Raw genomic sequence first — 68,747 nt, 5'->3', positions numbered from 1 at the left:
GATGTACGTGCCTTACCCTGGTCTCCCAGGCTCTGGAGCATGGTTCTCAGCCTTGGCTCTCATTAGCACCACCTGGGCCCAGCCCTGTGCATCAGGGCTGAGAACCACTACTCTGCAACGTTGCCCTGCCCCTTTCTGAGCTTATGTAGCCCCACTCTCTCCTTTGCTCACCCCACCCCAGCCATACTGGCCCTTCTTCTAGTTCCCTGGAAAGGAGTGTCTTGGTTCAGCCCCAAGGCCTTTGCACTAGCTCTTACTTTGGCCTGGAATGCCTTTCCCTGCACCCGCTCGCTCCTTCCTTATTTCAGTTTTCCCCTTAAGTGTCACTTAGAAGAGGCCTTCCTGCCCTGCCCAGGAAGCACTCACATTCCCTTTCATGTTTCCGTGAAGAATGTCTCGTTCTCTGGATTAATTACTGTCCATCTTACCCCCTAGAATGTTTGCTCCATAAAAGCAAAAATGGTTTCTTTTGTGTTCATCACCATATCCCCAGAGCCTAGGGCAGTGCCCGGTACACAGTAGGTGCTCAATTAATAGTAGCTGAACAAATGTGTTTCCTTCGAGATCTGCTTTCCTTTTGCTCCCCCTGAAATTGTGATCCAGCTGCAAGTCTCCTGATGGCCCCCAAACATGCTGGGCGCGTCCCCACTTCTGCCTGGATGAATTCTCACCTCATCTTCTCTGCCTGGCAAAGCCCTGCCCTGGCTTCGAAACCCAGCTTTCTGGTCCCTCCCTATGAAACTGCCCTCAGCAGCCTGGTCTGAATGAGTAGCTCCTTCCCGCTCCTCCCAGGTGCTTGTACACACACACCTTCATCACCACACAGTAACACGATGCTTGGATGGACTGTGTGTGTGTGTCTGTCTCTCGCTCACCTGCCTGCATTCATTAAGGGCAGGGCTCGCTGACTCAGTGCCGAGTTCTTGGGCACCCAGCCCAGTGATGGCCACACCATGAATGCGATGAATGGGTGCTGAGCGAAGCCCAGCATTGGGCTCTTACTGCCTGCATTTATCCAGCCAGCATTGATTGGGCACTTCCTGTGCACAAAGAACCGAGTTAGACCTTAGAGTGGGTCCAGAGATAAACAGAAAGCCATCTTTTGGCTGTAAAGGATTATCATTCTAGAAGGGAAGCAGATCCAAATAATTCTAACACAAGTGAGAGTGGCTAGCACTCATTGGTGCTAGAATGGGCTGGGGGAGTGTATTAATTTCCTATTGCTCTTGGAACAAATGACAACTTTAGGGCCTTAAAGCAAAACACACTTTTTACGTTACAGTTCTGGAAGTCCGAGGCCTGAAATGCATCTTAGGAGGCTAAAGTCAAGGTGTCAGCAGGGCTGAGCCCCTTCTGGAGGCTCTAGGGGAGAACCGTCCCTTGTCTTTTCCTGTTTCTAGAGTCTGCTTCCCTGGCTCATGGCTGCATCACTCTGACCTCTGCTTCTGTTGTCACATCTCCTTCTCTGACTCTGACCCTCTTGCCTCCCTCGTTTAAGGACACTTGTGGTTATATTGGGCTCAACCAGATAATCCAGAATAATCTCCCCATTGCAAATCCCTTGACTTAATCACACCTGCAAAGTCCCTTTTGCCATATAAGGGGATAAGGCCGTGGACGTCTGCCTAGCACGGGGAGGGAAGGGTTACATCTCACCCCGGGGGCCTTCACCTAGCCAGCTTTGGAGTCATTGATCCTTCCCCCGAATCCCTAGTGTACACGAGGACTGGGGCCAGCTGCTGTGACAAGCTATCTCATGTAAGCCTCACAAAGAGTTTTTCATGGAAGCCGAGCAGCCTCATTTTGCAGATGAGGCTAAGAGAAGGGATATGACTTGTCCACGGCAGAGTCCACATTGACCCAGGCCTTCTGAGCTCTTTTCATGAGGTGCGGAGTCGTGATCACAGATAACATGCTTCACGATGGGGGTCGTGAAGATCAGGGGCTGTGGTTCCTCCCCCACAAAACCTTGCTGGAGAAAGTGTATCGCACCTGAACTGTTAAATAACAAGCCCCAGGGCCCGGGTTCTGAGGCAGAGGCAGGGACAAGGGGGCTGTGAAACTGCCAGGTTGGGGCAGCTTCAGGGACGAGGCCGGGCTTAATGGCGAGGAGCAGGTGAGGGGCCTGGGGTGGGGCGGAGTATTCCATGGAGCCCAGGCCTCTGCACAGGCGTGCTCTCCCTGTTGGTCAGGCACGTGGCTCATCCTGCGGTGGCCTGGGCTGTCAAAGAGCCAAGAGCGCCCCTTCCTGCTGGCGGTGTCAGGTGAAGGAAGGAGGCAGGCCACGCTCAGAGCGTCCCCAGGCTCACACGGGGGAGACACGGCCTCCACCCCCAGCGAGCTCCCAGGCTGAGCGGGGAGATACAGCTTCTATCCTAGGAAGCCTCCACTCTGAGGGGAGAGACAAAGCCTCTCTCTCTCGGGGAGCCCGGGCCGCACCTGCCCCTGGAGGAAATCGCTCAAGAGCATCGAAGGACAGGGACCAGTGAGGGTGAATTAATGGAGAGCAACCAGCCTCGCAGGGCATGGAGGGCGAAGAGCAGAGTGGGCAGGCGGGGCAGGGCCCAGGGGCCTGGGAGGCTGGGGTTTCTGGCTTGGTTCCCCCAGACCCTGCAGGGCAAAGGGGAGGGGGTGAGCCCCAGGTCCGAAAGCCCGCCCACCTGACCTGCTGCCCTCTCTTCCTCCCCCATAACTCCCTGAGGCCAAGGAAGGGGGGAAGGAGGGAGGGGCAGAGGGGAGGGAGGGAGGAGCAGAGGGGAGGGGCTGGCCCTGTTAGGCTGGAGTCTTCTAGCCTGGGAAGAAGCCAGGGTTCCCTCCCTCGCTGGAAGGCCGAGGCTCCCCTTCCCAGACCTCCTCCCCACCCGTTCCCCGGGCGGCTGAATCCGGTCTTGGGTCCACCCCAGGCACATGTTTCCTGGAAGCCAGTTACTGGGAGGTGGCTGAGTGTGCTTGGGCGGGGAAGGGAGCACCTGAGGACCGCTGGAGTCCAGGGGGCATCGCAGGACGTCCCGCCTCTGACTCTCCTAATCGTGCCTCCTGGGAGGCGGGAGCCAGGACCGCTCCCCGCCTTCCGTAAACCCCGCCCCGCCCCGAGGCGGAGGGTGGGGCCTTCGTTGGAGTCAGACATAAATCATTAGTGGGTGGACCTGGGTGGGGCGGCCCTGGGGCCTCAGGACAGAGGCTGAGGAAACAGAACAGAGGAAGAGGATTCCACCTGAGGGCAGGTGTGGCCGGGTGAGGGTGCCTTTGGCAAGGGGTGGGGAGGCTTCAGGGCCGAGGTAAAGGGAGGGGCACCTGTGGGCTCCTTGGTGACCTATCCTGGGCAAGGTGCCTGCAGGTGAGAGGGACTATGTGTCTGTGAGGAAAGGAGCTGACAGGTCCTAGTGGCAGGGTCTGGGGGTGGGGTCCAGTCTTTGGGACCCCAGAAGGATTTGGGGTCCTCTCCTCACCAGCCAAGCCAAAGTCCAAGCTGGGAGCCCACCCCCAGATCCTGGGCCTCTCACTTCCCCGAGCTCACCTGATACGGACCCTTTCCCTTGGGGGGAGGGTAGAGGTAGGCATGTATTCCTTTCCTGGGCCCCTGTCTCCGCCCCGGTCATGGCCCAGGCTCCTTGTTCCTAACAACTCAGCGAACACTTACAGAGCACCTGCTGCATACCTGCCGTGCCCTGGGTTCTGGGTGGGGGTGGGCACTGTCCTAGGAAGGTGACAGTTAATGCTCGGGGGGCCTGTAGGAGCCAAGGTCGGCTGGGCCCATGTGGCGAGACCTTTGTCAACATCGATACGCATCTATCGAGCATCAGGTGTATACGGGGCCCCCAGGCCACCCTACACCTTGTGCCTTCCATCAACATTGTAGGGTGGGTACAGTCCTGGGGACTCTCCCCCCACACCCTAGTCCTGCTCAAATCTGAGACAGGGTCTGTCCTAGTCAACCCGAGAGCACGCTGGCCGTTCAGCAGCCTCTAGCGAGGAGATCCAGGGCCTGTGGTGTTGGGCAAGGCTGGGGCTGGCTGGGGACACTGGGGGATGCTGGGAATTGTCCCAGCCGTCTCCCTGGGGCCTCCTCCTCCTGTCCCCTGCCCCCTGTGCTGGACCCCCGGCAGGCTGTGGGGCTGGATCGCCTCGTCCTTTTCCTCTCCTCCTCCTCGTGGGCCAAGCTGCTGACATCCGTGAGGGCTGTGGGCCTGGCTCTGCCCCTCTGGCTGCTGGGCGGGGGAGGACAGGCCCGGGCAGGAGAATTCACAGCTGAGAGGACCTTGGCATAGCCCTCCAACCGGCTCCTGCCAGGCCTTCCTCCCCTGGCAGGGGGAGTGGGCGCTGCTGGGGCCCCGCTGCAGGCCAGGCTCGGCTGCTAGCGCCCGGCTGCCCTGCCGCTCCGGCACCCTGGGCCTCGGTTTCCTCATGGCGTCGTTGGCAGGATCTGGCCAGGGCTGTCCTGAGCTGTGAGGGAGGAGTGTCCGGGCTCTTCTCAGGCCTGCCAAGGGTGGCCACACTTTCCAGAGGGCCAGGGAGGCCTTCCTGGCTCTGACCCTGTCCTTTCACCTGGGGAGAGGGCTTGAGCCGGGCCTGTCCTTCAGCAGCAGGTGAGGCCTCTCTGGGCCGAGGTGCTGGAGGGGGCTTCAGAGGTGGCAGAGTCTCCAAAGGCCAGAGGCAAAGGGCCTGGGGGTCACTGGTGTGGAGACACACCGAGGCCCAGACCTTGACACACAGCCTGACATCGGGGGGTGGCAAATGGAAGTGATGGGGGGATGGTGGGACCTTGGTGATTTTGGAGGGAGAAAGGAAGGTTAGTAAACTCTCTGCCCCTTCAAACTGGGCCTCAAGACTAAGGTCTGAGGGCTTTGGAGGTGGGGTGCGGGCTGGGATGCAGGCTCTGAGAGAGGCAGAGGGTGGGTGGTGCCCTGTGGCCTGGCCCCCTCCCCCGGCCCCTGGCTCTGCTCCAAATTCACTTCTCTGAACTGAGTGAGGCCTGTCTGGAGGGAGGAGGTCAGTCAGCTTCTGGGGGAGGGGGCTTCCTGGGAGAGTGGCTCCAGTGGGAAGGGGGAAGGTCATTCCCTGTGAAGGTGAGTGGGTAGTGCAAGGCTGGCCTCTGACCCATTCAGGTGACCCCAGGTTCTATTGCTTCCCTTCCCCAAGACTGTCCTGGAGTAGGAGGAAGTCCTCCCTGGTGTCTGGCCTCATGGAAGAGCCCCTGTGTTCTGACCTTGCTCCCTAGCCTTGACCTTGAGCCCCCTCCGTGGCCCCAGGAACCCTGAGAACCCCCAGACTTTACAGGCGGGGTGGGAGCAGGATGAAGTCAATCAGGTTGTCCCCTCTCTCACAGTAGCTTGTGGAGTCCCCACTCTCCAAGCAAGGAGACATCCTTGCGTGCGAGGACACTCACTTTCTTTCCCTGTGTGTGGGCCGAGAGCCCAGGCCAGCCACGTGTCTCCCTCCGCCCCTGCCTGGCCCGAAGGCCTCGCTGCCCCTGGAAGCTCCCCATTCAGACAGGCCCGGTGCAGACGCCGGGGTACTGGCAGCACATAAATCATTAGCACTGAAGCGATTAAGGCTGGTAATCTCCTGGCTGGGCGTGGGCGGTTGCCAGCTGCCAGGATGTGGGATTGTGCTTTGTCCTTGCAGAGGCCACACTTCCCCAGGGCACGGCGCCGTGGGGGGTACCCACCGCACAGGTCCTGCTTCTCCTGCGCCCCGCATCTCCTCTGGGGGCCCCTTGGGAGTGTCTTCCCTCCGGTACTGCGGGGGGGCGAGTGTGTGAGCAGGAGTGCCCTCTGCTTCCTTCTCTCCCTCAGCCCCAGCTTGACTGATGTCAACCATCTCTCCAGATTCCCTCAAAGACCCCCCTGGGAGGCAGGAATTACCCCCGTTTTGCAAATGAGGCAACTGAGGCTCTTGAACTGACTTCCTGAAAGGTTTGGATCCAAAGCTCCCTCAGGTCAGTGGCTGTGACTATTCCCCTCAGATAGGGCAGCCCCCAGGCCAGGGGCTACGCCTCCTCCCACAGACTTGGAATAATCCCAAGAGACCTGGGGGGCTCCCTCAGGTCAGAGGCTGATTCGCCCCCCACCCCCAGCCTGGGGGGCTCCCTCAGGGCCACATTGTACGGGGTAGGGGAGGGTGTCCCCTGCATCTCTCCACCCTCTCCCTGGGACCCAAGAATGCTGGGTGGGGGGCCAGACCAGCCCCAGGCTCTGGGCCTGTGGAGCCTTGTTCCAGGCCCTTTCTGGCTCCCAGGGCTGGGTTCTGCGGACTCCCCCCAAGAATGAGCTCAACCACCTGATTGCAGCCGAGAATGGAGGATCACCCTACCCCGGGGTTGCGGCTCCAATACCACCTTTGTTTCTAACAGACAGTGGGCTGCTAAGAAGCCATCGTGCCCAGGCCAGGCTCGGGATGCACTCGGTGTGTCCAGCCTGAGCCCCGGGCCCTGGGCGGCTGGTACAGAAGCCAATTACACGGCTGGGGTTTTGGGTCTGACTTCAAGAGTCAGGGCCCCAGCCGCCCTTTAGCCTGGCTATAAAGGGCTATAAAGGGCTACCTGGGGTCTCTGTGCAAACCAGACCCTGCGCCTGACTTGTGGACACCATGGCCGCCACCACCACCAGCATCCACCGGCTTTCCACCTCCGGCTCCGTCAAGGGCCTGTGTGTGCGCAGTGGCGGGGGTTTCTCTGATGTCCTCCATCCGTGTTGGGGGTGCCTGCCGGCCCCCCAGCCTCCTGGGAGCCAGCAGCTCTGGCAACATGTCTGTGTCCTCGTCCCACTTCTCTGTGGGCACGGGGGGCAGCTATGGCAGGGGCTGCTCCTGCAGCCTGGGTGGGGGCTTTGGCTCCAGCTTTGGGGTGGCAGACGCCCTGCTGGGGGGCAGCGAGAAGGAGACCATGCAGAGCCTCAACGACCGCCTGGCCTCCTACCTGGACAAGGTGCGTGCTCTGGAGGAGGCTAACGCCGACCTGGAGGTGAAGATCCACGACTGGTACAAGAAGCAGGGCCCCGGGCCCACCCTCGACTACAGCCACTACGTCAAGACCATCGAGGACCTGTGGAGCAAGGTGGGCGCTCCCTGCTCTCTGTCCTTCGTACCTGCTTCTGACTCACACCATCCCAACTTTGGACCTTTGCCAACATTTCTCCTCCAGCCTAGGTCTCCATCCCTCGCCCATTCATTCATTCACTCACTCTCTCACTTGCTCTGGAACCCAGCCCTGTACCAGTCACTGGTCCCAGGCCTGGAGGACATTCCACGCTGGGAGGCTGTTTGGAGTTCCTCCTTTCTGGGGGAGGGTATTTGGGGTGGGCGATAGAGGAGTGGGCAGGGAAGGCTTCAGAACCTTGATTGAGGGCAGCAGATGGCATTCCAGGTATAGAGATCAGTGTGGACAAAGGCATAGATGTGGGAACGTGTTTGGTGTGGCTGCTGGGAGATGAGGCTCAATGTCTCCTTCTCACTATCCCATTCCCCTTTGAGTTTGCCCCCCACCCCCGCCTGCCTCACCTCCTCCAGGCAGTCCTCCTGGATGGACGGCACTTGCCTTTTATCCTTGGATCTGGGGGTCCCTTCTGCACTTTGAGGTTCAGTCCATGCTCTGTTCATTGGGCTGATTTCACTGAGTCTGACATGTTCTAACAGCTGCTTTCATTGTTGGTTCTCCTCACTCCTTCCATGATGGTCACTCTGGGGGTCCCTAAGAGCAGAGGCTGTCTCTGCTTGCAGATTGCGGGGGATGGTCCCTGAGGAAAGGAGCTGTGTCTTCCCACTCAGACTGGAAGCTTCCAAGGGGAGGAGATACTTCTCTAACTTAGTCTGATGGAGGAGACAACACACACACACACACACACACACACACACACACACACACACACTATGATCTCTGTGAACATGACCTTGGCATTATGTAAACACAGCACCTGGGTCTTCTGTGCAAACCTTGCCCCTGGAGGGACCTACAGGGCTGCAGCCTCCAGAGGCAGGAGAGAGGTCAAAGAGGTGCAAGAGCCGGGCTTGGGGAGAGCCAGGCTGGGGGCTGGCTGGCCCGGGGTCAGCCCACTCAGTTTCCTGGTGGAGAACCAGGCCTGCTGCCCTGCGAGGGGCTTAGCCTGCTCCTGCCCGGGACCCAGGCCCGGAAGGGAACTCCTGCAATTGCCCACTGGAAGCAGAGCTACTGGGAGTACCAGATCAGATACTGGGCTTGACCTGGGCAGCAGGGAACTCAGGGGAGCCCTGGTGAGTCAGTGTTCCTGAGCTTCAGGGTCAGCCAGCTCCTCACCGCCAGCCCCCGATGCACTGCGCCCCAGGCCTCTGAGTCACTGCCCCTCGGCGGTTTTTTACCACTGCCCCCTCGCTGGACCCAATCAGCCTCCTAAGCAGGGAGGTGGATGGGGGCTCAGTCTGCAGGTTGCCGATGGGTCTAGTGAGGCCCTGGGCGGGTTCAGTCAGACTGGCTCTTAGGTTCAGTCTGGAAACGGAGCCTGACTCAGGGTGCCTTTTCAGAACTTAGGGCCACGAGCAGGCTCTGAGGCCCAGGATGAGTTTACTGGGGCTGCCCCCTCTTACAGCTTTATACTTCAGCCCTCAGCCTTAAAAAATTCCAGATTCTACTCAGCTCATCTGCCACCTCCACCGCGACCTCCTCTCTGCTTGTTCTGGGCAGTGTGGAGGGGCCTCCCCCTCCCCCCAGCCCCATGGCCTTTGACTAGAGCCTCTCTTGGGTATTTCTCCCAACAATAACGACAGCAGCAGTAATAATAACCAACCCTCTGCTCCTTCCAGAGCCTCTCCCTTCCCTGTTGTCATTTAAACCTCCCAGATGACCCTGTGGGAAAACAAAACCTTGCTCTAGGTTTGACATGGGGCTAGCCATAACGTTATTAATTATTTAATTAATCGTTTAATTAAACTAATGTTTCCTGGGGGCTGACTCTCGGCCAGGCACTGTACTCAGGGCTGGGGATTCCAAACTGAAGGAGACAGACATGAGACAGGGCCTTGTTCCTCTGGAGCTCAGAGTCCAGTGGAGGAGAGAAAAAGACACACAAAAAAGTCACAGAAAAAAATTGCACTTGGGAGAAGTACTGTGTAAGAGAGATGGGCAGAGGGGAGGTATGATGGGGAAGAAGGACCCAGACGGGGAATTGAAGAGGGCTTCCTGGAGGAGGTGGCAACTGAGCCTAGAGGTGAATTTATTTTATTTTATTTTATTTATTATTTATTATTTATTTATTTATTTTTTTTGGCTGCATTGGGTCTTCGTTGCTGTGCGCCAGCTTTCTCTAGTTGCGGCGAGCTGGGGCTACTCTGTTGCGGTGCGTGGGCTTCTCATTGTGGTGGCTTCTCTTGTTGTGGAGCACGGGCTCTAGGCGCATGGGCTTCAGTAATTGTGGCACGTGGGCTCAGTAGTTGTGGCTTGCAGGCTCTAGAGCGCAGGCTCAGTAGTTGTGGCACACGGGCTTAGTTGCTCTGCGGCACGTGGGATCTTCCTGGACCAGGGCTTGAACCTGTGTCCCTTGCATTGGCAGGCGGATTCTTAACCACTGAGCCACCAGGGAAGCCCTAGAGGTGAATTTAGTTGGGGGAAGATGGAATGAGGTCCAGGCAGCTTGGGCAATGACCCTCATGGTGGGAGAGGGGTGCATATGGGTCTCTTTCCTGGCACCATGGTTACCTGTGCCTGGGTATCATGCCCCCACCCCTTGTGAGCCCTCCAGCAGGGTGCTCAGAGGAGGAGACCACAGGGACCCTCATCTCCCTCACTCTGGCCCACTCTCCAAAGGCCTGCAGGAGGGGTGTTGCAAGGTCTTCCTGTGGCTGCCCAGGGCGCTTGCTCACCAAGCCCACTGTGTCCCCCAGATCCTGGCGGCCACCATCGACAGTGCCATCTTGGTGCTGCAGATCGATAATGCCCTCCTGGCAGCCGATGACTTCCGCACCAAGTGAGTCTGGGCCTTGGGGACAGCTCAGGGGGCTGGTGGGGGTCTGGCTCTCTGTGTGTACGAGGGTGTCCTAATGGCACTCCATGGTTCAGGCTTCCCTGCCTCCCCTGCTGCCCTGCCAAGGTATGAGATGGAGCTGAACCTGCGCGTGAGCGTGGAGGCTGACATCAACGGCCTGCACAGGGTGCTGGACGAGCTGACCCTGGGCAGAGCCGACCTGGAGATGCAGATTGAGAACCTCAAGGAGGAGCTGGCCTACCTCCGGAAGAACCATGAGGAGGTGAGGCCAGCTCGTGTATGCAGGAGAAACTTGCCTGAGAACAAGCAAGGCCGGGGCCCCCAAATCTTCCTGGGCCAAGGCCACGCTCTCCATCCAGTTCCCATCTCTGCTGGGTCCTGGCTCTGACCCTGGGAGACTCTCACTGGGCCCTGGTTGAGGCCTGGAGGGCCCTTTCCCCCCAGAGATACTTCTCTGTCCCTCGAGGCACTGCCTCCTGTGTGGTGGCAGTTAACTATCTAATGGGCGAATCAGTCTAAGAACACGCAGGCTAATTATTATAGTTAATTGTAATAGTGATAGTCATAACAACCACAAAAATCTGCCCAGCCCATTATGAGTGTTTCACAGCAATTATCTCAGCTGATACCGACAGCCTCACTGGGAGAAAGGAGCAAGTTCTTCTCTTTACCAGTGAAGAAACCGAGGCTCAGAGAGGTTAAGGAATTTGTCCAAGGCTGTACAGGGGTGGGTCTTCCCTCAGGTCTGCCTGAGCCATATCCACACCCAACTCTGACTCCACCACTCTGCCACTTCTCCCACCTCCCAGGGACCCCAAGGCTCAACCCAAGGATAGGGATCCAAGACCCTGCAGGGGGACTAATGAACCTTGTGGCTTCCTTCCCATCCGACTTCTGGGCTGGCCTGAGCTGAGGGAGCCTAATGCCTGAGTAGCAGGAGTCCAGAAAATGTCTCTCCTTGGCTTTGAGGCTGGTGATAGGGATTGCATCCCCCAGCAGATTCACATTTCCTAATGAGGTCTGACTCCCCCGATACCGACAGGGGACTGCTTTCCCCATGCCTGTGCTGCGTGGTTGGTGATGGGGGGGTGAGGCGGGTGGTCAGGGCTGGAGTGAGGTTGTCCTGGCTCATCCCCCACCATGACCGGGAGTTGCCATCTCTCCCGGCCCAGCACACACCGGGACTGGGCAAAGTCCACCCTGTGAGCGTGTGTTGGGGGAGATTGTTGATATCCACAGCCCTGCATGTTTGAGACATGATGACATCCACCTCCACCTTCAGGGTGAGGAACTGTTGGCCTGTCTGTGTCTGTCTGTCCTCTGCACCCATCTCCCCAAGACGTAGAAGGCAGCCCCAGGGACTCTTCCCAGGATGGCCCTGAGTGAGCTCCTTCTCCCCTCTCTGCCCAGGAAATGAACGCCCTGCGAGGCCAGGTGGGTGGTGAGATCAACGTGGAGATGGACGCCGCCCCCGGTGTGGACCTGGGCCGCATCCTGAATGAGATGCGCGACCAGTACGAGAAGATCACGGAGAAGAACCGCAAGGACGCTGAGGACTGGTTCTTCAGCAAGGTGGGTGGCCCGCGTGAGCAGGTATGCACACATGTGTGTGCATGCGCTGTGTGCTGAGCACATGTTGGAAAACTTACAGATCCACAGACTGTAGATTCCCAGCTGGAAGGACCTTTGGAAACCAGGGGACCAACCCCTCACGTTCAGGGGGACATTGTGAGGCTCAGAGAGGCCTTACGCTCACACAACCCTTCACTGTGGCCTGGGGAGCAGATCCAGGTCTCCTGATCCCACTAGGGATTCTCCCAGCCCGGGCATTGGTAGGTAGGTGTGTGTCTGGATGCAGACTCTCATGCCCCCAGTAAGCATGCACTGAGTAGCTGCAGTGCCCGGACAGTGACAGGCACAAAAAGAGTAAAACCCACGGCCTGCCCTAGAGCAGTACCTGCAGTCCAGTGAGGAAACAAACGACCACAGAGCAAGGTGAATGCTACAAGTTCCAGGGTATGCAGGTGGGCTTGGGGCCCTGCAGAGGCCGGGGAGGGGCAGGTCTGGGAGGTCAGCCCCCTGCCCCACCTCTGCAAGCCTCCGCAAGCCCCTAGGGCCCATCCTGCCTTCCAGACGGAGGAGCTGAACCGCGAGGTGGCCACCAACACCGAGGCCCTGCCGAGCAGCCGGACGGAGATCGCGGAGCCACGCCGCACCGTGCAGAACCTGGAGATCGAGCTGCAGTCCCAGCTCAGCACGGTAGGGCCTCTGTCCCCTCCCTGTCCTGTACCCGTCACTCCAAGTGGGCCCTGCCTCCTGGACCCCCACTCGGAGAACCAGAGGCTGCCTGCCCCACCTGCCACTGCACACTCTGCCCCACTTACTACCCCACCCACAAACCCACACACGTGGGGCCCCCTGCTGGGGGCTCGGTCTCACCAGCCACCTCCACCTTGACCCACAGAAAGCGTCACTGGAGGGCAGCCTGGCAGAGACCGAGGCGCGCTAGGGGGTCCAGCTGGCCCAGCTGCAGGGGCTCATCAGCAGCATTGAGCAGCAGCTGTGCTAGCTCTGCTGTGACATGGGCTGCAGAACCAGGAGTACAAGATGCTGCTGGACGTGAAGACGCGGCTGGAGCAGGAGATCGCCACCTACCGCCGCCTGCTGGAGGGCGAGGTTGCCCAGTGAGTGGAGGGCGCCCCGCACCTGCTCGGTGGGCTGGGTGGCTTCACCCAGGGAGGGCCAGCACCAGCCGAGGCAGGAGGTGAAGCCGAGAATACTGGCTGGGGTCCCACTCGATGGAGTAGGCAGTGGGGAGCCACGGGGGCTTTTGCGCAGAGAGAAGTATGATCATCAAGACATCTTGGAACATTCACCCTGGCTGCAGAGGGAGAAATGCATCCGAGGGGCGAGGGTGGGGTCAGGGAGACCAGTCAGGAGGCTGGAGCAAGGGCGTCAGGCCAGAGAAGACCTGCCATAAGGCGGGCGAAGGGCAGGGAAGGGGAGGTGGTGCACCAACAGGATGTGTTATAGCTAAAAACAGCAGGATTGGATGCCTGCATGCAGGGGCGAGCATGGCTTGCAGGCGGGACTCGATGAACGTTTGAGTTAGCACGTGAAGTGGTTAATGATGATCCTGGCTTTCTGGTTCCAGTTTTTGCATGGTTGGTGATCCCATTGTCTGGGATGGGTGGCGATCTGGTTTGGAGTTGGATGGGTGATGGGGAGCTAGTGTAAAGGGGCCGAGGATGTCCTGGAGTCTCCATGCTTAGTCACACATTCCAGCTTTTTGCTCTATGATGATGGCTAAGTTTATCTACAGTCTAGCTACAGCCTCTCCTGCTTTAATTAAGTTTATTTGTTGGGCCCTTCAGGATCTGGAGAAACCACTTGCTCAGCTTCTCCTTGTAAATCCCTGGTTGGCTGCAAAGTGCCTCTGGGCCTTCTGTTGGGGTATCCCCTTTCCTTACTCCTGCCCACTGGGCCTGTGCCCTTTGACCCTGTGATTGCCATTCTTTCCTGTATATTCCCTGCTGTGATTTCTGTCCGATTTGCTGGGACCTCTCTCCCCTCGGCCGGGGGCCTCCCCAGCTGCTCCTCCTCCCAGGGGGCTGGGCTCCCAACCAGCACCACTGGGCTGACAGGTCCCCCTTTCCCTGCAGCCTGGCCACCCAGTACTCCTCGTCCCTGGTCTCTCAGCCCACCCGGGAAGGTAAGAGCCTGCCCCATCCTGCCCAGGGCGGGTGGGGAGAGGCTGAGGACCCTTCTGTGGGGGAGGCCTGGGGAGGGCCTCCAGCCTGAGGTTCCCTGTGCCTCCCTCCTCCTCCGCCCGTACCCACGGTGACCACCCGCCAGGTGCGTACCATCATGGAGGAAGTCCAGGACGGCAAGGCGGTCCCCTCCCGTGAGCAGGTCCATCACTCCCCCCACTGAGGCCCCGTCTACCTGCGACAGCCCAGCCTCCAGGGTCAAGGGGCAGCCATTGCCTGCAGCTCCCAGCACGCTACTGCTGCGCCCCGAGTGCCCGTCTGGGCCACCGCCCAAGAGTGGTTGCCTTTCTGTATCTGCTTCCCACAGCCCCTCACCAAGGGGACCTCCTGAGTTTGCCCCAGTGACTGCAATTAAAGCTTTGCTTGAAGTTCAATGCCTCCTGTGGTTTGGTCTGGTCATTGGCTTGGGCAGTGTGGGCTGAGGGATGGGGGGGACAAGGAGAGTTTGCTGAGGGTTTGGGGCTGCTTGTCCCCTGCCAACCTGTTCTGCCCACCCCATTCGGGCCTGGGGCTCAAAGGAGGGAGACGGGAGGCTTGAGGGCTGAGAGATGGGACAGCCCATCAGGTTGGGAAAGTTCCTGAGAATCAGGCCCTGGGTCCCTATTGCCTGTGGCTGGTCCCTGGGAGGGCCCCACAGACTTTCCGGGGAGCCACACCTGTTATAGACAGCTCCCTGTCTCAGCCTGGGGCCGTACAAGGTCAAGATCGGAGGGAGAGGGGCTGGGCAGGGCGCTTTCTGGAGAAGTGGTCCTGGGCGCTGAAGCGTGCGAGGGATGGCAGTGGCACGGCCAGTCCAGGAAACCAGACCGGCTCTGTTGGGCTTGCTGGTGTGTGGGGTGGGGTGGCCCCTCTGAGTGTGAGCATGGGCGGGGGGGGCGTCCTCCTTGCTTTGGTGGCTTGGCAGCTGCTGGGCTCTTGGGGAATCTCTCTCAGCTGCTGGCAGGGGCTGTCTGGGCCTGTCTGGGAAGTGGAAGCCATTGGCAGTCTGAGACACGAGCACGTTCCGCCCACTGGGCCTGCCGGGACCCTGGAACTGAGGGTGGTGGGCAGGGCAGGGTGGGGCTGTGGGGCGGGCACCTGGCCCATCTTGAGGGGCCAGGTCAGGGGATTGGGTGGGGCCCCTGGGGGAGACTGCAGGGGAGGGGAGCGGGGGGGGGGAGGGGGAGGAGAGGGGAGTGGGGGAGGGGACTGGCCGGTGGGGGGGCGTCTCAGGAAGACCCTCTTCTTGGGCAGTGTCCTTTAGATTTCCAGCTGGCTGGGACCCAAAGGCATATGCCCCCTGCCTGAGGCCTCTTGGGGAATAGGAGGGGTAAGGAGGGTGGAAGGGGCCTGCCCCTCACCCTTCTTCCTGTTGCCTTTACCACGATGCCCCCTCTCAGCCTGCCACTTCCCCAGCCTGCAGCTAAGCTCCCCTTTGCCCACTCCAGCCCAGGACTCCCCATTTGTGAGAGAAAGATGGGGAAAGGTCAGAAAAGGACACTGGGTCTCCAGGGGGTCCCAGGGATGGACAGGGTCAGAAAACTGGACAGAGGGAACCACGGCCCCTGCAGTGCTTCCTTGGTGTCAGGGCTCTGCAGAAGGGGGCCAGTGTGTCACAGGCCCCTGGGGAGGCGTATAGGTGCTGTGGCAGGGTGCGATGAAGGATGAAGGATGAAGCCCTGCCAGCCCCGTTCTGAGTTAGGTGGGGCGGTGGGACACTTTCCCTCTATGAGCCCCAGTTTCCTTATCTGTAAATGGGGTGGTAATCTGAGACCTGACCGAGCTACTGTGTGTGGTGAGGCTGGTGGGTTTGGGTCTAGTTTCCAAGGCAGGATGCGGTACCGGTCCTCGCTGTCTCCCCTGCACCTCGCCCAGGGCCAGGGTCGTGTGTGGCGTGGTGTGTGGCTGGGGGCAGCTGCCTGGCAGGGCTCAGTGACGGTGACGTCCTGCTATTCCTCTTGTCCATACTAGGTCATGGGAAAGTGTAGCTGAAGGGCCTGCCTGAATCACAGGTGACAGGCCTGAGACCAGGAACACGCACATACACACAAGCAGACGCCCAGCACGGGGGTTCGGAAGAATGATGCAAAGCCCCGACGGTGGGAGGGAAGGGGACCCACAGCCACCTGGGAGCTGGCGGGCAGCCAGCGGTGATGAAAGCCCAGGGGAATGGAAACAGAGGAGCGAACCTGTTGTGATCGTTACGCCCATTTGTCGGGGCTTATAAAGGAGGCGGGCGAGCCCTGGCAGCAACACACACCTTGGGCCTCTCTCCTCTCGAGCCCTTTCTCTCCGTGTCTGCCTGCCACCCGCTGCCGCCACCATGACCACCACCAACCGCCAGTTCTTCTCCTCCAACTCCATCAAGGGCTCCTCTGGCCTGGGGGGCGGCTTGTCCCTCACCTCCCGCCAGCAGTCTGGCAGCCTGGGTGCCGGCTCCTGCAGGCTGGGGTCTGCCGGCAGCCTGGGCAATGCCCTTGGGGACGGCAGCTACTCCAGCTGCTACAGCTTCGGCTCTGGCGGCGGCTATGGCAGTGGCGGCTACAGCAGCGGCGGCTATGGCAGTGGCGGCTACGGCAGCGGCGGCTATGGCAGCGGCGGCTTTGGCACTGATGGCTATGGCAGTGGCTTGGGAGGTGGTGATGGGCTCCTGGTGGGCAGTGAGAAGGCCACCATGCAGAACCTCAACGACCGCCTGGCCTCCTACCTGGACAAGGTGCATGCCTTGGAGGAGGCCAACACGGAGCTGGAGGTGAAGATCCACAACTGGTACCAGAAGCAGACCCCAGGGCCGGCTCCCGACTACAGCCACTACTTCAAGACCATCGAGGACCTGAGGAACCAGGTAGGGGCTGTGGTGGGAGGGGACCTGGCGGGGCACAGCTTTTCCTCCCCTACCTCCTGACCTTGACCAAGGCCTGGAGTCCAGCCTGGGGGCTGCCACAGGGTCTTGGGGAACTAAGGACAGCTTGGATCCGGCTTGGCCTCTGGGAACCCATCCTGGGGCCACCTTGTGGCCTATGGTCTCTGTTTTTGGGGCAGCAGCCTGGACTAGGGGCAAGCAGGCCTTGTGGAGCTCCTTTGAGCCTCAGTTTCCCATCACGGAGCTTTTTGCCACCTTGTATGATTGTAGGATAAGGTGAATGGATGCATGTGGAGGGCTGGGCCCCTGGGGTCGCCGGATACTCAGGCACCTCTTCCCTCGGAACAAGAGGGGGATTTAGGGCTACAGTGAGGTCAGGGGTCTGAGTGAGCTCCTACTGGCACCTGCTAGGAGGAGGAGGCGAGAGAGAGGGGGCGGGGCCTCAGGAGGCCTCTTGTGTGCCTTATTTGGGGATTTTTCTGGCTTCCCCATCTCTCCTGCTGCGCCCTCAAGACTGGGGCTCAGCAAACCTGGGGCGGGGCCGGGGCTGCCTGCTGGAGCCCGGGATCAGGGCTTAGCAGGGGTCATGACTTCTGATTTGGAACTACTCTTTGGTGAGGGTTCCTTTAGTCTTCCTTTTTGGGGGAGCCTCTCAGGGACACTATATCCCCAACTGTCAAATGAGGTTTCCCACATCCGTCCTCTTTCCAGGATTCGTGAACAACTTCTGCTCTGGGGCATCCTCCCATTCTTTTCTTGTTCTCCTGCATTCCCAGACTGGCACTCCCAGATGGCTGTCCACTCTGGTTTAAGGCAGAGCCTGGCATGAGGGTGCGGGGCAAGGTTTCAGCCATCAGACTCGGGCTGGCCCCGCCTCTCTTACCAACTGTAATGCAGTAAAGGGGAATGGCTGGGTGGGAAGGGAGCCTTCCTGGAGGAGGCAGCCGCATCCTGGCCCCCAGACAGAGAGATCCATCTCAGAACCCTGGTCTGTGCTGAGCTACTCCCACCCAGTGACCTGATTACTCTCCCATCTTCCCAGATCCTCAAGGCCACCACAGACAATGCCAACATCCTGCTGCAGATCGACAATGCCCGTCTGGCTGCTGATGACTTCTACACCAAGTGAGCCCTGGCCAGGGGGGCTGGGGAGGAACTGGGGGCACCCCTCCCTACCCCAGGACTCCTCAGTTGCTGGTGGCAAGGTCCAGGAGCTGGGGGTGGGGGAGTCCCTGCTAAGAGTCCTGCACCTCTTAGCCCAGGATGCAGCAAACGCAGCAGATGCTGAAGGTTGCTGGGCTTAGTCAGGTGATGGAAGTGCGGGAGGGGAGGCGGGAGGCAGAGAGGAGAGGAGCCAGGAAGCCGGGTGGGGGTGGGGCCTTGCCCTGCGTGGTCCCAGGCCCCCAGGGCTGCAATGGGCTTCTACTGCACCCCCTCATTGTTGGGAGGCAGGGTCCTGGCCAGAACCTGCACCTGCCAGTCCAAGCATCTTGACGGAAGTCTCTGGTTCCCTTCCCAGGTTCGAGACGGAGCACGCCCTGTGCATGAGCGTGGAGGCCGACATCAATGGCCTGCGCAGGGTGCTGGACGAGCTGACCCTGGCCAGAGCCGACCTGGAGATGCAGATCGAGAACCACAAGGAGGAGCTGGCCTACCTGCGGAAGAATCATGAGGAGGTGAGGCAGCCGGGGCAGTAGGTCAAAGAGGATGCTGAGTGGGTGGCAGGGCTCTGGGGCCATGCCAGGTTGAGACCGTGGGAAGGGCACAGGTGTCCAGGCTGTTCGCCTTGCAGCGCTGCCCTGTCTGCAGAGCCCTGGTCCCCACGCAGGACAGCCTCCTCCACGTACTACCTCGCTTCCCTGCATCTGGGGAGCCTCCCAGGGGCCCGCAGAGGCCTCTTCTGCCCCTCCTGGCTTCCCTTACCAGGACAGAAGAGAATCGAGGAAGTTGCCCCCTTGTCCCAGCTCAAACCCTCGAATCTGGCCCCTAGGTAGAAGTTTGGAAATTAGATGGGATGTTCTGGGGGCTCAGGCCTAAGAATTAGATTTTATCTTCAGAAAGCCCTCAGTCTAATGGGGGAAACACAGAATCTGTCCTCAGGGAACCTCTAGCCTGATGGTGGAGGCAAAGCCCACATAGAGCAGGTGAATAAAAATCATTCAGAGGGTCGGAGGGTAGAGGGCAGGCAGAACAAAGGAGGTGTCCTTGGGAGGGGTCTGGAGAACTTGCGTGGGAAGGGTTGGGAGTGAGAGGTCAGGATGCATGCCCACACCCACCATCCCCTCCTCCACAGGAGATGAGCGCCCTGCGAGGCCAGGTGGGTGGTGAGATCAACGTGGAGATGGACGCCGCCCCTGGCGTGGACCTGAGCCGCATCCTGAATGAGATGCGCGAGCAGTACGAGAAGATGGCGGAGAAGAACCGCAAGGACGCTGAGGACTGGTTCCTCAGCAAGGTGGGGGCTGCCGCAGGCCAGAGGCCTCCCCCAGGGGATGGGGTGCAAGGCTTGAGTCCCCACAGTAAGCCCAGCGCCTGGCATCTTGGGTGCCTTATCCCCGGTGAGCCACACGGACACCAGGGGTCAGGGTCGCCTGTTGCATCCACAGGCCTGGAGCTTGGCTGAAGTTGGGATCTGGTGGGTGGGTAGGGAGCGCCCCTCAGGAATAAAACCAGAGGGTCAAGACCCCAGGAGCTTGCATCTGTCGCTCAAGAAGTCAGAAACTAGCACCAGGGGTTCTCAAGTTTCCTATTCTTGTGCTTTACACTTGCAGGGATTAAAGATAAAACTTAACATCCATTCAAAGGCTTCTGGGTTTTGGGAAGTGGGAAGCTGGTGAGAAGGCACTGCTCTCACAGTCAGGTTTGGGAGGAGGCCTGAGAGGCCCAGGGGAGGTCAGGAAGGTGGCCATGGTGAGGGGGTGCTGGGGGGAGTGGGGAGAGCCCAGGTGCCTGTCTGGGCACAGAGTGGGCCCTGGGCTGAGCATATGGAGGCCATGGGGGTCACCTGACTTGGAGAAGGGAAGCTGGGCTCACGCTGCCCTGTCCTGTGTCCTGTTTGCAGACAGAAGAGCTGAACCGCGAGGTGACCACAAACTGCGAGCTGGCGCAGAGCAGCAAGTGCGAGGTCTCAGAGCTCCGGCGCACCATGCAGGCCCTGGAGATCGAGCTGCAGTCCCAGCTCAGCATGGTAGGGGCGGCTGCCAGGCCTCGGGGGTGGGGGCGAGGCGCCCAGGTCCCTGGAGGGGGCACTGAGAACCCTTCTGACCCCTGCCCCTCCCGCTCTCCTGCAGAAAGCATCCCTGGAGAACAGCCTGGCGGAGACAGAGAACCGCTACTGCCTGCAGCTGGGCCAGATCCAGGGGCTGATCTGCAACGTGGAGGAGCAGCTGGCCCAGCTGCGCTGCGAGACGGAACAACAGAACCAGGAGTACAAGATCCTGCTGGACGTGAAGACGCGGCTGGAGCAGGAGATCAGCACCTACCGCCGCCTGCTGGAGGGCGAGGACAGCCAGTGAGAGGGGGCCCGGGGCCAGGGCTGGGGGCCTGGGGCAGAGGTGAGGCTGAGACCCACATCTAATCTTCTCTCTCTCTTTTTTTTCTGCAGGCTGACTCAGCACAAGCTCAAAGAATGTAAGCATCTTGGTAGCTGAGGGTGGGGCTGCACAGGGCAGGCGACCCACCTGTACGCTGCTGGGGGAGGGTGTCCAGGAGCTCCAGGAAATGAAGGCTGATCCTCAGCAGGGGTGGGCGAAGGGACCCGGTAGGGCTCAGGGTCCTAATCAAATGAGGGAGACACTATCTGGTCCAATGGGGGAGGGGCAGGGAAATGGCCCTTACCTTGGAGATCCTAGTCTGAGGTGGGAGACATGGTCCCAGCTCTGGAGACTCTCATCTGATGGGGAGATAGGGACATGGTCTCATGATCTTTGCTCTTGGGACCCTACAGATGAGCAAAAGCAGTCTTGTGTCTGGAGTCTCTTGTCTGATGGCAGAAAGGGACTTGGTCCTTGTCCTCCAGATCCCAGTCTGATGGGGAAGAAAAAATCCCAGCCCTGGGGCATCTAGTCTAAGGGCGTGGACCAGGGTCTTGTCTTGGAGATCCGCTTCTGAAGGGAGCATGACCCATGCCCTTGAGACTGCAGAGAAATGGACACAGACCCCATTTCGTGTAGCGTCCAGTCTGTGCAGTCTTCCTCTTGCAGAAGAACATGTGGGTCAGAATCAAACCATCTATTCAGGAGGCAGGATTCACCCAGGGGCACCAGCAAGGAACAGGGTGCGAGGGAGGGAGTGGCAAGGTCAGGGGGACACCTGTACGGATGTGATGTTGAGGGGCCAGCAGAGGTGTGGACACCAAGTGGCCATGGGGGAGGAGAAAGCTGGCTCCGCTCAGGGGGCTGGGGGCTGAGCCAGGACCTCTTGGCCCCCGCCCACCCTGAGTGTCTGTCTCCTGCAGCTGCGACCACCCGCCAGGTGCGCACCATTGTGGAAGAAGTCAAGGATGGCAGGGTCATCTCCTCCCACGAGCAGGTCCACCAGACCACCCACTGAGAACTCTGCTCCCCCCGCCGGCCCCTCTGGGGCCCCCCATTGGCTCCGCAGACACCCCAAGCCCCAGCCCCCGGCTTCAGTCCCTTTCCCATCACCCCTCCCTGACCAATAAAGCTTGTTGACTGAGACATGGAATGCTCCCTGTTTGTGGCCACTGACGTGGCCCTAGTGCGGAAGGGGTGAACCGGTGTGGGGGGCGAATGGGGGCAGGGGGAGGAGTCCGTGGACACCCACTGTTGTTGACTTGGAGGTCAGGGGTCATCTTAGAACAGGGTGAAGACTAGGTCTGGGCAGAACTCGAGGGGTGGGGGCTGCTTTTTATCTCCCAAGGGCTGGTGATCCCGGGGAGGGTGGTCCAGGCAGCGCCAGACCCAGGGCAAGGTCAGCGTGTCAGGGGGAGGTCTTAGGTGTCCTCTTCTTGGCCTGTAATTGGGTCCGTGACCTTGGGCGGCGCCTTCCCCTCCCTGAGCCTCATTTCCTCATCCATAAATGGACAAGATCTCAGGAGCCAGAGACGCGGGGATAAGGCGTACGACCGGTTGCTCCTCACGGTCCTCTGGGCTGTGTCCTCCTCTAAGAGGGGACAAGGTGGGGAGGGGGCAGGGAGGCAGGCCAGGACAGGAATCAGGATCCTCCTGAACGGGGGGATGGAGGACGGAAGGCGGGGAGGCAGGCTGGGTGATTAGGGCCCAGGTTCCTGTGTGAGTCTCAGGAAACCCTTAGAAGGGGTTTGTGGGTCCAGATGCTCCCATCGCCTCAACCCGAGGAATGTGAGCTGAGAAGGCAGGTGTGGGAGAGAGGGTGGGGCCTCTCCCAGGGATATGCCTTCAAATGGTGGGCTCAGGATGGGGCGTTCAGGGGAGGTTGTGCCTGCGGAGCGGCACTGCCCTCCCCGGCAGTTTGTCCCCTCTTGGTTCCAGCAGCTTGGAGGTCGGGGAGGTGGGAAGCTGCCTCCTGGGGAAGGGGGAGGGGCCGTCCTGCCCCAGCCGCTCCAGCACCCTCCAGCCCAGGCCCTGTCACTCCATGGGCGGGCGCTGAGCCGGCAGGAGAGGAGCCCCGGAAGTCTTCCTTTGAGTAAATCTGGAAACCACTGGGCCAGGCGGGTCTGATTTCCTGGTTTTCTTCAAGAAGTGGGGGTGGGTGGAAGGGGTTAACGGGAGAAGGGATGCCCTCACCCCGGTTCACTGACAGGCCCCCTCCAAACACCTGCTCTCGCCCGGTGCCTGGAGACCGAGGGCGCGGCCGGGGCAGGGAGGTGAAAGGAGCAGCCAAAGCCCCAAGAGGCTGGCGTGGTGGAGGCGTGGGACCCGCGGAGGCCCGGGAGGAGGAGGTGGGCCAGTGGCATGAGCGCTGTCTATGACGTGGGCAGCGGGGTGTGAGGACTTTGGGCAGGTCACAGGCCCTCTCTGGATCTCAGAAGCCACAGTAAAGGAGGGGTGAGATGAGCTGCAGCTAACGGCCCTTCCGGCCCTGATCCCAGGGGCAGGGAAGACAGTGAGTTCCTTTCCGTGGCAGGGACGGCAGGCTGGAGTCCAGGGCCCGTGTCTGCAGAGGCAAATGCCAGAATCAAAGCAGGCTGGGAGCGTGGGCTCCGCTCCTGCAGGGGCTGGCCTCTCTCAGCTGCCTGGGCAGCAATCAGGGTAGGGATGGACGGCAGGAGGGAGGGAGGCACCGTACCCACCAGGCCCCCACCGTACATCCAGCCACAACCGGGAGAACCAGTCCTGGGCTGAGGATGGTCCGTCTGGGGGTGATCTCATTTACCTGAATGACAGTCCCAGGAAGAGGGGAGGGTCCGGGAAGAGGTGCCGCATTATGTGGATGGGGACACTTCGGCTCCGAGGAGCGGTGACTCAACCCCTGTTTGGAGCCTGGCATGTCAGGGGTGGAGTAGGGCGTGGGAAGGGAGGCAGCTATGCTGGGAAAGCGGCCGGAGCCCCACCCCCTGCCCAACCCCAGGCTCTTAGGCAGGGACCTCTCTCCCCGCAGACTCTGGGGGGTCCACTTTTACTGATGGGGTGAGTGAGGAGGGGTCAGAGTGTGGGGCTGGGAGAGGCAGCCCTGGACTTCACCCTTCTGCGGGTGGAGAAGCCCCTGCCCACAAAGCGAGTGGGTGGGTGGTCAGGAGGCCACGATGGGAGAGCAGCCAGGTGTCCCGGGAGCTGCACCAGGAGAGCAGTGGCTGCGGTGCCGGGGCTGGAGGTCCACAGGGCAGAGTGCTGGGCCCAGAGAGGGAAAGCCCCGCCCTTTCCAGGAGTGCTCAGCCCAGGCCTGGGCAGGTGGGGGCCTCAGGGAGGAGTGACTGGGAGTGGAGGCCTGTGGTCCCCTTGGGGATGGTATGGCTTTGTCCAGGTACACCACGCTGACCCAGGCTGCTGGGGCACGTGCCTGCGGCTGGACCGGGGGACCCAGCTGTGGGACTCTCCAAGGGACTCACAGTTCATCCACGCCCACCCACCTGCTGCACAAGATGTTTCAGTGAGCCGGTCTGTGCCTCTCCTGGGTGCCGCCTCACCCACCCTCGTACGACGGACACACACACCTGATGCCCAGGCTCGGGCCGGCCACGGGTAGTCAGCCCCCGTGACCCTTCCTCCACCTCGCCCACACTCTGCAAGGGTGACCTGGCGGTGCTTTCTGCAGAGAAATGACATGGCAGTAACAATGTCCATGGCACTGCGTCGCTCTGTGCCTGGGTCTGCACTGGGCCCGGGGGAAGGCAGAGATCCAGGCCCTGGTTCGGAGGGACCCTGAGGGACCCCAAGGGACCCCAGTCTAGGAGTGGTAAGCCGGGCACAGTGGCAGGCCTGACAACCCTCCCTCAGCCCTTATGCAGTGTGGTCTCCTGTGCCACCCAGGCTTTGGGGGGCTGAGGGGAACAGAGGGACCAGAGCCAGGACAGTTCAGCCCCCAGGCAGAGTCCAGACTGTCACCCAGCTGAACTCAGCCACAGGCTCCCCTGAGGGCCCCTGGTTGTGCAGACCATTGTGAGGGGCTGCGAGAGGCCCTGCCTTGGAAGAGGGAGATCCAACACTGTGGGGGAGGATCGCCTAAGGTGGGTAAGGCACTCACAGACTCACCCAGATCCTGGGACCAGGCGCGGGGCCGGAGCCTGCCTGGGGGCCATTTGTTCACCCCCAAAGAGCCCGTCCCCTCCCTGCAGGCCCCCTACCCACCGTTATGGCCTGAACACTCAGTGTTGGGGGCGTCTCTACCTCCTCCAGACATTCTGCCCTGAGGGCCTCTCTGTCCTGTTCTTTGCATCTGACTGTCCACACAGTGTGTGGCACATAGTAGGTGCTTTATAAATACCTGGAGATAAATGCAGTGATAGCCACCAGTCTGTGACAGCTGCTTTATTTATTTCACCTCTCTGTGCCTGTGAAGTAGTGCTGCCATTCCCATTTCCCAGAGAAGGAAACTGAGGCTCAGAGGGGAGGAACGACTTGCCTAGTATCTGACCCCTGCTGGTCCGACTCCAGCCTGCTCTGTCCTGGCTCATTTGACTCCTCTCGTTCTTCATCCTGCCCTGAAGCCTGTGACTGTGGCTGTCATCAGTGGCTGGGGGCTTTGCAGCGGCCTCCTCTCTCCCCTCAGGCTCCCTGGAGTCTCCTTCCCCTCCCCTCCCCTCCCTCCCTCAGCCACCTCTTGGTCCCCAGCCTGGCTGGTCACCAGAATCCCCTGGGAGCTTGTAAAACCTCCCCACCATCAGGCTTGTCCTGGGCGATGCTGATGAAGTGGGTCAGAGCAGGGCCCATGAATCTGTATGGGGATTCTCGTGTTCAGTCAGATTTGGGAACCACTGCAAGTTGAGGTGTGGCATTGGCCAATAATATTTCCTGGCCAATTCAAGTTATGTGATGATGATACCTGGGATGGAGCTGGGCCAAGGAGAGAGGAAAGAGGCTTGGGTGGAGGAAGGAACCCACTGCCTGGAGGGGTGGTGAGAGTCTGTGCTCTGTGCCGACCAGGTCTGGTGATTCTGGCTCTTGGCAACCTTGGGGCAGGTGTGCCTCACTGGCACGTAGGAAATGCCAGCTGCATCCTTCAGGCCAAGCATCCCAGGTTTCCTGCTGCACTGTGCTGTCTTCCCAGACTTTAGTTTTCTCTCCAGGATCAAATGATAAGTTCCAAGGTCAGAGACCACGTCAGCATCTCTCTCCTCCCTGCCACACCCCAAATGCTGGACACATGGTGGGTGCTTGGTCTGTGGTGTTGATTGAGTGATCTGACGGGTTGGTTGGCAACTTCCGGCAGCTTCTCAGCCCATGCAGATCCCCGACCTCCAGGGCTGGGCCTGTGTGTAATCCCACCCCCAATTCCTCCAGGAATGGGGGCAGGGGCGGCGATCTGGTGAGAAGGGAGGTGGAGGGTTGGGGGGTGGTGCAGAGAAGGAGGAGCTCCCAGAGACCACCGGGAGAGTCAGTGTGGACTTCGGTCAGGGTGCTGGACCTGGGTCTAGTCTCTGCTCCTCTGCTGCTGCTTCTTCTTCTTTTTTTTAAAAAATTGTTTTGGCTGCGCCATGCAGCATGTGAAATCTTAGTTCCCCAACCAGGGATTGAACCTGCACCCCCTGCATTGGAAGCATGGAGTCTTAACCACTGGACCTCCAGGGAAGTTCCTGCTCCTCTACTTCTGTCCTGTTTAACATGGAACAAGTCTTTGGTGCTCTCTGGTTGGGGCTTGGTGGTCTTTGCTGATCTTGAAGGCCATTTCCAGTTCCAAAGGTGATGAATCTGTGATTGGACCTGAACTCCAGGCCCATCCTGAAGCCTGGGATGGTGGGGGTTTCGTCTAAGATTCCAGGGTCCCTTTTGCCTATTTTGGGGGTTAGGTGAGGGAATAGCAGGTTCTCTCTCCCAGGCCTGGCCCTGAAGGCATAGGCTGGGTACCAGCTCTGCTCATCCCTCTGGGCCCTGTGCCTCCAGATGAGGGACATGATGTGGCAGAAACAAAGCCCTGGTTATGCGGAGACAGAATTTCCTGCCCCAAGGTTCAAGGTGGTATTGCCCAGCAGGGCTCAGGCTGAGGCAAACCCTCTTCCGCCTCCTCTCACCTCCACAGAGGCGCTGCAGAGCAAGGACAGTGGCCAGCTCTGTCGGTCACCCCCCAGGGCACCCCAAGGAGGCCTCTTTGTTGGGGTCCAGACCCCCCAATCCTGCCTTCAGCCCTCAGGCCAATATCATGCCCACCATGGGCAGAGCTCATTCCAGGCACCTCGGGGAGGCAGATGGTAACGGACATGCTTGCCAGGCATTGCGGGAGAGTTGAAGACAGCCCATCTCTGGGATCAAGTCCCGGCTCTGCAGCTTAAACCCAGTGTCTTTGGGCAAATCACCCTCTCTCTCTGGCTCTCTCTGGTTCTCCCTCTCTCCTCCTCACCTCACAGGGTTGATTCAAGACAGGGATGTATGTTGGAGGGGCAAAAAGAGAGTGGTTCAGGATGGTGGAGAGGACTCGGGCTGGGTGAGCAGACAGACAGGGGTTCAAGCCTGAGCTCCCCACTGACTGGGGTCTTGGTAAGCCCACTTACCCTTCCAGCCTCCTCATCTGTGAACTGGTGGCAGGAATAAGGCCCCTCACAGAACCGTGTGGCATGTGTAGGGAACTCCATGCGATACCTGAGCGTGGCAGGTGACCAGAGAGCCACCTTCCCCCGTCTCCTCAACTGAACGAATAAAGTTGCCAAGTCCAGCCTGGAAGCTGTGGACTCTCCAGAGAAAACTGTTGGGATCTAAGCCCTGGATACAGTGTGGGGTCTTGGAGTCTCGTGGCGGGGTTCGGGGTCACAGGTAGTACCGGCAGCAGGATGGGGAGTCCCTCCCACCACAGTTTACGGTGGGTGCCTGTGATTAGGTGAAGCAATGCGCTGGGCGGGGGAGCCGCTCAAAGTGTGGGAGTGTGGGAGAGCAGAGGAGAGGGCAGGTGCCAGAGCATAGAGGTGGGCGAGGAGGGGCGGATGAGGGGTAGCTGGGCTGGAAAGGAAGGAAGGGGAGGCTGGGGGTCAGGGCTGGCCATTGGGGAGGGGCCAGCAGGGTCCCTCATGCATGTTCCTTTGTGGCTGGTGGTATGCCCTCCCCTTTTACAGATGAGAAAACTGAGGTCCAGAGGCTCATAGACTAAAGGACTACCTATGCCACGCAGCTTGTACGGGGCAGGGCAGGGATTCAAGCTGCTACCTGCTCGTTTCATGGTACATACCACTTCTGGAGGTCCTGGGGGCTCAAAGGCAGCCTCTGAAGCTGGGATAAGAGTCACAGAATTTGTAGAACTGGAAAGGACTCTGAGATTGCCCAGTTCAGCCTTGTCACTTTACTGAGGGCAAACAGAGGCCCAGAGAAGGTAGATGGCGGGTGGGGGGGGGGCACAGGTCACACAGTGAGCAGAGCAGAGCAGGACCATGAACCCAGCTCGCCTGTCCACAGCCAGCCATGTAGGGTTCCCACAGCTGCATCCTGAGACAGCCCCTGGACAGCGTCGCTGAGGCCATTCATCCAAGGCTGTCACCGTGGGGCAGGGAGTCCTTCCATGGGTTGACTCACTGCCCAGGGATGCAGTCACCACAAATTCGCCTGTGCCAGGGCACTGCTGGCCCCTCAGGCTCCAGGAACTAACTCCAGCTAGATTCCCGTTGCCTGGCATGAGTCACCACCAACTTGAGTTGGTATGTTTTCTCTCGGCTCCACACCCCCAAAAGCTGGGTGGGAACTCAGAGAGGCACACAGGAAGTGAGTTGACCCCGGGCTGAGTGATCTGGAGAGGGGAGTTGGATGGGATCTGGAGTGATGGAATCCGGAGGGGGGCCTGGAGTCAGCAGCCGGGAGGGCCCCTCCTTCCTCACGTGCATATAAACGTTCCTGGGGTTTGAGGACGTCTCAGCATCCTCCCAGCCTCCCCGAGCACCTTTCTCTTCTCTCTTCTCACCATGACCACCTGCAGGCGCCAGTTCACCTCCTCCAGCTCCATCAAGGGCTCCTGTGGCATCGGCGGTGGCTCCAGCCGCGGGTCTTCCGTCCCGGCCGGAGGCTCCTGCCGGGCCCCCAGCGCCAACGAGGGCCTGTCTGTCTCCTCCTCCCGCTAGTCCTCCGGGGGTGTCTGCGGGCTCGGGGGCGGCTATGGTGGCAGCTTCAGCAGCAGCAGCAGGTTTGGTGGGGCCCTGGGTCGCATCTTCGTTGGAGGATATGGTGGTGGCCTTGGAGTCTGCCTCAGTGGTGGCGATGGCAGCCTCCTCTCTGGCAATGAGAAGCTCACCATGCAGAACCTCAACGACCGCCTGGCCTCCTACCTGGAGAAGGTGCGCGCCCTGGAGGAGGCCAACACGGAGCTGGAGGTGAAGATCCGTGACTGGTACCAGAATCAGAGGCCCAGGCCTGCCCGTGACTACAGCCCCTACTTCAAGACCATCGAGGACCTGAGGAACAAGGTGGGGTGGCCAGGTGGGCGGCTCTGGTGGTGGAGTGTTGCTAGAGGTCATGGCTGCAGTGGACCCTAGAAAAACGCTTGCTAGCATCTTCGTCTTACAAACAGGGAGACTGAGGCCCGCTTTTGAGGAGTGGCCATGGACTACTCAGAACTGGTGGCGGAGGGTCCCTTTTTAGCGTCAGGGTATCTGAGCTGGACCTGGTACCCTGACTCTCTTGCTCCCTGCAAACATTCTTTGGATCAGCTTCTCTCCAAAGTAAGATGGGGCCCAGGATGGGGTGGTGGATATGTGGGTGCATCCCCTGCACATGCTGAGCTGGGTGGAGAAGGCACCCTAGGCTGTCTGGGGGAGAGTAAAGACTGACCTGCCAGCCAGATAACCCCAAGTATGGGGAGGCTCCTTTCTCCCCTCTTTGCTGTTCACCCCTGAGCAGCAGGGCCTTGGCTAACCGGACCTGTCCTTCACCCCCTCTGCAGATCTTCGAGGCCACAGTAGAGAATACACAGCCCCTTCTGCAGATTGACAACGCCAGGCTGGCAGCCGATGACTTCAGGCCCAAGTGAGCAGCACGGTGGTGGGCTGAGGGCAGAGAGCAGAGGGCAGGGGGTGAGCAGTGGGGTTGTCCAGACAGGAGGACCAGCAGGTCTGGAGCCTCAGAAGCTTCATGATGGACCCTGAAGCCCTGACCTTTGTCTTGCCAGGTATGAGCATGAGCTGGCCCTGCGCCAGGGCGTGGAGGCTCACATCAATGGCCCGCGCAGGGTGCTGGACGAGCTGACCCTGGTAAGCACTGACCTGGAGATGCAGATCGAGGGCCTGAAGGAGGAGCTGGCTGAAGAAGAGCCACGAGGAGGTAAGATTGCTGCTGGCAGTTGGAGGCTGATCCAGTGGGTCTGCAGATGCACCTGGGGCCAGGGAAGGGGGCAGCTGAGCTGACCGCCTCCCCCCATCCCTTCCTAGGAGACGCTTACCCTGCGGAGTCAGACCAGCGGGGACGTCAGCGTGGAGGTGGATGCTGTCCCCAGCGTGGACCTGAGCCACATCCTAAATGAGATGCGCGACCAGTGTGAACAGATAGCAGACAAGAACCGCAGAGATGCCGAGGCCTGGTTCCTGAGCAAGGTGATGTGGGTCCTCAGTCCTCCTGCAGGACCTCCCAGCCGGGGTGCCTCTGGAGTGCCCCACACCTTCTGTTCTTTCCTATCTCAGACAGAGGAGCTGAGCAAAGAAGTGACCTCTAACAGCGAACTGATGCAGAACAGCCGCAATGAGTTGAATGAGCTCCGAAGGGTGCCCCGGGGCCTGGAGGTCAAACTGCAGTCCCAGCTCTGCATGGTAAGAAGGATCAGGCCCAGCCCCAGCCTCCAAGTCGCCAGTAATGGCACCACCCCCTGTAATGGAACACCGCTGCAGTACGGTTCCGTCTCTCTTTTCCCAGGAGTGGGTTGGAGGGATCACTGTACCCATTATATAGATGGAGAAATTAAGGCCCAGAACAAATAGTGGAATAACTTTTCTCCACGTTGCCTAGCCCATCAGTAGCCCAGCTGGGGTCAAAAATCCATGCACCTCTCAGGAAACATGCCCAGAGACCTGGGGGGACAGCAGTGACCCCCTCCGTTGACTCTCTCTTTCGCTCTCTCACATTCACAGAAAGCATCCCTGGAGAAGAGCCTGGAGGAGACCAAAAACTGCTACTGCCTGCAGCTGGCCCAGATCCAGGAGCTGATCTGCAGCGTGGAGGAGCAGTTGGCCCAGCTGCGCTGCAAGATGGCGCAGCAGAACCACGAGTACCAGATCCTGCTGGACGTGAAGACTCAGCTGGAGCAGGAGATCACCACCTACCGCTGCCTGCTGGAGGGCGAGGACGCCCAGTGAGTGGGGACCCCCCCTGTCCTGCCCCACAGACCCTTCAGCCCCACCCTGCTGCTCCCAACACACCTAACCGCTCTATCTTTTCTTCCCTACAGCCTCTCCTCCCAGCACCCATCCGGCCAGAACTATGTTTCCTGTGAAGGTAAGGCTCCTGAGGGTCCCGGGGCCGCCTTTGCCCACCCGCCGACCTCACCACCTGAAGGCCTGGGTCCAGCCCCTGCTCACCCCAGCTGTCTTCCCTCCCTCTCTGCTGGTGGTGGGCTAATAACGCTGACTTTCTGGTTGATGCATCAATCCTGTGTGGTCTCCGTTCCTGAGCTGATGGGAGGGGAATTGGAGGTGCCTCCCAGGAATCTTCTGGGACCTCACAGCCTGAGGGATGCAGGAAAGAGCCAAGCCCAGAAGAGCTTGTAGGGTCTTCCTTGAAGACCTGCATGCCGTCGGGGGAGTGGGAGTTGGGACATAGGATGGGAGGGAGCTCGCTCGTGTTGGCAGATGCTGTGTGAGGCGTTTTACAGCAGCTCTTTCCTCCGACTCACCTGGCGACTGTGAGGGGGCTGTGGTCAGGCTCATCTTGGTGCTTAATGTCACACAGACACGACGTGGCACAACTGTGCCTCAAGTCTGTCCAGCTGCAAAGTCCATGCCTTTCTTTTATACGGCTCTATCTTTTTAGGTATTTTAACCCAAGACTCCCAAGCTTGAGCTCCTAACTCTACCCCTTGGAGCCTCACCTTTGCACACAATGATTTTTAGTGTTGGATGGGGGAGGGAGAGCCTTCTGCCTTGGGGGTGGTGTCCACGGTTAGGACTGAATCTTTCTTCTCCAACCTGCTCCCCCTCATCACTCCCATCAGCTCCCTCCTCTTCCTCGTTCCCCTCAGCCAGTGAATCGTGTGCCCGCGAGTCCCCTAGAAATGTCTGTCACCCCTGCTTCCTTTTCATCCCCACAACCACCGCCGCCATCAGACTTGCTTCCTCACTCCCTAGAACTGGGCCCAGCCTACTAATTGGAATCCCTGGCTGTCCGTCTCCCCCACCCTCATTTCTACCTAATGACCTTTCTAACGAGAATGTGGTACAGATCAAGAATAAGGAGGCCATCAGGTCCCCTCCGTTCAACCACCTGTGTTGTTCCCTCTCTCCTGGGATGCTTGGCCTTCCCGTCTCAACCCACCGTGGTGCCTCTCCCCACCCCCTGCACCCCATGAATCCACCCTACTTGGCTATTGAGGTGTACCACACTTCTCACTTGCTGTGGATGCCTTCCATATTTTAAAATCTTGATTAAAAAATCAAAGCTATGGGAATTCCCTGGCAGTCCAGTGGTTAGGACTCGGCGCTTTCACTGCCGGGACCCGGGTTCAATCCCTGGTTGGGGAACTAAGATCCCGTAAGCCATGCAGTGTGGCCAAAACAAAACAAAACATAACAAAACAACAAAAAAAATCAAAGTTTTGTCTGTAGAACATAATTAGATTTTTAAGAAAAAGAGCCATTCCCAGGCTGACATCCCCAGGTGTCACACACCTCCATACCTACCTCCCACTTTCAAGTCTTAGTTCTTACTTTTGTCATTTGCCTCGTTCTTTCTTTTTTTTTTTTGAATTTTTGAATTTTATTTTATTTATTTTTTTATACAGCAGGTTCTTGTTAGTTATCCATTTTATACATATTAGTGTATGTATGTCAATCCCAATATCCCAATTCATCATCCCTCACCCCTGCCGCTTTCCCCCCTTGGTGTCCATAAGTTTGTTCTTTACATCTGTGTCTCAATTTCTGCCCTGCAAACCGGTTCATCTGTATCATTTTTCTAGGTTCCACATATACACGTTAATATATGATATTTCTTTTTCTCTTTCTGACTTACTTCACTCTGTATGACAATCTCTAGATTCATCCACGTCTCTACAAATGACCCAATTTTGTTCCTTTTTATGGCTGAGTAATATTCCATTGTATATATGTACCACATCGTCTTTATCCATTTGTCTGTCGATGGGCATTTAGATTGCTTCCATGACCTGGCTATTGTAAATAGTGCTGCAATGAACATTGGGATGCATGTGTCTTTTTGAATTATGGTTTTCTCCGGGTATATGCCCAGTAGTGGGATTGCTGGGTCATATGGTAATTCTATTTTTAGTTTTTTAAGGAACCTCCATACTGTTCTCCATAGTGGCTGTATCCATTTACGTTCCCACCAACAGTGCAAGAGGGTTCCCTTTTCTCCACACCCTCTCCAGCATTTGTTGTTTGTAGATTTTCTGATGATGCCCATTCTAACTGGTGTGAGGTGAAACCTCATTGTAGTTTTGATTTGCATTTCTCTAATAATTAGTGATGTTGAGCAGCTTTTCATGTGCTTCTTGGCCATCTGTATGTCTTCTTTGGAGAAATCTCTGTTTAGGTCTTCTGCCCATTTTTGGATTGGGTTGTTTGTTTTTTTAATATTGAGCTGCATGAGCTATTTAAATATTTTGGAGATTAATCCTTTGTCAGTTGCTTTGTTTGCAAATATTTTCTCCCATTCTGAGGGTTGTCTTTTCGTCTTGTTTATAGTTTCCTTTGCTGTGCAAAAACTTTTAAGTTTCATTAGGTCCCATTTGTTTATTTTTGTTTTTATTTCCATTACTCTAGGAGGTGGATCAAAAAAGATCTTGCTGTGATTTATGTCAAAGAGTGTTCTTCCTATGTTTTCCTCTAAGAGTTTTATAGTGTCTGGTCTTACATTTAGGTCTCTAATCCATTTTGAGTTTATTTTTGTGTATGGTGTTAGGGAATGTTCTAATTTCATTCTTTTACATGTAGCTGTCCAGTTTTCCCAGCACCACTTATTGAAGAGACTGTCTTTTCTCCATTGTATATCCTTGCCTCCTTTGTCATAGATTAGTTGACCATAGGTGTGTGGGTTTATCTCTGGGCTTTCTATCCTGTTCCATTGATCTATATTTCTGTTTTTGTGCCAGTACCATATTTTCTTGACTACTGTAGCTTTCTGGTATAGTCTGAAGTCAGGGAGCCTGATTCCTCCAGCTCCGTTTTTTCCCCTCAAGACTGCTTTGGCTATTCAGGGTCTTTTGTGTCTCCATACAAATTTTAAGATTTTTTGTTCTAGCTCTGTAAAAAATGCCATTGGTAATTTGATAGGAATCACATTGAATCTATAGATTGCTTTGGGTAGTATAGTCATTTTCACAATATTGATTCTTCCAATCCAAGAACATGGTATATCTCTCCATCTGTTGGTATCATCTTTAATTTCTTTCATCAGTGTCTTATAGTTTTCTGCATACAGGTCTTTTGTCTCCCTAAGCAGGTTTATTCCTAGGTATTTTATTCTTTTTGTTGCAATGGTAAATGGGCGTGTTTCCTTAATTTCTCTTTCAGATTTTTCATCATTAGTGTATAGGAATGCAAGAGATTTCTGTGCATTAACTTTGTATCCTGCAACTTTACCAGATTCATTGATTAGCTCTAGTAGTTTTCTGGTGGCATCTTTAGGATTCTCTATGTATAGTATCATGTCATCTGCAAACAGTGACAGTTTTACTTCTTCTTTTCCAATTTGTATTCCTTTTATTTCTTTTTCTTCTCTGATTGCCATGGCTAGGACTTCCAAAACTATGTTGAATAATAGTGGTGAGAGTGGGCATCCTTGTCTTGTTCCTGATCTTAGAGGAAATGCTTTCAGTTTTTCACCATTGAGAGTGATGTTTGCTGTGGATTTGTTGTATATCGCCTTTATTATGTTGAGGTAGGTTCCCTCTATGCCCACTCTCTGGAGAGTTTTTATCGTAAATGTGTGTTGAATTTTGTCAAAAGCTTTTTCTGCATCTATTGAGATGATCATACGGTGTTTATTCTTCAATTTGTTAATATGGTGTATCACATTGATTGATTTATGTATATTGAAGAATCCTTGCATCCCCGGGATAAATCCCACTTGATCATTTTATATGATCCTTTTAATATGTTGTTGGATTCTGTTTGCTAGTATTTTGTTGAGGATTTTTGCATCTATATTCATCAGTGATATTGGTCTGTAATTTTCTTTTTTTGTAGTAGCTTTGTCTAGTTTTGGTATCAAGAAGATGGTGGCCTCATAGAATGAGTTTAGGAGTGTTCCTTCCTCTGAATTTTTTGGAAGAGTTTGAGAAGGATGGGTGTTAGCTCTTCTCTAAATGTTTGATAGAATTCACCTGTGAAGCCATCTGGTCCTGAACTTTTGTTTGTTGGAAGATTATTAATCACAGTTTCAATTTCATTACTTGTGATTGGTCTCTTCATATTTTCTGTTTCTTCCTGGTTCAGTCTTGGAAGGTTATACCTTTCTAAGAATTTGTCCATTTCTTCCAGGTTGTCCATTTTATTGTCATAGAGCTGCTTGTAGTAGTCTCTTAGGATGCTTTGTATTTCTGCGGTGTCTGTTGTAACTTCTCCTTTTTCATTTCTAACTTTATTGATTTGAGTCCTCTCCCTCTATTTCTTGATGAGTCTGGCTAATGGCTTATCAATTTTGTTTATCTTCTCAAAGAACCAGCTTTTAGTTTTATTGATCTTTGCTATTGTTTCCTTTGTTTCCATTTCATTTATTTCTGCTCTGATCTTTATGATTTCTTTCCTTCTGCTAACTTTGGGTTTTGTTTGTTCTTCTTTCTCTAGTTCCTTTAGGTGTAAGGTTAGATTGTTTATTTGAGATTTTTCTTGTTTCTTGAGGTAGGCTTGTATAGCTATAAACTTCCCTCTTAAAACTGCTTTTGCTGCATCCCATAGGTTTTGGATCGTCGTGTTTTCATTGTCATTTGTCTCTAGGTATTTTTTGACTTCTTCTTTGATTTCTTCAGTGATCTCTTGATTATTTAGTAATGTATTGTTTAGTCTCCATGTGTTTGTGTTTTTTACATTTTTTCCCCTGTAACTGATTTCTAATCTCATAGCATTGTGGTCAGAAAACATGCTTGATATGATTTCAATTTTCTTAGATTTCCTGAGGCTTGATTTGTGACCCAAGATGTGATCTGTCCTGGAGAATGTTCCTTGTGCATTTGAGAAGAAAGTGTAATCTGCTGGTTTTGGATGGAATGTCCTATAACTATCAATTAACTCTATCTGGTCTATTGTGTCATTTAAAGCTTGTGTTTCCTTACTAATTTTCTGTTTGGATGATCTCTCCATTGGTGTAAGTGAGGTGTTAAAGTTCCCCACTATTATTGTGTTACTGTCGATTTCCTCTTTTATATCTGTTAGCAGTTGCCTTATGTATTGAGGTGCTCCTATGTTGGGTGCATATATATTTATAATTGTTGTATCTTCTTCTTGGATTGATCCCTTGATCATTATGTAGTGTCCTTCCTTGTCTCTTGTAACATTATTTATTTTAAAGTCTATTTTATCTGATATGAGTATAGCTACTCCAGCTTTCTTTTGATTTCCATTTGCATGGAATATCTTTTTCCATCCCCTCACTTTCAGTCTGTATGTGTCCCTAGGTCTGAAGTGGGTCTCTCGTAGACAGCATATATATGGGTCTTGTTTTTGTATCCATTCAGCGAGGCTGTGTCTTTTGGTTGGAGCATTTAATCCATTCACGTTTAAGGTAATTAACGATATGTATGTTCCTATGACCATTTTCTTAATTGTTATGGGTTTGTTTTTGTAGGTCCTTTTCTTCTCTTGTGTTTCCCACTCAGAGAAGTTCCTTTAGCATTTGTTGTAGAGCTGGTTCGGTGGTGCTGAATTCTCTTAGCTTTTGCTTGTCTGTAAAGCTTTTGATTTCTCCATCGAATCTGAATGTGATCCTTGCCGGGTAGAGTAATCTTGGTTGTAGGTTCTTCCCTTTCATCACTTTAAATATGTCATGCCATTCCTTTCTGGCTTTTAGAGTTTCTGCTAAGAAATCAGCTGTTAACCTTATGGGAGTTCCCTTGTATGTTATTTGTCATTTTTCCCTTGCTGCTATCAATAATTTTTCTTTGTCTTTAATTTTTGCCCATTTGATTACTATGTGTCTCTCCGAGTTTCTCCTTGGGTTTATCCTGTATGGGACTCTCTGCGCTTCCTGGACTTGGGTGGCTATTTCCTTTCCCATGTTAGGGAAGTTTTCGACTATAATCTCTTCAAATATTTTCTCTGGTCCTTTCTCTCTCTCTTCTTCTGGGACCCCTATAATGCAAATGTTGTAGTGTTTAATGTTGTCCCAGAGGTCTCTTAGGCTGTCTTCATTTCTTTTCATTCTTTTTTCTTTATTCTGTTCCGCAGCAGTGAATTCCCGCATTCTGTCTTCCAGGTCACTTATCCGTTCTTCTGCCTCAATTATTCTGCTATTGATTCCTTCTAGTGTATTTTTCATTTCAGTTATTGTATTGTTCACCTCTGTTTGTTTGTTCTTTAATTCTTCTAGGTCTTTGTTAAACATTTCTTGCATCTTCTCGATCTTTGCCTCCATTCTTTGTCCGAGGTCCTGGATCATCTTCACTATCATTATTCTGAATTCTTTTTCTGGAAGGTTGCCTATCTCCACTTCATTTAGTTGTTTTTCTGGGATTTTATCTTGTTCCTTCATCTGGTACATAGCCCTCTGCCTTTTCATCTTGTCTATCTTTCTGTTAATGTGGTTTTTGTTCCACAGGCTGCAGGATTGTAGTTCTTCTTGCTTCTGCTGTCTGCCCTCTGGTGGATGAGGCTATCTAAGAGGCTTGTGCAAGTTTCCTGATAGGAGGGACTGGTGGTGGGTAGAGCTGGCTGTTTCTCTGGTGGGGCTTAATCCACTTGTCTGCTGATGGGTGGGGCTGCGTTCCCTCCCTGTTTGTTGTTTGGCCTGAGGCGACCCAACACTGGAGCCTACCTGGGCTCTTTGGTGGGACTAATGGAGGACTCTGGGAGGGCTCATGCCAAGGAGTACTTCCCAGAACTTCTGCTGCCAGTGTCCTTGTCCCCATGGTGAGCCACAGCCACCCCCCACCTCTGCAGGAGACCCTCCAACACTAGCAGGTAGGTCTGGTTCAGTCTCCCCTGGGGTCACTGCTCTTTCCCCTGGGTCCCGATGCACACACTATTTTGTGTGTGCCCTCCAGGAGTGGAGTCTCTGTTTTCCCCAGTCCTGTCGAAGTCCTGCAATCAAATCCCGCTAGCCTTCGAAGTCTGATTCTCTAGGAATTCCTCCTCCTGTTGCCAGACCCCCAGGTTGGGAAGCCTGACACGGGGCTCAGAACCTTCACTCCAGTTGGTGGACTTCTGTGGTATAAGTGTTCTCCAGTTTGTGAGTCATGCACCCAGCAGTTATGAGATTTGATTTTATTGTGATTGTGCCCCTCCTACCGTCTCACTGTGGCTTCTCCTTTGTCTTTGGATGTGAGGTATCTTTCTTGGTGAGTTCCAGTGTCTTCCTGTCGATGACTGTTCAGCAGTTAGTTGTGATTCCGGTGCTCTCACAAGAGGGAGTGAGAGCATGTCCTTCTACTCTGCCATCTTGAACCAATTGATCTCCTTATTTCTAAATAACAGGCTATGCTATAATTTCTTGATTTTTTTTCAGTTTTAGTTTATTTTTTTAAAATTGAAATATAGTTGATTTACAATGTTAGTTTCTGATGTACAGCAAAGTGATTCAGATATATATATATATATACACACACACACATATATATATATGTATATATATATATACTCTTTTTCATATTCTTTTCCATTATGGTTTATTATAAGATTTTGAATATAGTTCCCTGTGCTATACAGTAGGACCTGGTTGTTTATGTAGTTTATATACAGTAGTTTGTATCTGCTAATCCCAGACTCCTAATTTATCCCTCCCCACCTTTCCCCTTTGGTAACCATAAGTTTGTTTTCTATGTCTGTGAGCCTGTTTCTCTTTTGTAAATAAGTTCATTTGTATCATATTTTAGATTCCACATATAAGTGGTATCATATGATATTTGTCTTTCTCTGTCTGACTACTTCACTTAGTATGATAATCTTGAGGTCCATTCATCTTGCTGCAAATGGCATTATTTCATTCTTTTTTTATGGCTGAGTAGTATTCCATTGTATATATATGTATATATCACATCTTCTTTATCCATTCATCTGTTGATGGACACTTTGGTTGTTTCCATGTCTTGACTATTATAAATAGTGCTGCTATGAACATTGGGGTGCATGTATCTTTTCGAATTAGAGTTTTCATCATTTCTAGCTATATGCCCAGGAGTGGGATTGTTGGATCATGTGGTAACTCTATTTTTAGTTTTTTAAGGAACCTCCATACTGTTTTCCATAGTGGCTGCACCAAATTACATTCCCACCAACATTGTAGCAGGGTTCTCTTTTCTCCATACCTTCTCCAGCATTTATTATTTGTAGACTTTTTGATGATGGCCATTCTGACTGTGTGAGGTGATACTTCACTGTAGTTTTGATTTGCATTTCTCTAGTAATTAGTGATGTTGAGCATCTCTTCATGTGCCTATTGACCATCTGTATGTCTTCTTTGGAGAAATGTCTGTGTAGGTTTTCTGCCCAGTTTTTGATTTTTGTTTTTATTATTGAGTTGTATGAGCTGTATGTATATTTTGGAAATTAAGCCCTTGTATGTCGCATCATTTGCAAATATTTTGTCCCATTCCATAGGTTGTCTTTTCGTTCTGTTTATAGTTTCCTTTGCTGTGCAAAAGCTTATAAGTTTGATTAGGTCCCATTTGTTTATTTTTGCTTTTATTTCTATTGCCTTGGGAGACTGACCTAAGAAAACAGTGCTACGATTTATGTCAGAGAATGTTTTGCCTATGTTCTCTTCTAGGAGTTTTATGGTGTCATGTCTTATATTTAAATCTTTTTTTAAAAGTATTTATCGATTTATTTATTTTTGGCCACATCCTGTCTTAGTTGCGGCATGTGGGATCTTTCACTGTGATGCACGGGCTCTTTGTTGTGGCACACGGGCTTCTCAGGCTTCTCTCTAGTTGTGGTGTGGGGGCTCCAGAGTGCATGGGCTCTGTGGTTGTGGTGCGCAGGCTCCAGAGCAAGTGGGCTCTGTAGTTGTGGCATGTGGACTCTCTAGTTGTGGCCTGCGGGCTCAGTAGTTGCAGTGTGTGGGCTTAGTTGCCCTGCGGCATGTGGGATCTTAGTTTCCTGACCAGAGATTGAACCCGCATCCCCTTCATTGGAAGGTGGATTCTTAACCACTGGACAACCAGGGAAGTACTGTCTTTAAGTCTTTTTGAGTTTATTTTTGTGTATGGTGTGAGGGAGTGTTCTAACTTCATTGATTTAAAATGCAGCTGTCCAACTTTCCCAACACCACTTGCTGAAGAGACTGTCTTTTTCCAATTGTATATTCTTCCCTCCTTTGCTGAAGATTAATTGACTGTAGGTGTGTGGGTTTATTTCTGGACTCTCTATTCTGTTCCATTGATCCATATGTCTGTTTTTGTATCAATACCATGCTGTTTTGATTACTGTAGCTTTGTAGTATTGTCTGAAGTCTGGGAGGGTTATGCCTCCAGTTTTGTTCTTTTTCCTCAGGATTGCTTTGGAAATTCTGGGTCTCTCATGCCTCCATATAAATTTTAGGATTATTTGCTCCAGTTATGTGAAAAATGCTCTTTGGTAATTTGATAGGGGTCACATTAAATCTGTAGATTGCTTTGGGTAGTATGGCCATTTTTCAGGTTTAGTTTTTAATCACTGCTGTATAGGAAGAGAATTTAGCTCTCTATGTGCATTTTCCCTATCCACTTTTTCCTACCCTCTCAATAAATTTTCATTAGATAAATGTTTAATGTTTATATTTTTATGACTATTTAAATATTATTCACAACCAAATCATGTTTTACACTATATTAAATTTCCTCAGAATAAATATCTGTTTTTCAGTTTGTGTAAGTTTTCTTTGTACCTATCACTAATTCATTGCCAGATGTATACATCTCCTCTTAATGTGTTAAACACTGCCTATTCCATCAATTTCATCTTCTTGAAGATGTCCTTCCTGGAGCCCTCTGTCCTCCTGCTCCAGTCTGTTCTGGGTGCTCTCTGGGCCTGCTGTCACCCAGGCATCTCCCTTCACCATCGTCTTGGACATCTCTTCTCTCTCTATTGCACCCCGTGTTTTCTGGATCCCATGTCTCCCTTTTTCCCCTCTCCCTCCCTTTATTTGAGTGAAACACATACTCTTATGAAAAGTTTTATAGAGGTTAAATTTTTGAGACCTTTCATTTCTGAAAATATTGTTAGTCTCTTGACTGGTAGTTTGGCTGGGTATGGAATTCTAGGTTGGAAATAATTTTTCCTCAGCATTTTGGAGGTATTGTTTCTTCACTGTTTCCTGGCTTCTGGTATTACACTTGAGAAGTCTAATTCTATTTTGATTCTAGATCCTTCATACTATCCCATTCCCACCCTTCCCCCAGAAGGTTTTAGGTTCTTCTCTTTCTCTCCAGTGGCTGAAATATCACATATTCTGCCTTGATGTGGCTGTGTCTTCATCTGTTGGATTAGGCACTTAGCAGAATCTTTCAGTGTGGGAACTCATGTTCTTCACTGATAACATTTTGGTGAGTTTCTTTCATATATATATACATACACAAACATAACTACAATCACACCAAGTACAATTTAATGCTGTTTCCACTTTTTTTGGTTGCCATTTAAAATAATGCAACAATGGAACATCTTTCTGCATAAAGCTTTGCTTTCATATATTTTTGCAGTATTTCTTTAGGCTAGATTCCCAGAAGTACAATTACTAGGTGAGAAGACAATGAATATTTTAAGGGTCTTAATTTGTATTGCCAAATTGATTTAAAGAGAAGTTGTACCAATTTACATATTTTTCCCTCAGGGAATGGGAGTGCCTATTTCAAAACATGCTCACCAACTTTGAGTATTATCTTTAAAAAATATCTTTTGTGAATTGATTCATCTGTCACTTTTAAAGCTGATGTTATGCAAGAACTCTGACACAGACATATAGTCCTGGCCTGGGTTGTTAAAAACTCCTGAGCACATGCTCATGAGTTGTTCAGTAACGAGATGTCAGAACAGAGTGTGCAGAACACACTTTACCTGGGTGTGGGGAGCGATTTTAACAAAACTGTTTGTGCCTGTGTCTTCAGAATGAATACCACCCATCGGTGGACCCTCGGGAAGCTCCATGACAAAGTCTTCCATTTGACAGATGGGGAAACTGAGATTTCAACTAATCAAGGAAAAAAAAATTTTCTTTGGATCTCTCAGCTAGTTAGAAAAACGGCCTAAGAGCAGGAACCACGTGTCTCCTGTTCATTGCTGTGTCCAGTGTAAACAAAACATGAGCCCCTTTTATTTTTTAATATTTTTATTTTATTGAGGTATAGTGGATTTTCAACATTATATTAGTTTCAGGTGTACAACATGGTGGCTAAATATTTTTATAGCTTATACTCCATTTAAAGCTATTATAAAATATTGGCTATATTCCTTGTGCTGTACAATATGTCCTTGTAGCCTATTTATTTTATGCATAGTAGTTCATACCTATTAATCCTCTACCCCTATCTTGCCCCTCCTCCCTTCCCTCTCCCCGCTGGTAACCACTAGTTTGTGCTCTATATCTCTGAGTCTATTTCTGTTTTGTCATATTCATCATGAGTCCCCTTTACAGAAAGACATTATCAAAGCAGAAATGTAAATTTCACTTTCAGTAAAGGAAGCAGGTTTTCCATCTGGAAATGCTTGGATTTCTCAAGCTAAGATTCAAGTCCAAATCAAACTGCATTTTAAATTTTTAAAAATTTTACTGAAGTATAGTTGATTTACAATGTTGTGTTAATTTCTGTTGTACAGCAAAGCAACTCAGTTATGCATATATATATTCTTTTTCATATTCTTTTCCATTATGGTTTATCACATTGATATTGAACATAGTTCCCTGTGCTATATAGTCCTTATTGTTTATCCATCCTATATATACTAGTTTGCTTCTGCTAATCCCAAACTCCCAGTCCATCCCTTCCCCATGTCCCCTCCCCCTTGGCAACCACAAGTCTGTTCTCTATGTCAAATCAGACTGCATTTTGCTCTTGGCTGGTCTTTCCTGCTTCCTAAGATCCTGGCACCTGAGATGAGGAGGTTGAGTGCTCTTGAATGTTCCTCGTAACTTGTCTATTTTGAACACACCCTCAGATTCTTAATGCTTGAGTTAAGTGTCAAAGTTGGTAAAATATTGTTTTAGATAATTGCATAAAGTGCTAAACAATGGCTGAAGTGAGAATTAATGATAGCCCATAAAGTGTATCTGCTGATGTCAATGGCTTAGTGGTAAGCTCCTAAAGGTTTTGCATTCTTTGGGCCCATTGTTTCCGAGAGCTATTAAAAGCACTGTGTCACTCCTGATACCTGAGATAAGTGATTTCTTCTGTTTGCCTTCCCATTGCTGTAGCTTGTAGTTTAAGATCTTCTGATGGCTTCCTGAAACATAACACACATGAAGCTTTTGGTTTTGCCTGTCCCCAACAAACTTAGACAGCACCTAGCATGTAAGGGATACTCAAGATTTGTGGATTAGAGCCATGGGTTTGGTGTAGAAGACTCTGCTCTCTCTGGTCTCCATGGAACGTTCTCAGGAGGAAGATTCTTGGGGACAGACTTCTCTAGATTCCACGTGCCTTTCATCACATTGCTCCAAGGTTGCCGCAGAAGAGAAAGCAAGTATATTTTTGAGCTATGGAGGGATGGAGTCGGGGCTGTGAGAGCTGAGGCAGTGAGCAAGTGCAGCTCTTTATCTGGCCTCCCTCTGATGTGCTGCCCCTTCCTCTGATGTGCTGTGTGGTCACTGCCATGGGCAGACATAGCTCTGTGTCCCTGCTTCCCCATCTGTCCAGGACACCAGAAGGGCTTTGAGCAGATCAAGGGGTGTTAAAGCATAAAAGGTTATTTGGAAGGAGAGTCCATTTCTGACTCGGTTCCCTGTTAACCCACTGATGGGGTCCAAATGTTCCTTTCTTTCCTACAATTATAGGATTATTACACCTAAAACAGATATGTTTTGTTCCTTCCAATTGTAACCAAGCAGGACCCTGTGGAGTCTTCCCGGGACAGACCCCTCCTTCATATCCTCTGTTGTAGCTCCTCTCTGAAGTACCCAGAAGTATCTCATGCATACTTCCTGAGTTTTTCTTTAAAAATGCTTTGCTGAAACCCTTCGGAGAGTTTGGGGTTTTTTTTGGGCACAAGCCACCCATTCTCCCTGCATGACCCTGCAAAAATCTTTCTCTGCTCCAAAATCCGATGTTTTGGTTTGTTTGGCCTCACTGCGCATAGCGCACATGAACTTGCGTTCAGTAACACTGTTTTTATCTGCCATATGAATAGTGTGACAACATAAACAGAAAAATAAAAAACCAAAATATTCATCTATTGTTCTGTCCCCAAGATTTTTATTCTCCTAGGCTCCTTTCTGGCCTCCTTATATGTGAGTACATGGCAAAGGTGATTTTCAAATACTTAAGGGGCTTCATTATTAAATGAATAAGTTAATAGAAATAAAAGACCAGTATAAAAGGACATATGTACAAGGATATTTATTGCTGCATTATTTATAGTGGCTGAAAATGGAAAACCAAGTGACAACCGTTGGTAGTGTATAGTAAAGGGGATAGTGCCATAACCAAGCAGGACCCTATGGGGCCTTCCTGGGACAGACCCTTCCCCCATATCCTCTGCTTTAGCTCCTCTCTGAAGTACCTAGATAATAGTATCTGATGCACGTTTCCTGAGTTGTTTTACAGATGCTAAAACCTTCACCAAATGGAAGAAATTAACTACTTGATGACCATGAGCATGTAGCCCCCAGACCTACTGGAGCCTAAGGACTGATAATTTTTTTTTTTTTTAAGGATGAAAGGTATTTATTTATTTATTTATTTATTTATTTATTTATTTATTTATGGCTGTGTTGGGTCTTCATTTCTGTGCGAGGGCTTTCTCTAGTTGTGGCAAGTGGAGACCACTCTTCATCGCGGTGCGTGGGCCTCTCATTATCGCAGCCTCTCTTGTTGCGAAGCACAGGCTCCAGATGCACAGGCTCAGTAGTTGTGGCTCACGGGCCTAGTTGCTCCGCAGCATATGGGATCTTCCCAGACCAGGGCTCGAACCCGTGACCCCTGCATTGGCAGGCAGATTCTCAACCACTGCGCCACCAGGGAAGCCCAGGACTGATAATTTTAACAGAGTGATACCACTCTGTTACCTCACCATCAACCAATCAGAGAATTGTGCATGAGCTGATCATATACCCTGGGACTCCTTTCCCTCACCTGGCCTTTAAAAATGTTTTGCTGATGATAGTCAACATTTATTGTTTGTAGACTTTTTGATGGTCATCATCAAAAAGTCTACAAACAATAAATGTTGGAGAGGGTGTGGAGAAAAGGGAACACTCCTACACTGTTGGTGGGAATGTAAATTGGTACAGCCACTATGGAGGTTCTTTAAGAAACTAAAAATAGAGCTACCATATAATCCAGCAATCCCGCTCCTGGACATATATCCAGAGAAAACCATGGTTCGAAAGGATACATGCACCCCAATGTTCATTGCACACTATTCACAATAGCCAAGACATGGAAGCAATTTGTAGCAACATGGATAGACCTGGAGATTATCATACTAGGTAAAGTGAGTCAGACAGAGAAAGAAAAATATCATATGATATTCTGCTTGCATGTGGAATCTAAAAAAAGTGATACAAATGAATTTATTTACAAAACAGAAACAGACTCACAGACTTAGGAAACAAACTTATGGTTACCAAAGGGGAAAGGTGGGGGGGGTGAGGGATAAATTGGGAGTTTGGGATTGACATACACATACTACTATATTTAATATAGATAACCAGCAAGAACCTACTGTATAACACAGGGAACTCTGCTCAATATTCTGTAATAACCTAAATGGGAAAAGAACTTGAAAAAGAATAGATACAAGGATATGTGTAACTGAATCACTTTGCTGTACACCTGTAACTAACACAACATTGTTAATCAACTATATACCCATATAAAATAAAAATAAAAAAAAAATGTTTTGCTGAAACCCATCGAGGAGTTCAGGCTTTTTGAGCATTAGCTGTCCCAGACTCCTTGTTTGGTGTCCTGCAATAAACGCTGCACTTTCCTTCACCGCAACCTGGTGTCAGTAGATTGGCTTTACTGTGTGCAGGCAAGTGGACCCAGGTTTGGTTCAGTAACAGTGCTCCATTCATACTATGGAATATTCAACAGCTGTCATGATCAATAAATTGGAGCTATGTCAGATGGCAAGAGAGATTCCTTAAATGTAGAAAAGCACTTGTAGGATATTGATCTCACTTGTGTGAATAAATAAAAGCCAGTCCCCCATTTATATAAATGCATGTGTGTGTGTGTACAGTTATGAGCACCAAAAATATAAATGGGAACATATGCTGTGATTAGCATGGATTACCTTGGTGGTAGGGTGGGAGACTGATGTGGTGGAGGGGGAGAGTAGAAGAGAAAAGGGGATCCAAAAAAACAGGAAAGGAAAAAAAGTGCACACACTTTTATATATATACATAAAATTGTGTATGTGTGTCTATGAACAAAGAAAATAAACAAAAAATTTAAAAACCAAAGAATCAGTTCACTTAATTTGTTGAATACCACATCAAATTCCTAGTTAAAAACAGATTGCACACACTAATATCCTGGACTGTCAACTTTTTTTTTTTTTTTAAGGTTTAAATCATTGTGGTTTTTTTTTTAACATCTTTATTGGAGTATAATTGCTTTATAATGGTGTGTTAGTTTCTGCTTTATAACAAAGTGAATCAGCTATACATATACATATATCCCTATATCTCCTCCCTCTGCTTCTCCCTCCCACCCTCCCTATCCCACCCCTCTAGGTGGTCACAAAGCACCGAGCTGATCTCCCTGTGCTATGCAGCTGCTTCCCACTAGCTATCTATTTTACATTTGGTAGTGTATATATGTCCATGCCACTCTCTCACTTCGTCCCAGCTTACCCCTTCCCCCTCCCTGTTGGACTGTCAATTTTATATTGCTATATGAAAGTTTTTTTGTTATTTTATTGAAGTATAGTTGATTTACAATTTTAGGTTAATTTCTGCTGTACAGTAAAGTGATTCATTTATACATATATATAAGCATTCTTTTTCATATTCTTTCCCATTATGGTTTATCACAGGATATTGACTATATTTCCCTGTGCTATATAGTAGGACCTTGTTGTTTATCCATTCTATATATAACAGTTTGCATCTGCTAATCCCAAACTCCCAATCCATCCCTCTCCCTCACCCCCTCCACCTTGGCAACAGCAATCTGTTCTCTATATTTGTGAGTCTGTTTCTGTTTCATAGATAGGTTCATTTGTGTCATATTTTAGATTCCACACACAAGTGATATCATATGGTATTTGTCTTTCTCTTTCTGAATTACTTCACTTAGTATGATAATCTCTAGGTCCATCCACGTTCCTGCAAATGGCATTATTTCATTCTTTTTTATGGCTGAGTAGTATTCCATCATATATATGTACCACATCTTCTTTATCCATTCATCTGTTGATGGACATTTAGGCTGTTTCCAAGTCTGTGCTATTGTGAATAGTGCTGCTATGAACATAGGGGTGCATGTAGCTGTATGATAAATTATTAAAACCATCTTAAAGTTTAAGTGTAGAGTTCAGTAGTGTGAAATATATTCACCTTGTTGTGCAAGAGATCTCTAGAACTTCATCTTGCAACGTTGAAACTCTATACCCACCCAAACACTAATTCTCTCCTCCCTCCTCCCAGCTCTTGGTAGCCAGCTTTCTACTTTCTGTTTCTATGATTCTGACTACTATAGGTACTTCCTACGAGTGGAATCACACAGTATTTGTCCTTTCTGTGTCTGGCTTATTTCGCTTAGTGTGATGTCCTCCAGGTTCATCCATGTAGTGGCATGTGACACCATATAATAGATTTTTAAATTCACTTTGTATTTAGATAATAATATGGCTATACAAATCAAAAGTGACAACCAAAAAGAAAAAATAAAACAAGCTTAAAGTAAGATCGTAGTCCCTTGCAGAAGGTAGTGTGGAATAGTGGAAGGAGGCAAGAGGACCACATGGGTTGAACTTGGAGCGTGACCTTGAGCTGATCTCTTCATCTCTCCGAGTCTCAGTTTCCTCTTCTGTAAATTTAGGGTGTTGGCATCTACCTGAAGGGGTTCATGAAAGAATGAAAGGAGACAAAAGGTGGACAAAGCACACAGTAGGCCCCCAATAAATGTTTGCTTGCTTCTTCCCTCTCTCTCGGACAGTTTTCAAAGCCGCCCGACCTGTTGTTACCTCCTTTGATTCTTGCAGCAAGGCTGGGGGCAGGCTCTGTGTCCTGCCTGTTAAGGCTGGGCTGAAGCGAACGCCTCCTCCCTGCCCGCTCTCTGCCAGGACTCCTTGCTATCTCCCCGTACCGCACTTGTCCCATTTTACAGGTGAGGAAATTGAGGCTCAAGGAGGCTGAGCCACTTGCTGAAGGGCACATGACTGGTAGGTGGGGTGTTAGAACGGTGTCCCCCCCACCCATCCCACTTTAGGGTAGATCTTCCAGATGAGCAGACCACTGGTCTCGTTTGACTTGATCAGGTTTGCAGAGAAGGCGAGTTCTCGCAGGAGTCCAGTGAACTCAGCCCATGTCCACTTAGAGGCTGCTCTGGGCCAGGTGTGCTGGGCTCAGGGTGGGCACAGAGTGGGGGCTATGGTGATCAATCAGGAGCAGCCCTGGCCTTAAAGGAGATGCTGATTTACGGCCACTACGCGGGGAAGGGCACTCTTTGCCTTTCTCCTAGAGGTGCCGCTGGTGTGTGCAGTGTGGTTCCGCAACCCGCGCCCCCCCCTCCCCCGCTCCCCCATGGCCAAGCGCCCCTGGGCAGCCCGGTCTTGGCTGCTGCCCCCCCCCCCCCCAGGTAAGGCAGTGGGGCATTAACACCATGGAAATGGCCCATGCTACAAATCAGGGCTTGATTTGTTGTGTTTTAGTGATTGTCCAGACTTAAGAAAGTCTAGGCTTTAACATTTCAAGAAGAAAAATGTTAAAAAAATGCAGATTAATCTGAAAAGTGTGTCATGTCTGTAGCCATTGCCCTCTGAATAGCAAAAAATACAAAAAAATACCCTTTCAGTATTTGGAATCTGATATTTGACTTAGCAAAGAGTCACTTACATCATTGGTAAATGACTGAAGTTAGGGCCTAGGCCTTTGCTGTTTCAGTTTTATATTATCCCTTGATGTAAACACAAACTTTAACCAGCATTCATGTCAGAACAACACTTTATTATCAGCGGCAACCAGAGATTGCAAGAGTTTGGCAAAATCAGTGAAAGCATCCTATGGGAATCATTTGACTCTATGGACCTACAATTAAAGAGTACGTCTTATTATTTGTAAATTGCTGCTAGACATTGCTTATATTAGTAAAATTTATAGATTATATATTTATATTTATAAAATTTATAAATATGATTATAAATATATCATTTATACATATACTAATTATAAATTTATAGAATTTATATTATATATAATATATTATTTATGACTATTACATATTTATAATATACAATTATATAATATCATGAATATATTAATATAATATGTAATTAATATAATAATAAATAATGATACATTAGAATATATGATATATAACTATATAATATATTATGTGTAATATATAGTTATACATTATAAAATTACATATTTATTATAATTTGTAACATATTCTGTATTATTATATAATACATGTACAATATATTGTAAAATTATATAATTATATATTAGTCTATATAATATATGTACAATATATTATAAAATTATATAATTATATATTAGTAAATTATATATTATATATTATTTGTGTATAATGTATATATTTCCCCTCTCCCTGGATATCTGGTGGGTGAACATTTACCAGCATACCACTGGCACATATAGTTAAAACCCAAAAGTTCAGGTGCCTCAGTTTGGGTTTTAGAAGCAGATCCTTAGACAAAAATGTCAAGTGCAAGAAGTGTTTTGGGTGATGTCTCATGAAACACCATTAGGAAGTGGGAAGTGAGACAGGGAGGGGAAGGAAGCTAATAAGGGCTGTGTTATCAAGCAAGTGAACACTGTGGACAACTGGAGCTTAATCCCACCAGGGAACTCCCACCTCAGCGTTCTTTCTAAAGGACGAGGGAGCTGGGGTATTTATCCTCCCATTCCATCAGTCTCAGGCAGGGAGAGTGGCATTAACCACCCCCCCCCCCCAGCACTCTGGCCTGTCCTGTACATTGGCAGAATGGGCTTTTGTGGCCAGAGAAGGTCCTCAGGCAAAAGTCTCTGCTGCTGACAAATCTGGCCAGTAAGTGCCTAGGAGAAGTGACCGGAGCTCGGTGGTAACAGGAGGCTGTGATGCTGCCAGGGGTTGGCGTTATGGGGCATCCTGGCAGCTTTGGGACAGCTGCACATTCAGTGGCAGCTGGGAGGGGCTCAGCTCTTGGTGACTGAGGCCCAGGCAGCTTCCTTGCCTTTACCTCTCTAAGTCTATAACATGGACACTGTAACACCTTCCCCAAGAGGCTTAGGATTAAGTGAGAATATCGGTGGTAGTGCCTAGCCCAGGGCTCAGGAAATGAAAGCTCTGTGTCCTTCAGAGTCTATGAAGACAGATCCTTCTCAGACCTCAGACCTTAGAAGATATTTATCTCTCTTGACAGTCAGATGTGCCTCCTTTTCAGTTAGTGAGAGTTTTAGATTTCATCATGTTTCCTTTTTTGCCTTGGCTGCTGGGAAACCCAGAGCTAGATGTCAGGTATAGCAGCCTCCTCCCTATAGTTACCACCACCTCCCTTTTGCAGCAGACACAAATTGGGGTGGCTGCTTAGATCATAGAGGTTGGCGCCAAATCTGTGCCCCTCGCTTTTTCTGGTACTAGACCTTTACTCCTTGGTTGGGGCTTGGGGCTGTGGGGCAAGTATGCCTGCTGGGTTGGTCATATAGGATTCTGGCTACTGGCCACATCAGGCCATGCAGGTGGCCTTCCCTGGGTTTTTTTCAAATTCGAGTTGATCCTCTCTAGCCAAGAGGCTGAAGGATGAGTTTAGGACTGCCTTCAGCCATGGTTCCAGCCGTGTGTGTGTGTGTGTGTGTGTGTGTGTGTGTGTGTGTGTGTGTGTGTGTGCGTGTGTGTGTGTGTGCGCGCATTAGAGAGAGAGAGAGAGAGACAGAGAGAGAGAGAGAGAATGATGAATCAATGAATTGCCTCTTTTTGAAACTAATTCAATTTGGGTTTCTGTCTTTTGCAACCAAAACATGTTCATCAATATCCTCTATTATCTAATTCTTGATTTATTTTTCTTTAATGTATATTTTTAGTTTTATTATACATGAGGTAAGTTTTATGTTATAAATTTTTTCCTTTTTTTAAACTGAACTATAGTTGATTTACAATATTTACGTATACAGCAAAGTAGATTCAGTTATACATGTATATATGTATATATACACATATATTCTTTTTCAGCTTCTTTTCCGTTATAGGATATTACAAGATATTGAATATAGTTCTCTGTGCTGTACAGTAAATCCTTGTTGCTTATCTATTTTATATATAGTAGTATATATCTGTTAATCTCATACTCCTAATTTATCCCTCCCCCTCCTCTTTCCCCTTTGGTAACCATAAGTTTGTTTTCTATGTCTGTGAGTCTGTTTCTGTTTTGTAAATAAGTTCATTTGTATCATATTTTAGATCCCACATATAAATGATATCATATAATATTTGTCTTTCTCTGCCTGACTTACTTCACTTAGTGTGATAATCTCTAGGTCCATCTATGTTGCTGCAAATGGCATTACTTCATTCTTTTTATAGCTGAGTAATATTCCATTGTATGTATACCACATCTTCTTTATCCATTCATCTGCTGATGGACACTTAGGTTGCTACCATGTCTTGGCTATTGTAAATACTGCTGCTATGAACATTGGGGTGCATGTACCCTTTCGAAACAGAGTTTTCATTTTTTCCAGATATATGCCCAGGAGTGGGATTGCTGGATCATATGGGTAACTCTATTTTTAGTTTTTTAAGGAACCTCCATACTGTTTTCCATAGTGGCTGCATCAATTTTCATTCCCACCAACGTTGTAGGAGGGTTCCCTTCCACACCCTCTCCAGCATTAATTATTTGTAGACTTTTTGATGATGCCCATTTTTTGATGGCGTTGTTTGATTTTTGATATTGAGCTGTATGAACTATCTGTATACTTTGGAAATTAACCCCTTGTCAGCTGCATCGTTTGCAAATGTTTTCTCCCAGCCTGTGTGCTTTTTCTTTTGTTTATGGTTTCCTTTGCTCTGCTGTACATGTGTCTTTTCTCATAAACTGCCCAGTCCCCTCATTTGGAAGTGAGTGACATAGAAATGGGTATGTGTGTGTGTCTGAAGACAGATGTTGCCCCCGTTGCACCGACAGCCAGGGCTGCTTGGAGAACCAGGTAATGCCGCGTGACTGGTGGGACTTCCCTGGTCTCGGGGTCTCACTGGAATCCCTGAGCTGCTGCTTCCCCACCTCCCTCACTCCCAGGCTGGGGGCGGGGAGGTGGGGGGCGGGAGGTGCAGGGGGACAGTGCTGGACCTCCAACCTCAGGATGTGGGCCCCTGCCTTTTCCCCTCTCACCCAAGCCGTCCTGCTGACTCTTCCTTGGCAGGGCTTCCGCACCTACCAGTTCCCAGCGACTCCGCCCTGGCCAGGCCCTCGCAGACTCACCAGTTCATCACAGAGGCCTGCTGGCCTCAGCAGCTCTCCCGAGGTCTCCCTCCTCCTGTCACACCGATGCCCCAGCGCTCTCCTGGACTCCTCTTTGTTCTTTGCCTCTGCCTTTGCTTGAATTTTGATACCTGTTTTCCATTTGTGCTCACCCCCTGCCCGCCCTTGACCTCTAGGGCTTCGTTTAAGATAAGTTTTTAGCTAAAAATTTCCTCTGTGCCAAGCACCGTGCTGGCTACCTGCCATGAATTGTCTACTCCTCTCAATAATCCTGCGAGGGAGGAACGATAATTTTGCCCATTTGATAGGAAACAGGCTCAGAGGGCTGCAGTGACTTGTCCAAAGTCACACAGCTGGTCAGTGGGGGAGCCCAGGCTGGAACCCCAAGTGTGACGGACCTGGGAGGCCCTGCTCCCTCCCAGGCTCCTCCGTGTCTCAGCCTGGGGGGCGGGGTGGGCTGCACGGCCTTGAACCTGGTCCCCCACCTTTGACTGGTGGAAACTGCTCCTTTCTTTCTACCCTTCAGGCTGGAACTGCCTTTCCTTCCGGCTGGGAAGCCTTGCCTTTCTTGCGGGGTCTCCCGTACCCTCTCCCAGAGCCTGTCGCTCAAGGCTCCTGACACAGCTCTTGTGATTCCCAGGTGCTGACGTTGCTGGCGCTGGAGTTCTCACAGCCACGCCCCTGTCTGGGAATGCCGGCTCCCACTCCACCCATCCAGGGATCTTCCTTCTTTCAAACCTGAGTCAAACCTTTCCAAGAAGGCTTCCGTGTGCTACCCACCCCCGCCCCCGCGCCCCCGCCGGCGGCTCCTCGGTTCTGGGCTCCACTCAGCCTACGGAGCAGAGAAGGATCTAGGCTCATTTGCCCTCCCCCATTAGACTGGGTGCCCCCAAGCATAAGGGCTGTGTCTCCCCTGTCAGGCCAGAGTAATTACAGTAAATTAACACCCTGAACACCTACTACATGAGAGAGACACTTTGTGGCTGGCCCCCGAAGGCACTGTAGTAAACTATAATGGGGGGGTGCACAGATCATAGAAGTACTGGGAGCGCTGAAAAAGGGGAGATCCAGGTGATCTGAGGTGAGGGGGTGGGACTCCCTGCGAGAGAAGTCCACCAAACCCGTCCCTTATCTGGATAAGGGCAAGCGGCATCTTCCTTCGCGTTTTCCCTTCGCTTCCCCCTCTCCCAAAGTGTGTTCCACAGGGACGCCAGAGTAGCCCTTGTAAACGCACCTGACAGCGTCATTGCCCTTCTTAGGACCCTTCAGTGCCCCCAGAGTTGTCAGGATAAAGTCTGACCTCCTTAGCACAGCCTTCGTCCCCCAGCCTCTGCTCTCAGTTCCATCAGGCAGATCCAGCCTTCAGCAGCGTGCTCCAGCAATGCTTAAGTGCTTGCGTTCTCCAACAGACCCACGTCTCACGCCTATGTGTCTTTGCTCAGGTGCTTCCCTGAGCAAATGGGATGTCCTTCCTCACTTCCTTAGCTTGCTTAACGTGTATTCATCGTCAAGGTTCAGCGAAGTTAAAAACTCCTCTAGGATGCTTGCCCACCTTGGGATGGGTGGGATGACATCCGTTTCTCTGTGTTCCAACCATCCTTCACCCCCCTGCCCACCCACCTACCCACCCACCATCCATCCACCTTCCATTTTTCTATTTATCCATCCATTATCCTTCCATCCATCCATCCATCTGCCCACTCACCTGCCAATCCATCCATCCATCCATCCATCCATCCATCCATCCATCCATCCTTCCACATTTCTTTACCATCTTCCCTTTCCTCCCTTCCTCCCTTCCTTGCCCCTCTCTCTTTCTCTTCTGTCTGTCTTTCACTGAGCATCTACTTTATGCCACACAGTCTACAGAAATCATATATTACATCTGTCTGTTGAACTGAGGCTTGGCCTCAAAGAGTGTGAGAGTTGGGCAGAAAGAGGAGACAGAAGAGGAAATTCAGGCAGAGGCTGGGAGATGAGTGGGGATGTTGGGGTTAGTGAGAAACCTGGGCTGCTGGGGTGGAGCTCAGTTTGCACTGGGCAGCACGGGTTATTGGCTGGAGAACTTAAGCCTTATTTTACTTGAACAGGGAGCTAATAGAGGGTTAGTGAATCCATCTGTTGCTGGCCTTTGGTTACCCAACCGTTAATGTTCGTAACAACCCAAATGTGATTCTGGGGTGCAGGCACAGCTCTTTTCACCCTATACATTCTCACCCTGCCTAGCTCAGATTCCTGGCTAACAATTGTTAAACACTTGGCACTTTCAAAGCGGGTTCTGGTGTGTGACTTTGAACATGACCTTTCCCCTCTCTGGACCTCGGTTTCCCCATCTGTAAAGTTAAGAGACTTGTCTAGATGACCCCTGAGGCCCTTTCTGGCTCAGACTTTTGGGGACCCTCTGGCGGGAGGGGACCTGTCTTTGAAAAGTGAGGCTTACAGCCCAGGTAGAGCTGGGATTGAATCCTGGCTGAGAAGCTTCCTTGCTGTGGACGCTTGAGGATTTCCTCAACCTCTGAAACTTCTGCATCTAAAACGTGGGATGGTCAGTCTCTGTTCTATCAGCTCTAGCAGCTGGCAGGCTCAGACGGGCCCATGGACACGGAAACACTTGAATCAGCCTATCTGTTGTGTCAGCGCAGGTTCTCACAGGACGCTTGGCCCAGACAGGCAGGCTGGCCTGGGAAACCAGCGGGTGGTAGAGCTTTCTAGGGGACAGGGCACCCGGGTGTTCCAGACTCCTGATTGCCTCCTGGGCCTGCAATCCTACCTGCCAGCCTGCTCCTGGCCCCCGTGCTAGCCCTGCATTTCTGGCGACAGACACTCAGGTCCAGGTCAGTTCAGGTTCCAGCTTGTCATTCTTAGAAGTGACAGCCCTCAGCTCTAGGAGACTTAACCCTTGCTGTACACAGGTGGCTGGGACTTGGAGAGAGGGATGGGCAAAGTGAAGGGGTCTGGGCAGGGGAGAGTGTGGAGAGATGAGGAAGGAAGGGCAGGGGACATAAGACTCTGCCAGGAGGAGATGAGAAGCTCAGCCAGCAGACCCTGGAGAGGAAGGTGGTCTGAGAATCGCAAGGAGGGCTCCAACTGGTTACTTGACTGTGAACCTCTCTGGACCTCAGACTTCCTACCTGTGACATGGGGAGGACCTTGACTGTCCCTTCCTTTCCCCCATGGCTGGTGCGGGGGCTAAGAAGAGACTCTAGACGTCAGTGGTTAGAGAAACACTTGGTATCTCTTAAGGGAAGAGGCCTGGGAATACCTTAGGGTACAGAGATGGTTTGAGAGGGCCCAGGCTGGCTTTGGGGCTGGACAAGAGAGGAAGAAAGAGTTCTTTCTTGGGCCTGGACCACTCCCCCAATGTCTCCTAAAAGCCACAGTCCCTCAAGTCTGGAAAAATGAGGCTCTAGAGCCAGTGACCATCAAGAGCTCTTTCCCTCCACTGATGGATTCAAAAACCAGTCGGTGAAAGTTTAAAGAGAAACAGGATAAGTTGCATAGTCTCAAAGTATCTTCCTCAAAGTATTTATTAGTTTCAGCGAGAAAAATAATATTACAGTGGAGAAACCTAGCAAACCCCACCTTAGCCAATGAACAAGGTTAATGTCACCAGCCCTAAGACACATCAACACACGGATGCCTGAGATGATGCACTGAGAAGACCACAACGACACTTCTGTGCTTTTCTTGCCAAAATGCATCACCTCAATCTGATGTTGAGAAAATATCAGAAAAACCCCAACCGAGGGATATTTTACAAAATAACCGACCAGTACTCTTCAAAAGTGTCAAGGTCTTAAAAGACAAGGAACGACGAGGAGGGGCTGTCACAGACTGCAGGAGACATGACAACAAGTGAGTGGAAACCCGGATTGGATCCTGCAACAAAAAGGGATCATTGGTGGAAATCCTGGTGAAATTCAAGTCTGTCGTTAATTAACAGTATTGGGTCAACGTTAATGTGTTGGTGTTGATCGTTGTATAATGTTTATGTGATCTGTTCATATTAGGGGAAGCTGGGTGAAGGGTACACATAGACCTTGTACAATTTTTGCAACTTTTTCTGAAAGTTTAAAATTATTTCAAAATAAAAAGTTAAAAAAAAAAGAGCTCTCTCCCAGAGCCATTGTCTATTTGTGAAGGAGTCAGAGAAACTGGGTGATGGGGAGTGTGGATCAGAGACCTGAGAATTCTGTGCTTCCCTGCTGCTCCCTCCCCGGCGCCTTTACATGTTGAGTTAGAGCTGCTCCCAGAAGCCGTCTGGACTGGCCCTGCAAACGTCTTATCACAACCATCCCTCCAACAAGTTTTCACCACTGCCTCTGCAACACAGATAGTTACGGGTCTGTTACATGGTGTAGTGGGTTGAATAGTGTCCCGCTCAAATTCATGTGCACCCGGAACCTCAGACTGTGAACTGATTTGGAAATAGGGTCTTTGCAGATGTAAGAATTGAGAGAAGATCATACTGGATTAGGGTGGGCGCTAAATCCAATGAGTGTCCTTAGATAGAAAAGGACACATGGAGACACAGAGATGCTGGCCACGTAAAGACAGAGGCAGAGACTGGAGTTTTGTTGCCACAAACCAAGGAATGCATGGGGCCGCCAGAAGCTGGCGGAGGCAAGGAATGATTCTCTCCCAGCACATCCATAGGGAGCGTGGCATCTTAATTTTAGACTTCACGCCTCCAGAACGGTGAGAGAAGATTTTCAGTTGTTTTTAACCACCAGGTTTGTGATAATTTACTTCTGCAGCCCCAGGAAATGAATACACACGAATTGCACTTTTCTTATGTTTGTTCATATCTTCAGTAATTCTGATGTGTAGCCTCTCTTTCCTTTCAGGCTGGGGGCTTCCAAAGAGGCAGTCTCTTCCATGAGACCGGGCTCTGAGAGCAGGGGCTGTGCCTCCCTCCTCAGACTGGGCTGTCCCTAGGTCCCCTCCTTCCTTAGGATCCCATCCCCTGTGCCCAGCCGGGTCCTCAGCACACAGTGTGAGCTCTGTGGGGGCTGCCTCGCCCTGCCCCTTCACCAGTTTGGATTGGCATTGGTCCGCCCTACCACAGGCTGGTGCCGGGACACTCACCAACCACAAGAGGCACCGCCCCAGGCTCCTGACATGCCACACAAAGCCTGCCTGGGACTCCAGAGGTGGGGGGGTACTCCAGCTCCAACAGACAACCCCCCATCACATTAGCCACGGCTGCCCCCGAAAGCTGCCTCTCTTCAAAATGTCAGGAAGACCGGGCTGGGCTACTTGCATCTAGATCCCTGTGTGCAGGGGGAAGGGGACTGGCCTTAGGATGTGAGCCAAGGTCTAGTCCTGGGTGAAGGAGGAGATCAGACTTGATTCCCATGCTGGGATTCCAGGGTCCATGGAGGTAGGGAGGGGGCTGGCAAAGGTCTCTTCCTAGATGGTGTGCGTGAATTTATATGTCATGGGTTCCCTACCCTCTTTGTCTTTTGGATTCCCCTTGGAGAGGGGCAAGGAGGGAGCCTCTTTTGGGTTCCACTGAATCAAATGAGAGGGAAGAAGAGCTTTTCCTGTGTCCCGTGCTCCAGGGATTCTATCCGTGGTTCCCTGTGGTGGAGAGAGACAGGGTGGTGGGTGGCACAGAGGAAGTGGGTGCTGGGCTCTGCACCCACTGGTGCCCCCCGGCTCCCTCTGGATGCTGCATTCTTCTCTGGAGAGCACCGCCCCCCCCTCCACCCCACAGCCGACTGCAACATCTTCTAACAAAGACTTCCTCCTTCAGCCCAAATCCCTGCTGCCCCTCACTGAGGAAGAGGAAGGGCTGGGCCGGGCCTGGGGGACCATCCTCCGGAAGGAGATTAGGGGTCTCTGTCAGGGGTGGTCACTCACTCACTCACATACTCACGCACTTGAGTGTCCTCAGCATGGCAGTTTTGGGGAGCCCACAGCCTCGAGTGTCTGTCTCAGTATTGTCTTCTAAGCCCCAGGGGCAGGGGGCGGGGAGGGCGGCTCCCTGACTTCTGCTTTGGGTTAGGGTGGGGGGGAGAGGGAGGCTCTGCTCCCCTTCCGGGAGCAGTTGATCCTAGGAGGAGTGTTGGAGCCTCCAGCAGGGGCTGTTAGGACCTGTCTGGGGAGATGGGACGCGTCAGGCAGCCCCAGACACGACCACATTCCTCCCAACATGCCTGCCGGGGTCCGTGGGGCTGAGGGGCGGCAGGAGGGCGGGGTGAGGCCAAAGGGGGTGCCTTTGGAGGTTGTCTGGGAGACCTGGGATAGCTGAGGTCCCCATATACAAACCTCCGAGGCAGAACTTGATGGACCCCTGGACATGTCCCCTGACCCTCGGGGCCTCAGTAGTCCGGGACCCTTGAGTTCACTTTCAGGTGCCTGCACTCCTCCCGCCACCGAAAACAAACAAACAAACCCCAAACATCCCTTGAGTCAGCTCCACAAGGGGCTCAAACAAGTGTGCCTGAGCCAGACCCTCCCACGAGGGGCTGCCCTGGGGGCCTGAGAAAACACCTGGGGCTGGAAGCAAAGAGGCCCCTCCAGTCCTGTTCCAGTAGTGTTGCTTCATCCGGTCTGGGGCCCAGACGGGGCCACAACAGTGCTACCCAGACTTTGTGCCACCCTCAGCTTACAAAACCCTTTCACATCCATTGCCACGTTGGATTCTCAGTGCTGACTCTGCAGTACTCCCACTTTACAGATGAGCAAACTGAGACTCCGAGGAGGGTCAGGGCCTGGGTCACACAGGAGTAAATAGCAGAGTCAGGACTCAGGCTGGCTCCACGCTCTTTCCCAGTGTCTCCTGTGACACCACCTGCCCTTGGCCAGACTGAGCAGCCAATGCCATGGGCCCATCCACAGATGTGTGGAGGATCTTAGGGTCTGTGCCTAGGGCTGGGGAGAGCTGCCTGGATTTCCCTTTACTGGGGGTGTCGGGATAGAAGCCTGAGCCACCTGACTACTGGCTGGGCATGTTTCGGGGGGATGTGACGGGCCCCATGGCACAGCCCAGCAGGTCAGAGTTGGGAGGGCCCCAAAACCTTGTTTCTTTTTATGGGTGGTAATGCTGAGGGGGCATCTCTGTGCCCCATGTGACCTTGCCATGCCGGTGTTCCTCCTGGAACATGGAGTGCTGGGCTTCCTCTAGGTGGATGTCAGAGACCCACCTAGTTAATGGGGACTAACAAGTCACTAGGTTTATGGTGCAGAGACCCTCTCCCACCACCTGGCTGAGCCCAGCATATGCAGAGGGCTGTGCTCCCAGGGCCCAAAGGGAAAGTGTAGCCTGCAGGCCCATACGTCCTCCTGTGAATCACACCTGGTGGGACAAGAAACCCCAAACACCCCGAACAATGAGTTTCCAGTAAAATATGACAGACATGATGAGGCGGAGGAGAGGAGGGATGTGCCTGGGAGTTGGCACTGTCCCCTGGGTGATGAAAGCCAAGGGGAATGGAAAATGCCAGGCCCGCCCTTACCCAGGAGTATAAAGCCTTGCATCCTTTTCTCACTCACCTAAGCACCTTTCTCTCCTCTCTGCCTGCTCACTCGCTCACTCACCTCCGTCCTTGGCACCATGACTAGCCACCAGTTCACCTCCTCCAGCTCCATGAAGGGCACCAGTGGCTTCGGTGGTGGCTGCAGCCGCGGGCCTTCCACCCTGGTCGGAGGCTCCTGCCGGGCCCCCAGCGCCTACGGGGGCCAGTCCTCCTCCCGCTACAACGCTGGGTGTGCCTACGGGCTGGGGGGCGGCTATGGCGGCGGCTACAGCAGCAGCAGCAGCTTTGGTGGGGCCCTGGGTAGTGGCTTCAGTGGAGGATATGGCAGTGGCGTTGGCGCCGGCTACAGTGGTGGCTTCGGTGGGGGTTCGGGTGGTGGCTTTAGCTGGGGTGATGGGCTCCTGGTGGGCAGTGAGAAGGTGACCATGCAGAACCTCAACGACCGCCTGGCCTCCTACCTGGACAAGGTACGTGCCCTGGAGGAGGCCAACACTGACCTGGAGGTGAAGATCCGCGACTGGTACCAGAAGCAACGGCCCACTGAGGTCAGGGACTACAGCCCCTACTTCAAGACCATCGAGGACCTGAGGAACAAGGTGCGTGGATCAGGCAGCAGGAGGTGCTATTCCAGCTAGCTCATTTAGGAGCAATGGATGCCTCAGGCCACTGGTTGCTTGGGATTCTTAGACAGGATAGCTTCCAGCTCCAGATCCCTTCTTTTGGCTCTGGATGCCCCCAACAGAGCTGGTCTATGAGAAGATGGTCTCCCTTCCCCTATCTTGCTCAGGCCTCTCTGAGCTCCAGATTCTCAGACCACAAGAGACCAGGGATTCCTACCCTTACATTTTACAGAGGAAGAAGCTGAAGCTTTGGGCTGTCTGCCCAAGGTCACACAGCAAATTAATGGCCGAGCCAAGGCTAAAGCCCTTGTGCCCCACCTGCCAGTACAGGAGGCAGCAACCCGTTCTCCAGCACCGGGGAGGAGCGAGGTTCTAACTGCACCAGGCTAGACATCCAAACCACTCATTAGCTCATTAGTCTGGGCTGCCGCCCATGCGCCCTGGCACGGTGGCCCCTCCCCACAGCCAGGAGGGCATGGAAAACCCACAGAGACAATCAGTGGTGGCCCACTTTACGTGCCCCACATAGGAGAGGGCCTGGGGGGCTTGTGTCATCTGACTCCAGCCCCCGTTCCTTGCTCCCATGTCACCCCAGGAGTCTGCTGTTCCTGCTTCCCTTGGTGTCTGGCTCTGATGCTTTGAGTGGATTAGGGAAATTAGAGGATGAGGGAGGGAACTCTAGCCAGTCCAGGGTTCAGTCTACCTTTTTTTTTCTTTCCTTTTGCTTCTTCTTTTCGAAGCCCCTGTGCCAGATGGATCTCAACTTTCGGGAAAGCCCCACTTTGAGGTCCTGTGCTCTGAAGACTTGAAAAGGAGTATATGTGCCTACAGAGGACTGACAGGGCTGGCTTGTGCAGAGAGAGGAGAATTCAGATTAGGAAGGGGGTCTGGAGAGTCCGGTCACTCCCTTCCTCTGTGGGTAGGGCGCTCGAGGGCCTGAGACCCATCTCAGGTTTTGCAACAACTCGGTGGTAGATACAGGATCAGAACTCGAGGGCTTTTTATCTAAGGTCAGGGCTCTTTCTACCCATTCTGCTGACCACAAGTAGCCAAGTCCTGGGTCAAATCTGGACCACTGGGAGTTATCCTTTAGGCTGCCGTGGCAAAGGCTTGTGAGGAGTAGCAGGGACTCAGGCAGAAGCATGAAAGCAAAGTCCCGATGCAGGCTGCAGTCAGGTCTGGTTCGTGCTGTCCACTGGACCAATGACCTGTGCCCTTTCCACTTGCAGATCCTTGCAGCCACTGTGGACAACGCTAGTGTCGTGCTGCAGATCGACAATGCCCGTCTGGCCGCTGATGACTTCCGCACCAAGTGAGTTGGCAGTGGTGTTTCAGAGCATCCAGTCTCCCCTGGGTTGGGCATTTCTGGAGAAGTGTTCCCTGAACAGAGCTGACTAGTGCCACAATGGCTGTGTTGAAAACCCCTTGGGGTGTTTGTAAAAATACAAGACCCTTGGGCCCCACCTTTGGAGTTCTGATTCAGTTATTATTATTATTTTTTTTGATTCAGTGATTTTTAATAGGCTACCTGGGTGATCCTGATCCACAGCCGGGTTAGGGAGCCACTGCTTTAGGGAGGGGCAGTCCCCACTTGCCCGCCTGCCCCTGAAGTGCAGGAGGTAGTTATATCTGGAGGCCTCGTGTGCTACTGGTTGGCTGAAGCCAGAAACATCGCCCCCTCCGTGAATTCTATAGCACGATCAACTGTCTTATTCTTGGCACTGTCCGCCTCCCCAGAATTTCAGATCTGAGGAATAGTGGGCTCTGTGTCCATCCATGCCATCTTCAAGACTGGCTCACTAAACCGCCCACAGGATGCCAACTATGGGCAGAAGCTGCAGGGGGAAGAGAACAGAGCCTTCAGTGTGACCAGGGAGGGGGTCTCATTCCTTTTTTTGCTGGGTCATTCCAGGTACGAGACGGAGCTGAACCTGCGCTTGAGCGTGGAGGCCGACATCAACGGCCTACGCAGGGTGCTGGACGAGCTGACCCTGGCCAGAGCCGACCTGGAGATGCAGATCGAGAGCCTGAAGGAGGAGCTGGCCTACCTCCGGAAGAACCACGAGGAGGTGAGAGCAAAATGGAAAAGCCAGCTTAGAGGGTTAGCTGGGAGGGAAGAGATGGTGGAGAGGAATGTTCAGAGACCAGGAACACCTCTGACTAGGGAGCCCTCATCGGTTGCCATAGTGAGGCCCCTGACTGTGGACCGTTCTTTGGTTGTGCAGGAAATGAATGCCCTGCGAGGCCAAGTGGGCGGGGATGTCAACGTGGAGATGGACGCCGCCCCCGGCGTGGACCTCAGCCGCATCCTGAACGAGATGCGCGACCAGTACGAGAAGATGGCAGAGAAGAACCGCAAGGACGCCGAGGACTGGTTCTTCAGCAAGGTGGGTGGTCTTCGGAGTGGAAGGGACCCAGGACGCCTGCCTCCCTGGAACTTCCAGCGCCAACGATGTTTTCTTTTCTGCAGACGGAGGAACTGAACCACGAGGTGGCCGCCAACAGCGAGCTGGTGCAGAGCAGCAAGACCGAGATCTCAGAGCTCCGGCGCACCCTGCAGAACCTGGAGATCGAGCTGCAGTCCCATTTCAGCATGGTAGGGGCGGCTGCCAGGCCTGGGGCGGTGTCCAGGGCCCTGGAGGGAGAGAATGACCACCCTCACTGATTCCTGATCTGCTCTCCTTCCCTCCCAGAAAGCATCCCTGGAGAACAGCCTGGAGGAGACCAAAAGCCGCTACTGCCTGCAGCTGGGCCAGATCCAGGAGCTGATCAGCAACATGGAGGAACAGCTGGCCCAGCTGCGCTGCGAGATGGAACAACAGAACCAGGAGTACAAGATCCTGCTGGACGTGAAGACGCGGCTGGAGCAGGAGATCAGCACCTACCGCCGCCTGCTGGAGGGCGAGGACACCCAGTGAGAAGGCCCCCCTCCCTCCCAGTCCTGCCCCCCACTGTTCACTCACTGCCCCCTGTGTGTCTGATCATCTTGCCCCTTTCTGTCTTCACAGCCTCTCCACCTCCCAGTTCTCCACTGGCTCTCAGTCATCCAGAGATGGTAAGACTTTCCTCCTCATCAAACCTGGACTCAAGACCACCCCCTGTCTCCCAGCATGTCTAGGATGTTAGATGGGGGCTTCTGGAGGGCTTGAGCTAGGGTTTTCTCACCCAGTATCCCTTAGGCACGTCTGTAGGTAGAAGAAGCCATTTTCTAAACCCTCCTTATGGCGAGGAGTTGGTGGCCCCCTATTTGTGGCAGATCCCATAGTTCTGGCGGTCAGCATCACGGGCAGAGCCCCACATGGGTCTTCCCACCAAGACCAGTCCATGTGGGCAGATCTGGATGGAACCATTTTGGGCTGAGTTATTAGGAAGCTCCAGTCTGAAGACACAGACTCTGCCCCTGACCTTAGGGAGCTCTAGTCTGAAAGAAATGTGCTGATGATATCAGTGCCGGGGCAAGAGCAGTGGGTGAAGTGGTAATCGGGGGAGAGGGCAGCAGGGAGACAGTTTGTGCCAGTGCCCTCGGCTCCTTGCCCTCGCCCTCCTGATTTCTCCATTGCCTATCCGCCGCTGATAACGCCCTCTCTCCCCTCTTCCCCAGTGACCTCCTCCAGTCGTCAGATTCGCACCAAAGTCTTGGATGTGCACGATGGCAAGGTGGTGTCCTCCCACGAGCAGGTCATTCGCACCAAGAACTAAAGCTGTTCTGCACTGTTCAGGCCTAGAAAGCTCCCCATGTGGACGCAGATTTCACTGGGGGAATCCCCTATCCTGTCCCCCACCCCTCCACCACAAGCACTTCACACCTGAGCCCCGTTTCACCCTTGCCCCTCCCAGCAATCAATAAAGCTTCATTATCTGAGTTGCACAACTCCCGTCTCTGCCTGGTCATTGTCAGGAGGGGTGGTGGGGAGAAAACGGAGGAAGCATCTCTTTGGAGCTCTCATAGCACCTGGCTATGGCATCCGGGACTGGGAGAAAGGACCTGGGGGCAGATCAGGCTCAGGTCCCAAGATTGCTTTCGCCATCGCAGAAGATAGATGTGTGTACCAGGTCATTTGTGGTGTCTCCTGGGGCATGGAGGAACATGAATTCATTTACTCACTGATCCATTTACTTATTCATTCAACAGATATTATTGAGTGACTTTTGTAAGCCAGGCACTGTGCTAGGTGAGGGATTCTTCACATTTTGGTCTTTAGGGATTCCTCTGAGTATATATTGAAAACTGTAGATCTCTTCCCACCCCCAATAAGCATACACACATTTGCGTATAATTCATGAGATTCACGGGTCCTCTAAAGCTCATCAGTTGAGGTCCATGAACCCAGTAAGAACTCATGTTTTACTGAGAGTTTTGTCTCCCTCCATTCCACCTGCCCTTGCCTCCACAGCTGGGTCTGAATCCTGCCTGCTCTTAGTTGACATAGAGCAAGTTGATTAGCATTGCCAAGCCTCAGTTTCCACATCTGTAAGGCGGGCACAATGACAGTACCTACCCCGGGAGTTTTTTGTGAGGATTTGCATGTCAGGCCTCTACCGCAGTGCCTGGCACAGTGCAGGCTCAGGGCACGGCTGTGTGTGTGATACTGTGTGAGCTACCTATTGTCCATGGTGACTCTCGTCCATAATGAGAGCTTTTTTAGAGGCTTGGGAACAGACTGACTGGTTTCTAACCCTGGCTTTGTTCTTCTTTTAAATTTTTAAAATATCTTTGCTGGAGTATAATTGCTTTACAATGTTGTGTTAGTTTCTGCTGTACAACAAAGTGAATCAGCTATACGTGTACATATATCCCCATATCCCCTCCCTCTTGAGCCTCCCTCCCACCCTCCCTATCCCACCCCTCTAGGTGGTCACAAAACATCGAGCTGATCTCCCTGTGCTATGCGGCTGCTTCCCACTAGCCATCCGTTTTACATTTGGTAGTGTATATATGTCCATGCCACTCTCTCACTTCGTCCCAGCTTCCCCCCCCCCCACCCCCCGTATCTTCAAGTCTGCTCTCTACATCTGTGTCTTTATTCCTGCCCTGCCTGGCTCTGTTCTGAATCAGCTCCATGACCTTGGAGAGGCTCAGTTTCCCCATTTATTCAGTAAGCATGGTGAACTCCGCTTCTTGGAGTTCATATGGGAATCCAGTGAGTGAAGGCACATCAAGAGCCAGGGCTGTAGGAGCCTCTTCTGGTGGGGAGTGTCTTTTCCTCTCTTTGGGGGCTGGAAAAAGAGGAGGAAGGGGAGGACGTCGCCTGAGTGAGGTGGGGAGGGCTCACCGCCCCAAGCTAGGAAAGAGTTGACTAGTAACTGTGTCACTTTCTACAGCTCATTCATTTAACCACATGAATGAAGCTTTGAGGGGGAGTCAAGGGAGGGACTAGGGTTAAAGAAAAGACTTAGTCTTTGAAGGCAAGGAGACTAAAAGCCTGGGCTGGAATCAGACATCTTGAGTTGGAGTCACGGCTCCTACACTGACTAGCCTGGAAGAATCTGGGCAAGATCCTCTTTTGCAAAACAGGCAACGAAAACCCTCACTGCATAAGGCCATGGAGGATCAAATGATCTCATGTAGGAATGGGTTTAGCATTGTAGTTGGCACACAGCTGGTGCTCCGTAAATGGAAGTGTAAGAGTGTGAGTTATTAGGAAAAGGAATGAAGTAATGTTGGTTTCTTTGACCTCATTTTCACCTCAGGAAAGGAGGCCTGAAACTCTGGGATGTCTTTTTACCTGAGTTTTGGCTCTAAAAAGGGTTTATCCGGGGTGATCTCTGGGTGAGGGTGGGCCATTCTGGAGGTGAGTGACAGAGTTTTGGAGGAATGAGGGGACAGTTCAGGGAGGCGGGAGGTTTGAAAGATCTTCCTCGGAGACTGGGAAGGGATGGTTTTATGGCCCTAAAAGTGATGCGACCCTGGTGGGGAGGGGCTGCGTGATATTCCTAGGGATGTTGGACCCTGGGGACCAGTGTTCTCAGCTGGGCAATGAGCTCAAGTGGCATGGAGTCTGGGGAAGTGGTCCACATTCGGGAGGCCACATGGGCCCGGGCAGAGAGCAAAACGTATCCTTAGTCACCAATGAGGACTGCATTAAGAATCCCCAGACATCACCCTGCCTTGGAGGTGGTGCCGGATTAAAGTTTCCACCCCCAAAGGAGATCTGCTTTAGAGGAATACAGAAATGTGAGATTTCTTAGACCTGGCTGTGGTGGGGTGAGCTTCCCCTCCTTGTGAGTAGCTGCTTGACGGTGAAGGTGTAGCTGGGGGCCGCCTGGCAGGGGGCAGGCTCAGAAGTGGGAGGGGAGGAAGTCAAGTAGTGCGCTTTGAGGTGGTCCCACCCTGTATGTGGGGCCCTAGAGGGAAGGAGCAGACAGGCAAGTGTCTACGAGTCCCACACAGAGCCCATTGGCTCACCACCCTACCCCACAGGGAGAGTGAAGCCAACACTTTGTGTCCAGCTGCTGACCAGGGCTCTCGTCCACAGGCCCTGGCGCCACGAGTATCCACCCAAAAAAAGAAAGACCTGGGCTTCCCTGGTGGCGCAGTGGTTGAGAATCTGTCTGCCGATGCAGGGGACACGGGTTCGAGCCCTGGTCTGGGAAGATCCCACATGCCGCGGAGCAGCTGGGCCCGTGAGCCACAATTACTGAGCCTGCGCGTCTGGAGCCTGTGCTCCGCAACAAGAGAGGCCGCGATAATGAGAGGCCCGCGCGCCGCGATGAAGAGTGGCCCCCACTTGCCGCAACTAGAGAAAGCCCTCGCACAGAAACGAAGACCCAACACAGCCATAAATAATAACTAAATAACTAAATAAATAACCCCCCCCCAAAAAAAAAAGTAAAAAAAAAAAAAAAAAAAGAAAGACCTGGGTCATTCCCTCTGACGAAGGCAAGAGTGCCTACCCCCTCGCCACCCCAGATCTAGATGATAGGAAACTAGGAGAGTGACTTCATAGCACAGTCTAGCGCAGGCGGCAGGAGCTGCCTCTCAGAGTCCTGGGGCTGGTCACGGGGCCCCTCTGGCTCCACTACCCCCGAAGCGATTAGGGAAGATGACCCTCTTTCCGCCCTCAGAACACAGCACAGAAGGGCAGTGCTGAGAGGGCTGCAGAGATAGCTCCGCCAACCTCCTCCTCTCCGGGCCCTGCTCCAGGTCATACAGACGGAAAGTGGCTAAGCCCAGCCCCGCTTCCTGGTCTGTTCTGTAGTCTCTCGGGATGAAGCTGAGAGCCCAACAGGACCGAGATGAATTTCTCCTAGCTGACTCCAAGGTTTTTGTTTCATGGGATAGTGCCCCTTTTGATATTCTGGGGTCTCCTTTAGTTTGGGGGGGGCTCCCTTTTATTGTGAAAAGACCTCAAACATGTCCAGGGGCTTTTACAGGCAACAAGTGGTCTATCTCCCTATGGTTCTCTGGTCAGGTGAAGGGCACGTCCTCACGGCAGCAGGTGATCTGGTTTGGATAATGTAGACAGCTAGTCCCATGGGCTGGTGTTGGACGAGGCAGCCCCAAGGAGGCCTGAAGCCCAGGAGGATGGCGGTCCCGACGTCCTGACCTGACCCTCGCTGAGATCGGATGCTGCCATAAAGGGGACAAGGGGGCACTAGGGACTTCCAGGGCAACGTCCGGACTCAGACTGACACAAGACAGGCACCAGCTCCGAGAGCTGCCCTTTGCCAGGCCAGCACTTTCCTGATGGGGTTCCCAGTGCAGTACTAGCAGCTGTAGGGCAGGCCTGGGCAAGAAAGTTTTTTTCCTTTTTCTGATGAACTTTGGGGTGACGGCATGGGAGAGAGGGTGAAAAGAGACACAGAGAGATGGAGAGAAATAGACGTGCATATAGACAGAGAGAGAGAAAGAGAGAGAGAGAGGAGTCAGAGAAAAAGAGAAGAAACAGAATCAGAGAAAGACAAGAGTGAAGGCCCTGGGCTAGGAAAAGGTAGTGAGGCTCATTCATTCATTCATTCATTCATTCATATGTATTTATTGAATCTTACTCTTCTAGGTGTGGAGAAACCTAAGGATGAATTGAGACAGACTGAACAAGGAAAGAGACAAAGTGAGGAGGCTGGTGGTGGAGAGAGGGAGCCCCAGGCCTTGTGCCCATCTTAGCTCCCACTCACTGCAGGACAAACCTGCTCCACTTCCTTATTTAGCTCTGTGACTGTGGCCAAGATACCTACCCTCTCTGAGCCTCAGTTTGCTCACTTGTAAAACGATTGCAAAATTAGTAGCTACCTCATAAAATGACTCTGAAGATTAAATACGACAGGGCAGGCAAAGCAACAGGAGTCTTACCTGGAGGCCTGGAGGGTCTCTGATGGAAGAAACCATGATCCTCCAAGCTTTGTGTGCCCTTCTCAGCACCACTTAGCACAGGTGAATGGGAGCTCAACAGACTAGGAAGATGGACTTATTATT

At 52.3% G+C, this 68,747-nt stretch overlaps 4 protein-coding genes and 1 long non-coding RNA gene across 7 annotated transcripts; 4 read left to right on the top strand and 1 right to left on the bottom strand.

Annotated features, from left to right (window-relative positions):
- Positions 1-6,265: 6,265 nt before the first annotated feature.
- Positions 6,266-14,092, top strand: LOC118887094 (keratin, type I cytoskeletal 42-like). The gene is given in 10 exon segments (XM_036837650.1): positions 6,266-6,674; positions 6,676-7,054; positions 9,850-9,932; positions 10,056-10,212; positions 11,361-11,522; positions 12,084-12,209; positions 12,415-12,532; positions 12,535-12,634; positions 13,613-13,662; positions 13,806-14,092. Coding segments are annotated over 10 exon segments (1,314 nt in total). The 5' UTR covers positions 6,266-6,588; the 3' UTR covers positions 13,859-14,092.
- Positions 14,093-15,951: 1,859 nt separating this feature from the next.
- Positions 15,952-21,241, top strand: KRT17 (keratin 17). The gene is made up of 8 exons (XM_036837649.1): positions 15,952-16,544; positions 17,605-17,687; positions 18,082-18,238; positions 18,856-19,017; positions 19,624-19,749; positions 19,853-20,073; positions 20,167-20,192; positions 21,019-21,241. The coding sequence occupies exons 1-8, from the start codon at positions 16,023-16,025 to the stop codon at positions 21,111-21,113; spliced, it is 1,392 nt and encodes a 463-aa protein (XP_036693544.1). The 5' UTR covers positions 15,952-16,022; the 3' UTR covers positions 21,114-21,241.
- Positions 21,242-27,757: 6,516 nt separating this feature from the next.
- Positions 27,758-30,489, top strand: LOC118887095 (keratin, type I cytoskeletal 16-like). Its single transcript, XM_036837651.1, is given in 7 exon segments — positions 27,758-28,536; positions 29,013-29,095; positions 29,238-29,369; positions 29,371-29,389; positions 29,497-29,658; positions 29,746-29,871; positions 30,190-30,489. Coding segments are annotated over 7 exon segments (1,245 nt in total). The 5' UTR covers positions 27,758-28,038; the 3' UTR covers positions 30,415-30,489.
- A 21,220-nt stretch (positions 30,490-51,709) lies between these two features.
- Positions 51,710-58,198, bottom strand: LOC118887096. 3 transcript variants are annotated; one of them, XR_005017884.1, is made up of 4 exons: positions 58,104-58,158; positions 57,684-57,813; positions 56,414-56,552; positions 51,710-56,109 (listed from the first exon to the last, which is right to left on the bottom strand). It is a non-coding gene; the product is annotated as an uncharacterized LOC118887096 (long non-coding RNA). The 3 variants fall into 3 exon arrangements; XR_005017887.1 differs by lacking the exon at positions 57,684-57,813 and having other exon boundaries at positions 58,116-58,198; XR_005017886.1 differs by lacking the exon at positions 57,684-57,813 and having other exon boundaries at positions 58,104-58,166.
- A 1,428-nt stretch (positions 58,199-59,626) lies between these two features.
- Positions 59,627-64,205, top strand: KRT14 (keratin 14). Its single transcript, XM_036837648.1, has 8 exons — positions 59,627-60,310; positions 61,564-61,646; positions 62,247-62,403; positions 62,560-62,721; positions 62,805-62,930; positions 63,028-63,248; positions 63,343-63,389; positions 63,936-64,205. The coding sequence occupies exons 1-8, from the start codon at positions 59,792-59,794 to the stop codon at positions 64,031-64,033; spliced, it is 1,413 nt and encodes a 470-aa protein (XP_036693543.1). The 5' UTR covers positions 59,627-59,791; the 3' UTR covers positions 64,034-64,205.
- Positions 64,206-68,747: the final 4,542 nt, after the last annotated feature.

Source organism: Balaenoptera musculus, chromosome 20 (genome assembly GCF_009873245.2).
Source record: "Balaenoptera musculus isolate JJ_BM4_2016_0621 chromosome 20, mBalMus1.pri.v3, whole genome shotgun sequence".
NCBI classification, from domain to species: domain Eukaryota; kingdom Metazoa; phylum Chordata; class Mammalia; order Artiodactyla; family Balaenopteridae; genus Balaenoptera; species Balaenoptera musculus.
This window is presented reverse-complemented; position numbering and strand designations above follow the sequence as displayed.

Coding starts and splice junctions, on each gene's coding strand:
- KRT17 (XM_036837649.1), top strand. CDS start 16,023: ATGACCACCACCAACCGCCAGTTCTTCTCCTCCAACTCCATCAAGGGC. Junction 16,545..17,604: donor TCGAGGACCTGAGGAACCAG/GTAGGGGCTGTG, acceptor CCATCTTCCCAG/ATCCTCAAGGCCACCACAGA. Junction 19,750..19,852: donor TGCAGTCCCAGCTCAGCATG/GTAGGGGCGGCT, acceptor GCTCTCCTGCAG/AAAGCATCCCTGGAGAACAG.
- KRT14 (XM_036837648.1), top strand. CDS start 59,792: ATGACTAGCCACCAGTTCACCTCCTCCAGCTCCATGAAGGGCACCAGT. Junction 60,311..61,563: donor TCGAGGACCTGAGGAACAAG/GTGCGTGGATCA, acceptor TTCCACTTGCAG/ATCCTTGCAGCCACTGTGGA. Junction 62,931..63,027: donor TGCAGTCCCATTTCAGCATG/GTAGGGGCGGCT, acceptor CTTCCCTCCCAG/AAAGCATCCCTGGAGAACAG.